The sequence below is a fragment of the Rana temporaria genome, chromosome 11 (assembly GCF_905171775.1).
Source record: "Rana temporaria chromosome 11, aRanTem1.1, whole genome shotgun sequence".
NCBI lineage: Eukaryota > Metazoa > Chordata > Amphibia > Anura > Ranidae > Rana > Rana temporaria.
This window is the reverse complement of record NC_053499.1, coordinates 128,918,792-128,990,880: the sequence shown is the minus strand read 5'-3', so window position 1 is coordinate 128,990,880 and position 72,089 is coordinate 128,918,792. Positions and strand designations below refer to the sequence as shown.

Sequence of the window (72,089 nt, the reverse complement as noted above, 5' to 3'; positions counted from 1 at the left end):
TTGCCGAGTAAACCGAGCCTATGTCCCTTGTAGAAGTAGGACAAAGTGTTGGTTGTGGACTGCCTCCTGAAGTACCTCCAGCTCCTTTATAGACACGGATTCCAATTGTACCTTCTGCAGGAAATACTATACCACCTGGCTGCTTATTCACCAGCCCACCTGGCTGCTCCTCTTCACCAGTCCACCCTATTGACCCTCCTCACTAGTCTACCCGACTGCCCTTCTGGAGATCTCCCAGGGCAAGGAGGTAAGATTTGAGCACTACGCTATCTTCCAGAGAGACTTGCTACCTATGGCAGTCTTTTCCCTTGTATGTATCTTGCCCCATGCTGCAGTACACTGTCGTCTCCTGGCTCCCGCTGCCCCTCAGGAAAGCCTCCTCCAATCTCGCCTATGGTAGAATCCTTCCAGGCCAGGCCTTAAAACTCCACACTTACCCCTATCTAGGAAGCAGGCAGGCAGGCAGCATGTACGGCAGCTTCCCCCCCCCCTGTGGTGTGGACCATGGTGGCTTCCGCCGTGTATCCTACTTCTCCTCCACCAAGGCGTCCAAAAGTATCGCCTGACCTTTCAGATAATCGGGAAACGGGTATCAGACACAGGCTTCCTGATTGGCGAAGAGGCGATTCAGTGTTAGAAAAGCAAATATTAATTTGCTTATCTAACACACCTGGGTGGGGTCTGAGTGCAATGCTCTGTGCCACAAGTCCACCCTATTTTGAAGCCTATTAGAGCCTCTGGCTCTAATTAGGTGCTTCAAAAAACACCCTGCCGCTGTAATTCATGCGCCTGGCATCCTGGGTGTCCTCTGGGCCAAACAGAAACTCACACTGTAGAGAGCATGCATCAGCCTGTCCTCAAAGATATTTCCCGGAAGATGTCAAAGAACAGGAAAAGATCAGGTGCCCACACAACAGCGCTGCAGGAATGAGGTAATTAGAGGATTTTTTAAAAACAAAATAGAGTGGCATGATATATATGATTTATGTGAATGAATTATGCCAATTAATACTTCTCTGTTTAATATCGTTTTAAAGAGGAAGTAAACCCCTAAAGGGTTTTACTTCCTCTTTGTTTCCCTGCAAAGGTAAAGCATAATTGGCTACTATGCATCGCATTGTAGCCCATTATGTGTCACTTACCTAAAACCGAAGCCTGCCATGTCCCAAATTTTCTCACCTCCACGAATCGTCCATCTTTCAACCTCTTCCTCTGATTGGCCAGAGCCTTGATGATGGCATGTGCGCAGGAGCCTCCAGTCATGGCACGATCACCTTTAGAAAATGCATGATCACCATTTCTAAAGGTTTCTAAAGTGCGCCTGCGCCAATGTCTACGGCACATGTGCCGATGTCTACGGCACATGCGCAGTAGACATCGGCGCCCGCCCTTTTTGCAAATAACTCCCAAACCGTGGAGGTTTAGGAGATATTTTGAGCTTACCTGTAGGTAAAAGTGGTTGTAAAGGGTTTACAACCACTTTAAGCAGCAAGCCCTTTGTCTCTCTGGCCCTCTGAGGTGAGGCTTCATCCAGGCCAGATGCTAGAAAATGTATTGAAAGTTGTTTATATCAGAGAAGTCACTGAAGACTTCCTAGCATACTACAGACATTTCTCAGGAGGCTGCACGCAGGGTTCAAGTGTCCTTGGCACCACTGTTGTGTCTCAGCAATGCAGAAAGACTGTTAACAGGTCACCATCTTATGTCAACAAATACAAGTAAGAAATAAAACATAATTCAGTTACATGCTTTTATATTTCAGATCTTCTGACTCACCAGTAACTATAGCCCATTCTCCATACTGTCTGATATGCTTGGTCCTGCTTAGAAAACAAGGAATGGCATATTGCTGTATCATTGAATACCAGAAGTGAAGAAATCTGGAAACATTCCATATGATGAAACACCCTCCAACTACAGCCAGGATCTCCATGTGACTGGAATAGAGCTGGAACATGCCCTTGGATATCAACACAGGGATCTTATACATCTCATTCACTATCTCTGTCACTCCGCTGAAGCCGAATCCTTCCATCTGAAATAATAAAAGTTTAAATGGAAAAAAGAAAAACTAGAACTGTAATGTTGGCTACAGCAACAAATCCCATTACAGTTTTTGTGAAAAAAATATATATTTAAAAATTCCTTTTTATGCCAAACTTTTAAGACAGTGAACCGATAAAGAAGAAAACATGCTGTGAATGAAATATAAAGATTGTGTAGCACTACCCCCGAAGGAGCTGCTGGCTTAGATTTGGGCCTACCGTTACCTTACTGTTCCTTACGTTCGTCTCAGGGGTTCTCCTTGAAGAGTTATCTGGAAAAAATAAATGTCTGCACCAACACAAAGTTTCCAACACATTCCACATTCCAGGAGGGCCCTCAGGTGAGGATTGGAATACGAACTGAAATGGATATCCCCTGGCACAACTCCAGGGCAACCTAAAACTGCCTCTGACCCAAATTGTGAAAGCATGCAGAAAAAGAGGAACAGTCTGCTTCCTTCAGTGTCCAGCCGCAAAGACAGTGCATCCCTGTTTAGTTAACAAACCTCTGTTGGTTATAGTAAATATAATTAATCCAATCTACTTTCTTAGTTGAACCCTCTTTATCCCATGACTAAATTACATTTTGTAAAAGCAACAATCTTACCAGATTACTGTATTTTTCTTCTTACTACACTTTCAATCATAACCATTTTAATTTTGCAAAAGAACATTAATTTATATTGGGCTTTCCTAAATATTTTATTTCTGAAAGAAACGTATTCATGTTGATTTACACTATTTTTCAGAACCAATCATACAGTATGATCGACTGAACCAATTATGCTCTGTCACACTATGACTGTTAAACAACACACTATTCCAACGTCCACTGCAATTCCTAAAGTGTATGGTGCTCCAATCAACAACAATTCACACGTGTTAGGCCCTGTACACACGAGCGGATATCCGATGAAAACGGTCCGCCGGACCGTTTCCATCGGACATTTCTGCTCCGGATTTTTATCTGATGGGCTGTACACACCATCAGATCAAAATCCCCACGGAAAACATACGCGGTGACGTGTCCGCGCCGTCGCGGCGACGATGACGCGGCGACGTGCGCGACCCTGGAAGGTAAATACTTCCACGCATGCGTCGAATCACTTCGACGCATGCGAGGGATGGGGATCGGTCGGACTTATCCGGTGAGTCTGTACAGACGACCGGATAAGTCAGACGGACAGGTTTCCAGCGGATAGATTTCTTAGCATGCTAAGAAATTTTTATCCACTTGAAAAACAGTCGGCTGGACAAATGTCCGCCGAAAAATGTCCGCTAGGCCGTACACACGACCGGATTTGTCTGCTGGAACTGATCCGCGGATAAATCCTAACGGACAGATCCGGTCGTGTGTACGGGGCCTAAGGTGCTCCAATCCAGGTGACCCTGTTTCCCCCAGCCTCTCACCTTAGCTGGCTTGTAATCAAGCCTCTATAAATCCACACTGGCAGCGGCTCCTGAATAGCAGTGTAACCTTTACCATAGATGGATGACTCTTAGCTAACTTTTAAACAGGCCTCTTTAAATCCACACTGGCAGCGACTTAACAACCTTTACCATGGACGGATGGCTCCCAGCTTTTATTCTCCAAAACACACTCAGTATACTGCTCTGCAACCTGCATCCAATAGAGCTCGGTGCAGTCAAAGTATTTTTCTGGCCAGAAGGTGCTGCACCAATGCAGAGCAAGGCAAACAAATCATACTTGAAGAAAATGAATGAATGTATGCAAGAGAAATATTTTTAACCTTCCACTGCTGTTTTGGAGAATAAAAGCTGGGAGCCATCCGTCCATGGTAAAGGTTGTTAAGCCGCTGCCAGTGTGGATTTAAAAAAGGCCTGTTTAAAAGTTGTTTTTGCACAGAGACTCAGGCCCCATACACACCATAGAATCCATCCGCAGATAAATCCCAGCAAATGGGTTTCAGCGGATAGATCCTATGGTGTGTACACGCCAGCGGATCTTTATCCGCGGATATATCTCCCCTGGGATGGATTCCAGCAGATCGGATATTCGCTGACATGCACAACAAATCCATCTGCTGGAATCCATCCCAACGGATGGATCCGCTGGTCTGTACAGACTCACCGAATCCATCCGTCCGAAGGGATCCCCCGCATGCGTCGTAATGATTTGACGCATGCGTGGAATTCCTTATATGACAGCGTCGCGCACGTCGCCGCCTCATAATCGTGGCGACGGCGCGACACGTCATCGCCAGAGGATTTCGGCGCGGATTTCAATGCGATAGTGTGTACACACCATCGCATGAAAATCTGCCGAAATCCACGAGAGGATTTATCTGCGGAAACGGTCCGCTGGACCGTATTCGCGGATAAATTCTATCGTGTGTATGGGGCCTTACAGTTGCAGACAGCAGACACCTACATTGCCTATATTGTGTGTTTATTCACCGAATATTTATGCACAAAAAGCATTGCACTATTGATTGCACATAGCACTTTATTAACTATTAATTATTGTTAAGTAGCAAGCGCCTCAACACCCCTCATTTTTATAGTAGAGACTATTGTCTCTAGAATAAAAAAATAATAATAGTATAGTGCTATGAGTGAGACTACCCAAAACACAAGAAACGTGTAATAATTTTCATCAAGACAAATTAATGTGTTATAAACAGTTCAAAAAGAGTGCACAAATGATATAAAGTCAAATATTTCTTCACAATGCCTTGTAGTGATAAGTAAGAAGAGCTTGTGGATCACTACGACTCTTTTCAAATAATCACACCATGCGCCTTAACCAGGGGTCAAGTCCTGGGGAAAAAAGTGTGGGAACCCCACCCAAAAAATAAAAATGATACGCTCATATGCATAATTACTAAACCGCATGTTTTATTTTTTTCAATCCACTGTACCTTAGTAATCCTTTAAGTTACTGTCCGCTTCCTGTATATGGATTCATCGGGTAGTGTGCGGGTATTCCGTCACTTCCTCGATGCCGCAATGTCTCCTGGGAGCTTTTGTCATTGTTCCCAGGAGACATTGCGGAGGTCTGCCGCGAGTTATCGCAGGACTTTGAAAGGTTCGCCTGCCCCTGACAGTGACTCGAGCTGGGCATCGCCGCTTAGTGCAGGATTGGCTCGGGCGGCTCGGCTGCTCTGGACTGCTCTAGTCCTGCAAAGGGAACTGCGTTCCTGCTGTGAAAAAAGTGCAGGGATGCCGTTCCCTCAGGACTTGAGCCCTGGCCTTAACATATACACAAATAAATGTGCTCACCCCTTCATAGACCTCCACATTATAAGAGGTCACAAAGCACCAGATGTATAACCCCTACTTTAGTTTTTCCAGGGCCTCCCCACCAACACACCGGATGTTTCCTTTCTTGAGAGAAAGATATATCAAATCTGTTCTCTATCAAAAACGCTTATAAACGCAGAAAAACGTGCATAAACGCGGCATTTGAAAGTGGCAAAATTTACGTTTTTAAATGTTGGTTACTATTTGTCAAGTTCCAGCATTCTGTAGAGGTTTTCAAAGGTCCTGTGTACATGAAGCCTGATGCTGTGTACACACAACCGTTTTTCATAACGAGAAAAATGCCATTTTTTAAATTGGTCGTTTTCAAACGGTCGTGTGTAGGCTCCAGAGCTTTTTTCTCATCAAGAAAAATGGCCTTTACAAATTTAGAACCTATATGGGGTGGGTGTTGCTGGCGCAAATGAAAAAAAAACAAAACAAAATTGTGCTATATTAATGGGTTTGCTGCAATCAAAAAAAGGTGCAAGACACTTTAGAGTGTCTCATCCAGGATGAGATAAGTGTAATGTATGGATTGCGCTACCCTGAGGACGCAATATACCTTGTGAAATGCGTAGAGACTGCTGACATCTACGGAACAACACGCTGACTGTAAGACAGGCGTAGAGGGAACACGAGAGAGGAACGGCTTTTTGTCCTTCATATGTTTGCATACACGGCTGGAGAAGCTTGGTGCCGGCATACGGGCACAACCAAATGTGAGTGCAATATATGCTTTGATTTAAAAAAAAAATTTTTTTTACATACTGCACTATGAGGGGCACTATTTTTCTGTGAGTTTTTATAGAGAAAAAGAGACCATACTAATATACCCAAGACACCTGACATTTGTGGAGACGCAAAAGAGGAGTGGTTATCCTGGAAATGAACCAAAGGCATTTATTAAATGTGATCTGGTGAGTGGCCATTTTTAACGGTGACGGGACTATCACGGAAGTGGTGAAATTACGTTGTGTTTCAACACCTCACAGGAGAAGCATTGATTGATTATGAGCACCTGGTTAACATTTTGGGACTTTAAAAGGAAGATGATCAATTTAGAAGACCTCTATTCAATTTTCATATATATAAATTTCTATCACATATATATATATAATTATATAATTTTTTTTGTTGTCATTATATATAAAAAAAATGTTTGTTTTCGTGGCAAGGATCTTTTGAATTTAATATAGGGGAACGCACGTTTTTTAAGTGCACTATTTAATATATGTATGGTACGCATATGTATGTGTTTTTTTACACTGTTCTGAGAGGAATATTTACATGTGAGCACTTGGTACACATTCATATACACATATACCTGTATGTTTGGTGGATTGTCAATAGGGGTGATATATATAGGGGCCAATAATCGTAATTATTGCCCAGAACTAGGTGGATATAGACCAACCACCAGGGTAGCGCAATCCATACATTACACTTATCAAATTTAGAACCTGCTCTATTTTTTCTCTTGGTTTTTCACGTCGTAAAAAACGGTCATGTGCCATAGACTTTAATGGGGTTTGCATGTTCACTAGAATTTTGGCCTATTCGATTTGTCCCAGGTTCCTCTTCCACCAGTACAGCGGTAGCCAGGCACACAGCAGTATTCAGTGAATAGTCTAGGGGTTGCTTTAACGGTAATCATAGGACACTCTTCACTCTGCAGCTACTTCTTAGAACAGTCCCCTTAACAATATCTCAGGGAATCAACAGCACTGAAACACCATAAGAAATGTTCCAGGCGAGGCCAACCTTAGTATTAGTGCACCAGGGGTGAACAGTTGCTGATTTGCTTCAGCCCATGATATTCTGGAATCTTCCAGAAGGCAGGGGGGAGCAATAAAACCTGCCACCAGTGAAGCCCAGAACAGCCCAAAGCAATTACACACTGATCCACTGATTACCAAGAAGCTCAAAAATAACTAAATTTACCTGATAAATAATGATGATAGCATCAATCTAGGAGGGTGCTTCATCTCTAAAGGTATAGGTGGTTGTGGGTGTGTAGTACTGTACAGTGATTTTGTGATAAAGGAACAATCGTTTAACCACTTCATCCCTGAAAGATTTTTTTTGCAATACGGCACTGCATTGTTTTAACTAACAACTGCGCAGTCATGCAACGCTGTACCAAAACAAAATTGACGATCTTTTTTTCCCACAAATAGAGCTTTCTTTTGGTGATATTTAATCACCTCTGCGGTTTTTATTTTTTGCGCTATAAATAAAAGAAGAGCAACAATTTTGAAAAAAAACACAATGGGGGTTATTTACGAAAGGCAAATCCACTTTGCACTACACTAAAACTGTGGCGGCTGGTTGGGAAGAGGTTAAATAAAAAAAGTTTAAATTGATTATGTGATCTATGTGATGTCCTTTATCTGATAAAATTATTAAGTAAGCATATAAAGTCCTATAAGAGGCTACTAGATTGATCAGTAAATATCAGATGGACTTGGCTGGATTGTATTGCTCAAAGGCTGGCCAGCTTGGATATCACAAAGGATGGCCACCACCTGAGGGGCTTCATCAGATGCACTTCATTGTACTTTGGTGAAGGGGAAATAAATGACTGCTCCAGACATCTCAGGATAGCTAGCTACACTAGGCTGCCAAGACATCAGAAAAAGGAGATAGATGATGAATATTTGGCACTGTAACTGAAATATCTAACATGTTTCTGAAGAAAGGGTCCCTTTTTCAGGGCTAAAAACATACATATATCAACACTAACAGATTTGTTAATGATGTATAACTATAAAATTGAACAATGTAGATTATCAATAATCAAATAATTTTAAAGGAAAAATGTCAAGGATATATACACATATACAGTATATGCAGTATATACACACATGCACAAAAAAGCACATTGTACTAACAAAACAACTATAAGAAATGTCTATCAAGGACATTTTTAAACATGGCATTTGGTGTTCCCCTCAAAGAGATGTTTTGATAAAGAGCAACTAAACACATATTCCCTTAAAATAATCAGGACCTAAAGATAATTTCATAAAGAAGCTTACTAATATTTGAAAATATTCAATATTGTAAATTTTTTAAAAACATCAATCATATCTTTTCATTTTGAGAAGTGTATACACAATGATAACTTTCACTAGTTTGTAAAATGTATTGCATTGTAAAATAATCATAGGGATGACTCTATATAGACTTTATAGTAGTAGTAAATACCTGAAAGATAGAATTTTGTCAAATAAGGTTCAGTAAGTAGCTGCGGTAAGGAGTATATTTTTTAAAAGCAAGTTACCTTGAAAATGGGGGAAATGGGCAGAGACTTGAAGAAGGAGGTGTTACAACATGTCATATGTATTAGCAGGTAAATTAAGCCTAGGGGGGTTCAAAAGGAGGTGTTACAACATGTCATATTTATTAGCAGGTAAATTAAGCCTAGGAGGGTGAAAAACTGTCAGCGGTGAAGAATGGCAAAGGTTGGCAAAGAACAGCAAACAACAAACAAGTCTTTGCAGATATATAAATGAAAGAAAAACTTAAAGATGAGAACAATTACATAATGATTAAATGAATAAACAGCTTATATAAAACAAATTAGTAAAAAGCACAAATAAATGTCATCAATAACAAAGCTCTTTGAACAAACATCTGCAGAGGCTACAAATTTGTACCGTGACTAGAAGAAAATTCCTAAGTGGTCATGCTAATACAGCTAATATTAAAACAAATAATGAATGATGTAACATGTAATAAGAACCATAAAGATATAAGCAGGCCCGTCGCTACAGGACAGGCAAAACAAACAATTGCTTGGGGCCCAGAGCTGGCATGGGGCCCCCAACTTCCCCTTTCCAGGCTGTAGCGTGTCCGAGCTCCTCTTCTTTCCTCCTGTCAGTCCGGCCGAGTACCGCGCGGTACAGGAGATTCAGTGTCCTGTTCCCGGCCGGACCGACAGGAAGTGCACACTGAGTGCTCACTTCCTTTTAGTCCGGCCGGGAACAGGAAACTGAATCTCCTGTAGCGCAGGGACCCGGCCGGTGTTCTGCCGAATAAGTTCTGCCCTGGGAATAAGGACCCCCCTTACACGAGCTCACTGGCACACTGGCACAGCCGGGTGGATGGAAAGTGATCACAAAATGGTAAAATATGAATAAAAGCAAATGTGGCAAGCATAAAGATGCTGCCATCTTTATGCTTCGCACATTGCTTTTATTCATATTTTACCATTTTGTGATACATTTTATTGGCTATATTTACACTGATTTGTAAGATATTTTTATAAATAAAACTCATTGGTTGATCTACACCATATTGAGCCCTCTTTTATATTTCATGCTATGCTGGGGCACTAGTGATTCATCTTGCCCCACCATCACCTCCTCCATCCACCCGGCTGTTGGTTTTCTGCTTGCTGTGGTTCTGCGCTGTGCGTGCGCGGGGGGCCTCCATGTCCATTTTGCTTGGGGCCCCCTAATTCCTTCAAACGGTCCTGGATATAAGTATGCCCTGGGTGCCCTGGGTCTGATAAGAGACTAATATAATACAAGTTAATCTATTGTCTATCATCTCCTCCACCAGCCAAGCCACCCTGATTGACCCAGTCCCTGCTGCCCAGTGGTGGGGATTTTTTTTTGTCAGAATTGTGTTCTGTGTAGCTATGGGCCTTAGAGGCAAAACCTGAACAGATGTACAGATCCAGTGAATGGTCTTAAAAGTTGTGCCTGACCAGAAAACGCTTGTGGTTGATCTAAGAGTTGACCAGGCAGCTTCTTGCAGTTATGCCTATTAGAATGGGGGCGAGAAATCCTAACAGGCCTTTACAGAGTACAGTTACCTGGGAAACTTGAAGCTCGCCTGTTTCATCCAAAAGTGCAGAACACTGACTCAGAGAGCTCAAGCCAGACAACTGAAAGGGACTCCTGCATCAGCAACCTCGGTCACCATAGGGGTAAATTTCTTCACTGCCCTGGGAATCTTTTTGACTAAGTGTGACCAGGCAAGTGTTGTCCATTTAGGAGCAGGTTATATAAAGCTAAGACTCTTCTCTGGGGCACAGCCGGTTCCCAATGGAGAAGAAGAGTACAAAACTTGGATGGAACGGGCCATGCAAGATGTGGAAAAATGGGACATCCCGGAAGCCAAAGGAAACAACTAATAACTAAGGCCTCGTACACACAATAGGATCGCCAGAGGACAACGGTCTGAAGGACCGTTTTCATCAGTCCAAACCGATCGTGTGTAGGCACCATAGGTTATTTAACCTACGGTCAAAAAATGAGAACTTGCTTTAAAATTGAACCTATGGACTGGTAACCGATAGGTCAAAACGATCGTTAGTATGCAAAAGCATCGGTTAAAAACCTGCGCATGCTCAGAGGCATGCGCGGAAGCATTAAACTTTGTTTTTTTTCAGCACGTCGTTGTGTTTTACGTCAGCGCTTTCTGACATGATCGTTTTTTTAACTGATGGTGAGTACGCACGACGGACCATTAGTCAGCTTAATCGGTTAACCGATGACAACGGTCCTTCAGACTGTTCTCATCGGATGCACTGATCGTGTGTACGAGGTATAAGAGTTTGAGGGGAGCCACTGTGGAGGTCATTAGAAACCTCAAATACAGCTTATTACTGCCTTCCTATCTTACAAGATGAATTTCGCCAAACACAGAAAGCTTTTCACTTGATCTATCAGTTTAAAGCTAAGCTCCAGCCCCCCCAACAAAAAAAATAAAAGTTACCAGCTACAAATACCATAGCTACTCACTTTTAATATCAGGACATTCACCTGTTCAGGGATCCCTCAATGTCAGCACCCCAGCCTATTTTTTAATCCTTTCCTTGTAAGGGAAACCGGCAGTGAAGCAAACAAGCAGATCTTCCCCTTTTGGGTGGAGTTAAACTTTAAGCATGCATTTCAGCATGGGAATAAATGACTGTTTGGGTACACCAGGCAGCTAAATAAGATGCTATACTAAATTATCCTTAACCACTTAAGCCCCGGACATTTAGGCAGCTAAATGCCCAGGCCAGGTTTTGCAATTCGGCACTGCGTCGCTTTAACAGACAATTGCGCGGTCGTGCGACATGGCTCCCAAACAAAATTGGCGTCCTTTTTCCCCCACAAATAGAGCTTTCTTTTGGTGGTATTTGATCACATCTGCGGTTTTTATTTTTTGCGCTATAAACAAAAATAGAGCGACAATTTTGAAAAAAATTCTATATTTTTTACTTTTTGCTATAATAAATATCCCCCAAAAAGTCAGTCGGAAAGAAAGAGAACAGATTCTCTATCTAAAGTCTGTCGGACTTCCAACAAAAAAGTCAGATGGAGGATACACACGGCTAGGAACTAGGAACTTGTTTTAAAATTATCTGATGGTTAACTAACCGATAGAAAAAACGTTCGTCTGTGGGCACGTCCATTGGTTAAAAATCCATGCATACTCAGAATCAAGTCGACGCATGCTCGGAAGCATTGAACTTCATTTTTCTTAGCACGACGTTGTGTTTTACGTCACCGCGTTCTGAAACGATCGTTTTTTTTACCAATGGTGTGTAGGCACGAGTGATACAGTGAGCGGCTATGGCTGCTCTCTGTATCACGGGAGAGCGCCCGCAATTACTCACCACCGTGCGAGCTCTCGCATGACTGTAGTCAGTACTTGCCGGGAGGACCAGAGACAGCCGCAGAGGGACCCCAGAAGATGTGGATCGGGGCCACTCTGTGCAAAACAAACTGCACAGTGGAGGTAAGTTTAACATGTTTGTTATTTTAAATGACATTTTTTTTTTCCCTTTTTTTTTTAACCATAAAATTCCAAGTTTATTGAGATGTAAAAAAGGTATACATACAAATAAAACAGTGGACCAACATCGTCCAACAATTTTGTTAGTAAAATGGTTACAGACCGTCTTCACAATGTGTACAAGGCCTTGCATACATGGGCACATCAAAGACCATTGGCAAGCAAAAAAAATTATAAAAAATTAGGAAAACCCGAAAATAATACAAAGGTACACCCCCACAGTCCAACTTGAATCAAGCATATACAGTGCAGAGGAACTTTCCTAATCGATACGCCACCCCCCCCCCCCCTCTCGAAACCTAAGTGCATTGTCTTGTGTTAACTCAGACCGTACAGGTCTCACCGTCCTCCAGCCACCTCTCCCATACACTGGAAAACTTCTGCGGTCGCCCCCTGTGTATATATATCATCTTCCTATACTGGAGAGTAGCATTCACCTCCCTTTTCCAGTCCCTCAGTGTCGGAGCCCTCGTCTGCATCCAGGCCTTGGCCACTACCTTCCTGGCCAGGAATAGCGTTTCATACATAAAGATAGTCTGATACTTGTCTGCTTCTACATCTTGTAGCAATACCAGAAGGCACAACTTTGGGTCCATGCCCACCGGGGATCCCATATTATCATGAAGAAATTGAGTCACCTGCAGCCAGTAAGCCTGCACATCTGGGCAGTTCCATATCAGGTGATAAAACAAACCCGCATCAGATGCACACATGGGGCACAAGAGGCTTCTTGTGGTTTGGAACTTCGCCAGCCTCAGGGGTGTAATATATGCACGGTGAATTATGTACAATTGCGTCAATCTATCCGAGAGTTTGGGGGAAGAAGTCTTAACCCCCTCCAGAATCTCCCCCCAGTCTGTGTCGTCTATAGGGCCCACATCCTGTTCCCATTTTATCTTAGCCGCCTGTGATACCCTGCCAATTCTACGCTGTCAGACAACATAATAGATATTAGACGTGAGCTTGGCTGAATCTGCTCCAAAGATCAAATCCAGCACCTGCGGAGTCCTCAGGTCAACAGTGACAGACTCCAGCTGTGTTCTGATCGCATGCCTAAGCTGCAGATACCTAAAGAGGAATTGTGGTGGGAGCGAGAACTCCTCCCTGAGACTTGAGAAGGACTTGAGACCGGAACCTGTCAGGACCTGAGACACATACAGCACCCCCATATGACGCCCAGAGCCCCGGATCTGGCACTGTGCACAGCTCGGGCAGAAATCCATTGTTCCATAGCGGAGTATAAGAGTGCATATGCGTCCGAACCTGTTTCTTAAGGGCAATATCCTAAAGATGGGCCACCGCCTCTGCTAGAATCTACGTGAAGATTCTTGGACTTGCCGCTAGCCCAAAGGGAAGTGCCTAGAACTGCCCTGCCAGTGGAAAACTCCTTCCTGGGAAAGCCAGGTGTTCTTTGAAAATCGGAACATGCATCTCTGAGATCCAGGCTGGTCATAAAGACATGTGTGAGTAAAAGCCTTGGTAAAGCTGTTTTTTTGGAACCGGAACCTGTTGTTCTACTAGTTTCTGAATGCCGTCTAATAGGGCTTTCTTTTTTAATGCTTCCTTGGGAAGATGTGTTAACGTGACCATAGGTGGGGGCTCTGATGAGAATTCTAGGCAATAGCCTTCGCTGATTAGACTGATGATGTAAGGACTGTCTGAAATCTTCTCCCACTGAGGAATGAAGTCTGCCCCCTACCCTGATTTTGGCGTCACTTGGGATCTTTTGTGTTTTGGCCTGGAGAGGAAAAGAGCAAATTACCCTTTTCCCTGCCTCTACCATAATCCCACCTTCTGCTGGGTTCCTTCTTGGACCTTTGTTGATTTTGTCTCGGGGGGTTTGAAAAAAAATTCTGACTATAGAATTTGTGTTTGATGGGAAATTTCTTCCCTTTTTCTGAGGACCTGGACAATACATCATCAGGGCCTGAGCCAAACAAGGATCCAAATGTTTTGCTTCCTCTTCCTTGAAGGGCAACCATCTCTTCCAGGTTTTAGGACTGACCAATATATGTGCACAGTAAGCAAGTGGTTAAAGGGGGCTTCAAGATTCTGACAAGCACCCCCATGTTGAGGGCATGTGGTATGGTTCGAGCGGGCTTGCTCATCCCCCAATATTTCTGGCCTGTCAGGCTGCATGCTCGGATAAAGGTCTGGTATGGATTTTGGGGAGGCCCCCACACATTTTTTTTATTTTACTGTGGATCTACCCTTAAAATCCATACCATACCTGAAGGGCCTGGTATGGATGCTGGGACCCCATGATGTTTTCTTTAAAAGAAAATCATTGCTGCCATTTCAGCTGTCAGCGGTAAAATCACTGATGAGTTGATGAGTCATTGATTGTTAAGGACACGACGGCCGGCTTCCCAGGAGGCTCCTTAACAACCAGCTATTATTCACACAGAATTCAGAACAGTCAATCGGCTTAGAGGACTTGGAGGGACTCTAGGACTCCAGGCTACCTATGCCACTGAAGAAACCTCCACACAGGATAAGATGTGCAGGGGGTTGGTTAAAGGTCAGGCTATGGTATTTCCCTTGCAGCAGTTCCTAAAAGACATGGTTCTTCAGGAGTGGAAATTTCCTGAAAGGAGTTTGGTCAGTCCTAAAACCTTCAAGGAAGAGGAAGCAAAACATTTGGATCCTTGTTGTTTGGCTCAGGCCCTGATGATGTTCCGCATGTTCATCTGTAATTCGGGAATGACACTCACTTGTTAAGGACTCAGGCATCGACACAAGGCTCCCAGTCGGCTGCAGAGGACCTGGAAAAGTGAGACAGGGAACTCTAACCATCCCCTCACCATGGCTGACATGACAACTATTGCCACTGATATCAAAAACACCTTTTTCTCAGCCTTAACTGATTTGAAGGCAGATTTACTGTCACTGACAGAGAAAATGGCCACTATGGAAAGAGCTGATAACAGGAGAGATGGGGCCATAAATTGCCTGGAGTCTACTACAGTGTCACACCCAGCTCATCTGATTGAAATAGACACCTGGAAGACCTCGATAATAAAGGCAGGAGGAACAATATCAGGGTGAGGGGGGTCCCCGAATCAATTAATTTAGACCAACTTTCTTTAGCCCTGCGATCAATTTTTAATAACATAATGGACAAACTGGTGGATGTGCCCATTGACTTTGTGCGGGCACATAGGCCAGATTCTTGTATAATCTGCGGCGGCGTAGCGTAAGCCATTTACACTACGCCGCCGCAACTTACTGGAGCAAGTGCCATATTCTCCAAGCACTTGCTCCGTAATTTGCGTCGGCGTAGTGTAATTGGCCCGGCGTAAAGCCGCGTAATTCAAAGGGGGCGGCTTGTAGTTAAATTAAGCGCGCCCCCGCGCCGATCGAACTGCGCATGCGCCAGGCGAAAAAATAGCCCAGTGCGCATGCTCCAGCTCACAACGGAAAACGTCAATGACGCCGACGTGAGCGTCATTGACGTAAAGTCGTATTCGCAGACGACTTAGGAAAACGACATAAACAACGGAAAAAGCCGACACCATACTTAACATGGCATACGACGCTTACGTAAACGTCGTAAAATCACTGCGTCGTCCGCTCGTACGTTCGGAAATTCGCGTAAATAGCTAATTTGCATAGACGACGGGGAAAACGACGTCGGCGACACCTAGCGACGGGAAAAAAATGACATCTAAGATCTGACAGCGTAAGAGCCTTACGCCTGTCAGATCTAATGGATATCTATGCGTAACTGATTCTATGAATCAGTCGCATAGATATGCCGGGCCAGATTAGGACTTACGACGGCGCAAATGGCGTTGCGCCGTCGTAACGCCTTTGAGAATCTGGCCCACAGAGTCTTGAGAATGGAACTTCCTGACATGGCTCCACTCAGAGACATTATATGTTGTCTTCAGAACTTCCTATTAAAGAAAGAAATCCTTAATCAAGCAAGAAAGAGCGATCAAATTATCTTTAATGATAGTACAATCACTCTATTTCATGGTCTGTCTCCCATTACCCTGCAGAATACAAGAGCTATGTGCCCCCTTCTGGATGAGCTTAGAGAAAAAGGTATTGTCTACAAATGGCGCTTTCCTTTTGCTTTGCAAGCCACATTAAATGGGAAACGATTAATTCTGCGGATGCTGGATGAAATTCCAGATTTCTGTGCAGATTTAAGCCTCTTACACACGATCAGACTTTCGTGGGACTTTTCCGTGGATTTTTGGACGAAGGGGCATTGGCCGTGAACTTGGTATGCATACACATGGCAAAACTTTTTCAGCCAACATTCACCAAATCACGTGGTTTTTCAGCTCTTTACCGCCACCCTTTGGGCAACTTATGCGATAGACTTGTGTACACATGATCGTATTATCCTCCATCGGACATTTGTTGTCGGAAAGTTTGAGAGCATGCACAGCGAACATTTTTTTCGTTGAAAAAACAAAAACAATTGTCCGATGGAGCATATAGACGGTCGGATTGTCCGATAAAACACATGCGTTGGACCGTTGATGTCAAAAAGTCTGATTGTGTGTATAGGCCTTTACACATCCCATACCCAGACCTGCCTGACTGGTATACCGAGTTCAGATTACCTCCACTGGAACGTAGCCCTGTCAGCTCACCACATTCATCCCCGGCCAAGCCTCCAATGAAGAAAAGTAAATATGGCAAACCACTGGACTCGAATGTGGGCCGTTCACCCTATTCTTCTATGCAAACCAGATACCGTGACTAGTCCTGAAAGACCATCGATCAACCATACAGTTGGGTCTGACCTAATTTTGGTGCTCCCTGTTCTCCCTGTTTCCCTGGTTATTATAAGTATGGTATCCTGTTTTAAGATACAGAACTACCACCTGTTATTGCAACCTGCAATTATAATATGATTAGATTATGTTCCGTACAGGCTTCTTTCAGTATACCCAGAAGTTTAAGTACTCAGACTAACAAGCATTCCAACAACTCTGTATAAACTTGCACAGGACACTCTTCAGAAGTATTCCCCACTGTGACATCTTATTAGGGCTTAGGTCCACATTTTGTGGGGATTGCTACAATCTTTTCGCAAATGCTTATGCAACCTTCCTCCTTTTTCAAATGATCTATATTGTTGCAGACTATTGCCCCGTCCTAAAACATATACAGAAGGTGAAGTTGTCTTCTCAATGCCTGACATGGGACCTTCATTGTCTCCATATGTTAACCCTTCTGGCAAATGCTTCCTGAGTTCAGTTTACGTCTACCCTTGGGCTAGATGTGGAACGGCTATGCTGCAGCTTTCCTCTTTTCACTTCTAATTAACTATTATTTAGTTTTGCTATTTTTGTCCTGACTTTTAACATGTTATTCCCTTACAGGAACGCTAAAGTTATAATCTCCTCTTTTCTGTCTTCTGGGACAGTAATAGGATTTGGTAGCATATGGACTCCAGCAACTCTCCCCTACCCATAACCTCGGTTAACTAAGGTACTCTTAGAGCCGGCGGGCCTGTTTCGCACGCAGGATAATTACTTTAATTACTGTCTCTTCTCTTAAGGCTACTTTTGCTTAATATGTTGCAACCAATATACCGTTTATATAGTGTATAACACGTATCTCTCTGTGATCAGAACAGGAGAATCCGGTCCAGGTATCATGTTAGCAACTGCTGGAGGACGCCTTATGCATATAATTATACTATGTTTGTTCATGTGTTACATCTACATGTAGCTTAGCCAGAGGTATTATTTATTATGCAGTTTTAAAACTGTTTGTATCTTGTACTCTTGGGCTTCTTAAAGGAGAAGTTCAGCCTGAGCTTTTTAGGCTGGGCTTCTCCTCTGGGTCACAGGAGTGCATTTCGTTTTGCACTCCTGTGACCCGTTTTCAGCTGCAAGCGGTCTGAAGTCCGCTCTCCACTGATGTCACTGCCATCAGTCGAGGCAACGCGTCATCCCGACTTCCAAGTCTGGATCCGCCAGCTGCCTCGATTGATGGGAGTCTCAGCCGCTCCCCGCCCCTCCACAGCTCATCGCTCCAATGAGCGCAGAGAAGTAGAGCAGGAGCGGGGGACAGATGCAGCTTCATCGAGGTAAGTATGAATAGTACCAAAAAACAAACAAAAATGTCTCTTTTAACCACTTCACCCCCCGGAACAATTTGCTGCTCAATGACCATGAAATTTTTTGCGATTCGGCACTGCTTCGCTTTAACTGACAATTGCGCAGTCGTGCGACGTTGTACCCCACAAATAGAGCTTTCTTTTGGTGGTATTTGATCATCTCTGCTTTTTTTTTGCGTTATAAACAAAAAAGAGCTACAATTTTGAAAAAAACACAATATCTTGTAATTTTTGCTGTAATAAATAGCCCCATTTAAAAAAAAAAATAAACACACAATTTTTTTTTATATTATATATTAAATTGGTTGTAAACCCACTGTTACAACTTGCACCTACAGGTAAGCCTAGATTAAGGCTTACCTGTAGGTGCAAGAAATATCTCCTCAACCTACACGATTAAGGAGATATTTTCACAAAAACGGGCATGCGCGCCGTAGACAACGGCACAGGTGCACTGAGCAGTGCCGTTTTTGTGAATGGCATTAGCGGGGTTAATGCCGTGTTTTCGCGCATGCGTGGGAATCTGCTGGAGCTGCGAAAACAGGAAGAAGCTCCAGGGGACATGGCGGCAGCTGTAGACGGGACCGAGGCGGACTTCGGGGGCTTCGATCTCAGGTAAGTGCCACATAATGAGCTAGGATGCTGTGCATACTAGCTTATTACGCCTTTCTCTTGCAGGTGTATTTAAAAAAAAATACAGAGGGTTTACTTCCTCTTTAATACACAGCCTGCACTGACTTAATATAGAGTAAACACCAAATATATATAGTCTATGCTAAATGCATATATATATATATATATATATATATATATATATATATATATATATATATATATATATATATTAGACTAACTGTGTGTATATATATATATATATATATATATATATAAAATAGAATAAAAAATAAAAAAAAAGATCAAATACTGTATCAGTCAGATACTAAAACAGTGGTAGTGTTGAGCAATCAATAACGTGTGGCCAACTTCACAACCAATTCTTTCTAAACGAAGAAAAACGAATTACCCCCAAGTGGGACTTTAGAGGTCAGACTCCAGTAAAAGATAAATAAGTTTTATTAAATGGGTTAAACCAAGATGGGTTGACAATTGTTCACAGAGATGATCTGGACATTGGGTTACATAAGTTTCCTAAAACAAACAATGAAAAAAACATACAAATAAGTGTCACCAGGGACATGATGTGTCCCGTGTATGGAAACCAAAAAGACAAAATAGACCCAGTGACAGAAAGCATACAAAATTGATTAAAAACACTCTATAGGGAGCGATGGAGATTTGCCCGACGCGTTTATAGTCTAGTAATAAGACAAGAGACCTTCATCAGGGGCCGCAGGAGTGTGTGATTGTGGGCTCTTTTCTTGTTTGTAACAAACAAAGGATTTGAAGAGTGAACCCTTGTGTGATGGGTTCTCGGTGTCCCCAAAATTTAGTTTTAGGGTCCTGGGGGTGGGAAGAGAGGGAAGAGTGGCTCCGACTACCCTCAAACACATTATGTCCCAAGATTGGGGCGTTTTGAAGGCAAAGTACAGCAGGTCAGTGTTCCCACTGAGTCCAATACGGACGGTCCTCGTGACAGTGCTCGGGGGAGTCCCAGCTAAGTATGTGCAGAGGAGGCCTGTTGTCAGGTGCCGTGGTTTGAGGGTTTGGATCCTAGTAGCATTATCCCTATCGCTCTCAGTACTGTACTGGAGTCTTACCTCTAAAGTCCCACTTGGGGGTAATTAGTTTTTTCTTCTCTAAACTACCAGGGATGTGGCCACTCCTCCAGTCCAGGGACCTATGAACCCCTCTCTTTTCATATATTTATAATTCTTTATAAACAGTGATGGTGATCAAATTAGTTCAAAGCAACCGTGGTTGATCCTAAACGATTGTCACAGTGTGCACCTTCCACCGAACTTTCAATTTCCACCACGTGAAGCACACTCTCCAAAGGGGTTACACTCACCAGAGTGTTATAAATAATCAGCCTTTGAATATCACATTTCAATCATCACCATCCCAGGAGATCAGTTTGTAATTGAAGCCCGTACACACGATCCGAAAAAGTACGAAAAATGCCGCTTTCGAAGCGATCGTACGATAATCGGATCGTTAGTACAGAGCTTCCGAGAGCCGATCAGGACAGTTCATCCGATTTTATTCTATCAGACATGCACGGAATTTTTTTTCATACGATGCCAGATCGTACGATTTTCGTTTAATCAGTACAGCTGTCGTTCGAAAATGCAATACAAATGCATTACAACACATGACATCACTTCCGATTTTTTATTCTGCTGTACGAGAATTTTCGTGACTTTAGTAAACTCATCAGATTCGACGTGAGATTAGCATACAAAAAAAAACAGACGATCATTTGTCCGATAATCGGATCGTGTGTACCGGGCATTAGGCTCCAATCGAGGTCATAAAATACAAGAGAATGCACATAGCGTAATCCCGTTTATTATAACAAAAAAAGCCCTTTCCAAAGGAAACCCCGCTCATAAATATCTACGTACAAAATAAAACAATCAAAGTGGTTGTATATGTTGTATATGCCTTGCAGTGCCCTTGCGGGTTGATTTATATAGGCCGCACTAATGCCGCGTGCAGACGATCGGACATTCCAACAACAAAACCGTGGATACATTTCCGACGGATGTTGGCTCAAACTTGTCTTGCATACACGCGGTTACACAAATGTTGTTGGAAATTCCGAACGCCAAGAACGCGGTGACGTACAACACGTACGACGGCACTAGAAAAGGGAAGTTCGATACCAGACGTGTTAGTAGAAGTTCGGTGAAAGCCGATTCGCGCTTTTCAGCCTCATGCTTTTCAGTCTGTTACAGCGTGACGAATTAGCTATCTCCATTACGAACGCTAGTTTTACCAGACTGAGCGCTTCCGTCTCGTACTTGATTCAGAGCATGCATGGAATTTTGTGCATCGGAATTGTCCACACACAATCGAAATTTTCGAGAACGGATTTTGTTGTCGGAAAATTTGAGAACCAGCTCTCAAATTTTTGTTGTCGGAAATTCCAACAACAAATGTCCGATGGGGCCTACACACGGTCGGAATTTCTGACCAAAAGCTCCCATCGAACATTTATTGTCGGAAATTCCGAGCGTGTGTACGCGGCATAAGAGATTACTGAAAATTAGGATTGCAGAACATATAAGTGATGAGATATGAATTTATAACATTTTTATTATACATTTTATAATTATGTATGTGTATTTTATGGAGTTTTAATGATGACATTTATATTTCATATAAAATTAGATTTTTTTGGATATGCAGGAGTAGTAATGCCCATATATAATGATTTATTGAATGTTGGAGCTGCTACTGACGCATAACAGCAGGTATTTGTGTTTAGTTATATTAATTTGTGACTGAATATTGATTAACTTATATATGTTTAACCACTTCAATACCATGCACTTACGCCCCTTCCTGCCCAGGACAATTTTCAGCATTCAGTGCTGTCACACTTTGAATGATAATTGCGTGGTCATGCAACACTGTACCCAAACTACATTTTTATAATTTTCTTTACACAAATAGAGCTTTCTTTTGATGGTATTTGATCACCTCTGCGGTTTTAATTTTTTGCTAAACAAACTAAAAAAAATCATTTTTGAAAAAAAATGTTTTTTTTTTTAGTTTCTGTCATAAAATGTTGTTTTCCCCTTCACTGACGGGCACTGATGAGGTGGCACTGATGGGCACTGAAAAGGGTGGCACTGTTGGGCACTGATGAGTTGGCACTGATATGTAGAATTGATGGGCACTCATAGGCAGCACTGATATGCAGCATTGATGGGCACTGATAGACGGCACTGATAGGTGGCACTGACAGACGACTGTGATGGGCACTGACAGGCGGCTGTGATGGGCACTGACAGGCGGCACTGAATGGCACTGATAGGTGGTACTGATTGGCACTGACAGGTGGCACTGATGGGAAGCACTGATGATGAGGTACTGATAAGTACTGACAGGTGTTACTGCTGGGCAGTGATTGGCACTGTGGTGGGCACTGGCAGAATTACATTTTTGCACTGTGGTGTAATCAATAAGCTGATTATCAGCACAGACCCCCCCCCCTCTGACAGGGAGAGCCGCCGATCGGCTCTCCCTGTCAGCGCCAACCTGAGGAATGACGTTTACCGGCACTTCCTGGGAGCTGATCACGTGGTAAGAAGCCTCTGACAGAGGCTTCTTATCAAGATCAGAGATGCAGGGTGGTGTCAGACTGATACGACGCAATCGCCATGCTGTGCGCCCCCCACTGGCGCACGCCAGCATGTTATCCTGCTGGACGTCATATGACGCCCCCTGTCAGGATAACAGAACCACTTCTCAGAAATCAATATGCTATTGACCGGGCGGAAAGTGGTTAAGGTATATTGGATTTTTTACGATTTTAATAATGTTCAGGTTATACTTGTTAATCCATTGTTTTTGTTTAAGAATGTCATGTTTTTTTACATGGCAATTATGTATTCAGTGCAGTGAGGCTTTTTGTCCCGCTCCCATGGAGGGGATCTGGGGGCCCCCTTGTTACTTCCAGATTCCGATAAACCCCCCTGTCCATAGGGTTGTCAGGAAGAGCCCCCTCAGCCCTAAAGCACCACTTTTTTCTATTTAATAAAGGAATTGTCAAAAACTTGTGTTGTGTCTTTTGCTCACTTTTTTGTTAAATGAGTGGGGGGTACAATATACCCCCTACTCATTGACATGGGGGTGGGATCTGGGATCAGGGGGCTTTCAGATTCAGATAAACCCCCAGCCCACAGACCCCCACAACCACCGCCCAAGGTTGTCAGGAAGAGGCCCCCCCAAGGTGCACCCCATGACCCCATATACATGTGGCCTGGTATGGTTCAGGAGGGGTGCCTTTTGCTCATCCCCCACCTTTCCTGGACTGCCAGACTGCATGCTCAGATAAGGGTCTGGTATGGATTTTGGGGGGGACCCCCACACCATATTTTTTAGTTATAGCGTGGGGGGTTCCCCTTAAAATCCATACCAGCACTAAGGGCCTTGTATTTTTTCTTCTATTCAGCCGTCACCAGGGAAGCCCGCTGACAGCTGAGGACTCATCCATTGTTAAGGGCGCAGCGGCCGGCTTCCTGGCCCTGCTCCTTCAAAACCGATTGACTGTGCGCTCGGTGGGTGAACATCCTGCCAAGCACACAGAAAATATGTTCGGACGCCCAAATGGGCGATGTTCATGCAGAACTTATACTTGGCCTGAAACGTTCACCCATCCCTACTCAGAGTCTCTTACAGATGCAGCAGAGAATATAAAGGCTCCAGAAACACGACTTCCTACTGTTGTATTTCAAGTGCTGCTTTATTCATTGACATAAGTCTGTGTGGACAATATGGTCAATAAGACATAGAATTTGAATGCAACCAAATTTTACTTTAGCTAATTGCAGTACAGATGATGTTTTCCAGTATTTTGAAATATAAGAAGAAGACAATGACATTCTTAAGCCCTGTCTTTGCGAAGTACCAACACTGACTAAGGAGAGGGGGAAGAGGAACATACCAAAAATCACATTAGTAAATAAGTTGCAGTGATCAGAAACTGGCAGTAGATATTAGCATACTACAGAAAAAAATAAATCTCATGCAGTTCAATACAACACAGAAATATACCGTATTTATCGGCGTATACCGCACACTTTTTTGCCCTGAAAATCAGGGCAAAATCGTGGGTGCGCGGTATATGCCGATACCCACGCCGAGTTTGAATGCTGCGCTGACGAGTGTACTGCGCTCGGTATATACCGAGCGCAGTACACTCGGGCAGTCTCGGCTCCTTCCGCGCTCACGTCCTGGACGTACAAGACGTCAGCGCGAGAGTTGCCGAGCATTGCCGACAATACACGAGTGTACTGCGCTCTGTATATGTCGGCGCAGTATTCAAACTCGGCGCGGGAAACGAGCGGGGAGGACGCAAGGACGCCGCAGAAGGACGCCGGACCCGATGAAGAGGACACCCGAAGTCGCAGAAGGACGCCGGACCCAACGAAGAGGACACCCGAAGCCGCAGAAGGACGCCGGACCCAACGAAGAGGACACCCGAAGCCGCAGACGGACGCCGGACCCGACGAGGCCGCCGATGGACGTCGCACAAGACACCAAAACTGTAAGTACAAAAAAAACTTTTTTTCCACAGGATTCGGGGCAACTTTAGGGGTGCGCGGTATACGCGGGAGCGCGTTATACCACGATAAATACGGTATATATAATTGAAATCTTGAGAAAAACAAATATGGCCTATGGTCAAAAAAGTAGTAATAATAAAAAAAAGAGTAAGATATGTGCAGTACTTGGTAATAGTAAGTGAATACAGCCAATAATGATACTAAAGATATGGATAATTATAAAAAAGAAAAATATGAATGTGATCTACTTGGACTATAAAGAGGAAATATTATTATAGATTAATGTCCCTCTCACAAATATTTAACATGTTCAACAGTGGAGAAATGTGATTTGTGGATCTTTATAACTTCACTGGTTTCTGATTGCGCACCATGCGGAGGGTGTTGTTGACATAGGTAAATATGTCTACCCAGAGCCATTCTGGCATCCAATGAGTTAACAACATCTGTGGAAAAAAAGTAAAGAAAAAATTAAAAACTTACTACTAGATCAGCTCCTCCTTAGCAATACAAGCTCATCTATTTGTTTTTTTTTTTGCATGCACATTTGATGGACAGTCTGAAATGCTTTTATACTTATGGTAAATCTGAACTCTAGACCAAGGGTCTCCAAACTTTTCAAACAAAGGCCCAGTTTTCTGTCCTTCAAACTGTAAGGGGGCCGGATTGTGGCCACTGGGGGAAGAAAATGTCCTCGGCCCAACATCAGAAAAGGTTAACATGGCCTCAATGTTAGTGATCAATAGGAGGAGGAGTAGTGTCCCATCACTGGTATCAGTGAAAGAAATAGTGTCCCATTGTTAGTGTCAGTGGAAGAAATAATGCCCCATTGCTGGTGTCAGTGGGAGAACTAGTACCTCATATCATATGGAAGAATAGTGCCCCAAGGGCCGGATAAAAGCTCTAGACAAACAGCTAAATACACATATGATTGGCCCCAAGTGCTGCCCCTCCCTATCCAAGTTTTTGGGATATCTCTGCTGTACAGGGGATTACAAGTCAGAAGTCAAATGTATACTAGTTGCCGTCAAAATAAAAGTATAATTTTAATAAATACATAACTGCCTTCTGCATTTAGTATTATTTTAATATATGACCGGAATTTGCAATAAAGTGGAACTAAAGATAAACAAAAAAGTAACACATAATTTTCAGTCTTTCAATAGCATTGTCATAGTCTTTATTTGTTGGTCCCCCCGTAGTTTCATTATCTGTTGATCCAGCTAGTAGATCTAATTTTTCTATTTCCTTTAACAAACATACAAGTCCTTGGATGGGAGCGGTGATACCAGGATCATGGCTGCAGTGGCAGCTTGATCCAGGTAATACTTAGAGCAGGCAATGGTCTTTCTTGTAAAGGTGATCTAAGCAGCTTTATAGCCACCTGTAACGGCACCCCAAATGGCACAGGGGTTAACACTGTTTAGGATATTCCATTCCCGAAACACAAGGCAGCTACCGACACTCCACAGTCAGACTAGACACCTTGTCTCCGGGACATGACCTAATTTACATGAGCTAATTAACTACAGCTGATGACTCAGAAACCAGACCTTTAGGCTGTCTGTTAACTTACAATACACATTATCATCAATAGACCTTCACACAATATAGGGTCAATTAGCACAAGCCACAATGAAAGATCCTTAGAAGTTAGTCTGGATTCAATTTACTAGACATGTGCGTTCCCGTTTGTAACGAATGGATTTTCGTACGAATTTGTTACTTTTCGTACATTCATATCAATTCGAACATCCGAAAAGCTGAAAGACCCAAAATACGAAAATTACGGAATTACGAATAAGCAAAATAACGAACAAGCGAAAATACGAACGTATGATTGGACAATCTTACTAAAATACGAAACACCGAAAAAGCAAAATAACGAAAATGACATCTATAACAAACGATTTGCATTCCGTATTTTAAATCCTTTGTCTGTTCGTATTTTCATTCGTATGTTCGTATTTTCATTTGTGTGTTTTGTAAATCTGTTTCTTTGTCTGTTCGTAAATTTGTGTACTTGTATCGTTCTTTCGAATGGGCACTGGGCAGTGTAGTTAGTGAGTGATTACTTAATATCTTAGCCAATCAGATTATCTCTTTTGTGCTGAGTCACATTGTACAGTGTAAAGCCTCATACACACGATCGGACTTCAAACAAACTTTTCCGTGGATTTTTGTCTGAAGGGAGTTGGCTGGACTTTCGAAAAAGTTTGTCCAATAGAGCGTATACACGGTCGGATTTTTTGGAAAACGCTCATTTTGACGTTTGTTGGCAAAAAGTCAGACCGTGTATACGGGGCTTAAGAGGAAGTATATCTTAATATGGATTAGCCGCGTGTTGCTACGTATTTACGAAAGTACAACATTACGAATCCATTAAACGAAAATTATTATCTAACAAAATTACGAATTTCGAATCAACGAAAATAAATTAGACAGAATTACGGGTCCGAATAGGAAAACTTGCGTCTTGCGAAATACGAACGGGTCCGAATAGGAAAACTTGAGTCTTACGAAATTACGAATCTTTACGAATCTACGCAACGAGACGAAACGAAACAAAAAAATACGAACATTTTTGTTGTGCACATGTCTACAATTTACATTACACAGGTAGCCAGGTAGCTGGAGGTGATGACATCTTTCAGTCTTTCAATTAACATCTTTCAATTAACCTGTTGAGTTCAGAATCAACAAACAGAAATAGTTCTTCACAGATATCCTGGAATATATTGCGAATTACAGACCCATGTTAAAGCAATCCAAGATATATTCTGAATGTCCATTATTTTCTGGCTCATACTTTCTAAGAGCTTCTGGGTTCCACGGCCCTCCCGTTACACCACCCAATCATTATTACATGCGGCGGAAGAGGGTCAGTTCACACCAGATGCCGTTCTATGCGCTTTTTTTCTGCACTAAAAATGCATGCACAATGTTTTTCGTGTATGCCAATGGCTCTAGTTCACACCACACAGTCAGTTTCTGGTGCAGAAACTGACCGGAAACTGACTGCATGGTGTGAACTAGAGCCATTGAAATACATGAAAAACACTGGCCTAGATTCAGGTACATTTGCGCCCTCTTACGGAGGCGCAGCGTACCGTTTTTACGCTACGCCTCCGTAAATTACCTGCGCTATGATTCATTAACGAAGCAGTAGCTCCGTAATTTGCGCGGGCGCTCCGTAAAAATAGCCGGCGTAAGCGCACGTAATTTAAATGATCCCGTAGGGGGCGTGGATCATTTAAATTAGGCGCATTCCCGCGCCGAACGTAGTGCGCATGCTCCGTCGGGAAACTTTCCCGACATGCATTGCGGTAAATGACGTTGCAAGGACGTCATTTGCTTCAATGTGAACGTAAATGGCGTCCAGCGCCATTCACGATTCACTTACGCAAACGATGTAATTTTTAAAAATCGCGACGCGGGAACAACGGGTATGCGTAGCATTGGCTGCCCCTGCTAATAGCATGGGCAGCCTTACGTAGAAACCGGCGAACGCAAACGACGTAAAATGCGTACGCCGGGCGCGCGTACGGTTGTGAATCGGCGTGCGTATGCAATTTGCATACTCTACGCTGACCACTACGGGAACTCCACCTAGCGGCCATCGTAAGAATGCAGCCTACGATACGACGGCATAAGAGCCTTATGCCAGTCATATCTTAGGCTGCAGTCGGCGTAACGAGCTTTCTGAATACAGAAAAGTCGTTACGCCGGCGCAACTAAGAAATTGCGCTGCGTATCTATGGATACGCAGACGCACTTGCTTACTGAATCTACCCCACTGTGCATGCACTTTGTGCAGAAAAAAAGCGCACGGAACTGCTACTGGTGTGAACTGGCCCTCCAAGAGTATTAGCGGGAGTTTGGCACTAATTTGTTAGTGCATTCAAATTTGCTAGTACCTCTAACACTCTCCTCGCTCCAGATTAACAATGCTGCTGACCACAGGAGTCTCTGTTGCTCCGCCATCCAGAGTGTAGACCAGTGGTAGCTGTTCTTGCAGGGCGCAGGGGTGCTGTCCCCCTAATCCATGAGTCTGGCCCCTAACCTACGTGCATTTTTTTTTTTGAAGCACATGATTAGAGCATGAGGCTCTAATTGTCTTCAAAATGGGTGAGCCCACCCAATTGTGTGATATGTGGCTGGCTGACTGGAGGGGAATTGAGCAGCAGCCACCACTGGTGTAGACAACTTAAAGCGGTGGTTCACCCTGCTGAACAACATTTCAGCATACAATTCGGCATCGTAGCGCGAGCTACAGTATGCCAGTCTTACATTTTTTATCCCCGTACTCACTGTTTAATCGTACCTAGACGATTCCGTCTGCCGCGGGGAATGGGCGTTCCTAGCAAGAGGGAGGGTGATTGACGGCCGACTCTGGCACGTCACGCTCCCCGAAGACAGCCGGAGTAGGTCTCGGCTCTTCACGGCGCCTGCGCACAGGCTATGCGCAGGCGCCGTGAAGAGCCAAGCCTATTTTGGCCATTTCCGGAGAAGCGTGACGTGCCAGAGCCGGCCGTCAATCACTTTCCGTCTGGATTGGAACGCCCATTCCCCGTGGGCAGTCGGAATCATCTAGGTAGGATTAAACAGTGAGTACGGGGATAAAAAATGTAAGACCGGCATACTGTAGCTCGCGCTACGATGCCGAATTTTATGCTAGAATTAAAAAAAAAAAAACATTTTTTTTTAATAGGGTGAACCCCCGCTTTAAGACAAGTGTGTTACTAGCCAGAACCCGCAGGTGAAAAATATGTGAAAAAAAGGAAACAAATGCAGCCACAGAATTGAATTGGTAAGCTTTAAAATATTATCGTTTTTGGTTTTGGGCTCAATACCACTTTAAAGGTGTTGTAAAGAGAAAAAAAAACATGTTATACTTACCTCCACTGTGCAGCTCGTTTTGCACAGAGTGGCCCCGATCCTGGTCTTCTGGGGTCCCTCGGCGGCTGTCTCTGGTCCTGCCCGCAATAATTTTCCACCTTCAAGCGAGCGAGCTTGCATGGTGGAAAGTTCCTGCAGGCGCGCTCCCGTGATATAGCCGCTCTCTGTATCACTCGGGCCCGCCCCCCGACGTGACGCGTCATTGGATGTGATTGACAGCAGTGTGAGCCAATGGCTGCGCTGCTTTCAATCCATCCACTCTAGCCAAGCAACTACCAAGCTGATCGGCGAAGAGGCGAGCGCCGCAGGTGAAAGGGCTCAGGTAAGTAAAACTGGGGGGGGGGGCTGGGGGGGCCGGTATTGTCGGATGTTTTTTCACCTTAATGCATAGGATGCATTAAGATGAAAACACATGTACCTTTAGTGTCCCTTTAAGGCAGCTCATACTTTATGTTGTCAATGCATCACACTGGATGAAAAATAATAAAATTACACATTCTTAGCACCATAAAGCACTTTATACGCATTGTGGTATATTGTGGTATACTGTGGTGCGTTGGGCTCTCCTGTATATAATACTTTGGGGTGTCATTCATAGTAAATGACATCACAACACAGATAGAACAGGTGCATTGCCATGTTTAAAAAAAAATATGTGTTTTAATGTGAATTGCAGCAACACACTAGTGTGAACAAGCCCTTTGAGATGTATTCATAGTACTCTTATGGCCTGATGTGGCTACAGTCATACTATTAGGCTGAATTCACACCAATGCATTTTTAATGTTTTTTGAAATTTGCAGATTTGCACTACAGAACATGTTCCATAGGAAAACATGTTAAATGGACTGTAGTGCAAATCTGCAAAATGCAAAACGCACTAAAACTGCATAGGTGTGAATCCAGCCTTAAATACTAATACATGTGTGTGTGTTGTGGTATGACGCACAGAGGCAGCTCTTTAATTAGGCAAATTAGGCGGTCGCCTAAGGCCTCGCACTCACAAGGGCCTCGCGGCCTGCCTAACTTACCCAATGCATTACCCTAGTTTTGCGGGACAGGGGACCTTAACGCTGCTGTGCTCAGGCAGCGTTAAGAGCCCTGACTCAGGAACGGGGCCACCAGCGTCCCTACCACAACCAGTGAATATCGGTGACACCACCCCTTGTGACATCAATGACCCAGCATGTCCTCAGTCAATGACGTCACAAGGGGGCGGGTTCACCTGGTGCCAACTCCCGGTGGCCCCCGCCCCTTAGTTATTAAAGAGCAGGATCTGGGGGCCACCTTGTTAAAGTGGGCTTCCAGATTCCGATAAGCCCCCGGCACTCAAACCCCCCCCCCCCCAACCACTGGCCAGGGTTGTGGGGAAGAGGCTCTTGTCCTTGAATTATTTTTCCCATCATGGGCCCGAGTGGGGTCCCATGTCAAGTTTTGCCTAAGGCCTCACATGATGCACTCTTCCCATATTTGTACCTCCTATAATCCTCACCTGGATAGAGTGAGACAAGTGTCCTGCTGTTCTGTGTGATATTCCAATGGTTCTTACTGCTTGACGAGCATAATCCTTAGCATCAAGAACAAGTAATGGCTTTGTCTTCAAGAATGTACTAAATTGCAAAATATTGGTCTTTACAAAATATGTGACTAAGCTCTGAATAAAGATTCCCTTGGAAGAATATTCGTAATTTAGAGCTCGAGAAAATGCATCCATAAAAGACTGTAAAGAGAGAAAATCACTCTAAATTAAAATGATTTGGTATACATTGTATAAATAAATACTTATACTCAATAGCAGGTATGTCAAACTCAAACATTTTTTTAAAATATGTCCTGAATCCAGTGGAATTAACCTCCCTGGTGGTATGATTATATCTGATTTTTGAAGCTCAAAGCGGTACATTGTTGCGCATGGATATTTGGTGTTTTATATTGTAGGTCTGTAATTCCTAGGAATAACTCACTTAAATCTGTCCAAACAAGAGTCTAGTAGACATCCCGGGTATGATAAAGTTTGAAACACGAAATCATAAGTTATAATATAATAAATGACTATAATAATAATATAATAATAATACATTTTATATGTAATCAAATCAAAAACACTAAAATTCTGAAATCAGTCACAGAATCGTCGCTGTTATTACTTTCAGTGTCTGAGGAAAAAATGTCCCCACAAATCACTATCGCTCAATTCTGCAAGTGATTCTAAAGCCTCATACACACGGTCGGACTTCAAACAAACTTTTCTGTGAATTTTTGTTTTGAAGGGCGTTGGCATACACGCGGCAGGACTTTTTCAGCGAACTTTCCCAAACTCACGTGGTTTTTCAGCTCTTTTCTGCTCTTTACTGCCACCCTTTGGTCAACTTCTGCTATTGTTGGTTTATTTTAACATTGGTTCTGAGCATACATGCTTGTTCTTTGAACAAAAGTCTGATGGACTTCTGTACACATGATAGGACTTTGCACAGTAGGACTTTTGTTGAGAAAAGTTTGTCCGTTTGCAGAGCGAACTTTTGTCCGATGAAAACCAAAAAAGTTTGTCCGATGGAGCGTACACACGGTCTGATTTTTTTTGAAAACTGCTCATTTTGAAGTTTGTTGTCAAAAAGTCTAAGGCCCCGTACACACGTCCAAGGAACTCGACGTGCCAAACACATCGAGTTCCTCGTCGAGTTCTGTGTTGAAGCCGCCGAGGATCTCGGCGAGCCTACTTTCCTCATTGAACAACGAGGAAATAGAGAACATGTTCTTTATTTGGCCCGACGAGTTCCTCGTCGGCTTCCTCGGTGAAAAGTGTACACACGACCGAGTTTCTCGGCAGAATCCAGCTCCGATCGAGTTTCTGGCTGAATTCTGCCGAGAAACTCGGTCGTGTGTACCTGGCCTAACCGTTTGTATGGGGCTTTATTCACTATTGCTGTTTTCTAGCATTCACATGTTTCCAGGCTGAAAGAACAGTATATATAAATATAATATAAAACTGCAGGCCGGGCACTGGACAAAGCACTAGGGACAAAAGGGAGGTGACATGATTTTTCACTTTTTTTAATTTGCTGCCTGGCTCCGCCCCCATGCGTCGTGACCGTCGCATGCAACGGAGCCTGGCATAGTGATGAATTGGGCGGAGGACACAGCTCGCAGACACAGCGGGAGGACATTGCAGGATCCTGGGGACAAGGTAAGTAACTTTACCAGGATACTGCGATGCAATCCCGTGTGTGGCTCATGGTTACCGCTTTTGGTAATTAAATTTTACCCTGAATACCACCAGGGAGCTTAAAGTGTATGTATAGTCAGAACTTTCGTTATGGAAAGACTAGAGAAGGGTTAGAACCTCTGCCATGGTTTTATTGCTGTCTGTTGCCCCATAGGGTAGAATAACCTTCTGTGTTTGTCCTATTGACTATTGTCACTGAGACATAAGAAATCCAAAACTTGGTGAGGTCACCATAAAAAGACGTAATGGTAATTTTTCCAATGTCTAAGAGGGGGATTTGCCTTCCTTTGTAGAGTTGCCAATGTGACAAGGATAGCAAAAAAAAAGACTGATAAGGTTCTTAGCCCATCCTCACTCTATCCAAAACTACAAATTATAAAAGGGGGCATATTATGACTTCACTTACTTACTTAAATCTAATAAAATCTTCAAATTTGCCAATGAAAAAGAAATCCATTAGCACGCTTTACTGTGACTCAGCATATAAGTAAAAAATGTATTTAAAAAATGTATCTTTCTTCTAGCCTGGCAGGAGCCTATCAGAAGTTTGATGGGTATATCCTGATTCCTGCCCACTGATGCTTCTGATTGCCGCTTTCAATGCCAAGGCTTAGACCCCGTTCATACACAGCGCGGTGACCCGCATTTTACTGCACTGGATAAATCGCAGGTCGGCACTAGGACACACAGAAAACAATTGTCGAGGTGTGGTGCAGTGAGCTGCACAGCCTTCTACAACACAAAGCTCAACATAGAATCTGGCTTCATCTCTCAGCAGCAGAAAGCAGGGGCGGGGGAATTCACTCACTGCACAGCTGTGAATATCAATTACAGGCTGTGCACTAAAGCTCTCCACCCCCATCACCTCCTGGTGTCGCACAATATGTCCACACAAATGTAAACGTTCATGTCAGGGTGGCCTACATGTGAAAAACCTACATTAGACTTACCGCTAACAGTATTTCTACGAACCTTCCAGGACGGCACACCTGAGAGATGAGTACTCCTCCCTACAGGAAACTCAATCAATTGACAGCTTGTCATAAGTCCCCACCCTTCCCCTTGATCCCCAGTTTGTAATAAAGTAATCCTGAATCGGTTCACATGGAGAATCATTCCACACAGGTACTCACCACCTAGTGTTCCTCCACCATAGGGCGTGAAGTAGGCCTGCCATCCTGGAAGGTTGGTAGAAATACTGTTACTGTACTGTAATACTGTAAGTCTAACGTAGGTTTTCTCCTATCACCTTCCAGGACGGCACACCTGAGAGGATAATCAAGTAACCACAGGCCTACCTTCAGGGTGGGACCACAGCTTGTAGGACCTTCCCGCTAAAGGTCAAGTCTTGCTGTGACAACACTTCCACACGGTAGTGCTTCAGGAACAATCCTGACTGGACCAGGTGGCCACACTGTGGATTTTTTCCCAGGAGGCCCCTGCTTTCTCAGCCCAGGAAGTCTCTAGTGACCTGGTTGAATGGGTCTTAACATTTGCTGGTACTGGGACCCCAGAACTCTCATAAGCCAGGGTGATGGCTCCCTTGATCCACCTCGAGACTGAGGCTTTAGAAGCTTAAAGTCCCTTCCTTGGCCCAGATTATAAAACTAGTAGGTGATTGGATCGTCTAAACTCTTTTGTTATTTGTAAATAGGTTTATCCTGTAGAATAGCAGTCATATGTTCATTAAACATGATCCAGGAGAGTTTATTTTTAAGTTGTTCCAATGGCAATATGGCCGATTTCCACGACTTAGCAATTATTATTCTTGCTGAAATTAATATAAATTTTATGAGGCATCCTTGAGGTTTAGAAGCCGTTTTTAACTCATATCCCAGCAGCGCCTGTCTCTGTGATTTGATTAAATTTATTTGAGTAAGAGTATATATAAAATTATATACTGTAATCCAATAACGTCTTACCCTGGGACATTGCCACCATATGTGATATAATGTTCCCTCTTTTCCGCATCCACGGAAGCAATGAGGAGATGCATCAGGTATAAAAGATGCTAGTCTAGAGGGAACCATGTACCATCTCAAAAGTATCTTATAGTTTGCTTCAATAATAGAAGTGTTCATGAGTGAACGCTATGCCTCTTGTGCCATTTTATGCCACTCGTCAAGCTCAAAACTCTCCTGGATGTTCGCTTCCCATTTTTCCATGTAACCCTGTTTAATGAAAGAATTCGTCAAAAAAGAGTAAATCTTTGAAATATGACCTTGAATTTTGTCAAATTTCCTACATAAATATTCCATTTGAGACATGTTTGTTATATTAGTGTCACATGGTATATTAGCTTAAAAAAACAAATATTTGAGTGTAATGAAATTGTTCGAAACTGGTAGTTGATAATGTTCCTCTAGGAATTTATAAGTTATTATTCCTTTAGTATCGCAGACATCTGCTATACGTAATAGACCTTTGTTCTTCCTTTGTTGACATTTGACAACTCTCAAATAAATATGTTTTATACTATTATTTAACAAACAATTCTTCGATCACGTTTATATTGCTGTCCAAAGCCCCAATGGGGGAAATGTCATTTTATCATATATACCGGGGTTTGCAGCGCTAACATCGCTCCTATGTGTGTTTCTTTTTTTCAGGTTATTTAGTGAGACCCAGCCTGTCATGGCTGGCCAAGGGATTCCCACCCCCTCTACCCCTTCCCAAGTGGGGTTTTTACTCACCGGGCCCCAATCTGGATCTACCTGCAGTTGTAGTCGCTATCCCTTCCTCCTGTTCCATGTGGGGGTTGGCCTGGTCCTGGACTGCTGGTAACGCTGAGGGCTTAGTACAGGGAGCCGACCGCTGCTTGGCGCCTTGCTCTATCTCTCCTTCCCCACGCCAGTCTCCATACTGTTCTCCTAGCGTTTTAGAGATACATCTGGGTTGCGCTGCTCCTCTGGCACCGCCCACTTCCTGTCAGTCGGCCATGACCTTATCCAGAACGAGGCCTGGAGCGCAGCACTTCCTTCAATGCAAGATGTTTTTTTCCTTAGGTGAAAGAGAGCAGCTGGCGGCGGCATTTTATTTACTTACAGCAATGGTGCGCACTCCCTGCGGCCAGAGTGCTGGTGCAGCCTTGAGGGCGACCTGTGAGAAGAACAAGCCTGCAGGTTAGTTCAGCCCTCCCAGGCTTCCCTAGAACCTGTCTCAACAGGGGATCATCTGACCCTCCCCGGTCATTTAGTCTCAAACAAAACAAACATGCTGCTGTGTTCGGGGATCAAGGGGAAGGGTGGGGACTTATAACAAGCTTGTTATAAGTCCCCACCCACAGCTGTAAATTGATTGTGTTTCCTGAAGGGAGGAGCCCTTGTATCTCAGGTATGGCATCCTGGAAGGTGATAGGAGAAACATTGTTTGTGCTACACTTTATGTATTGCCATGCACGCTGGAGTGGCAGAATTCATTCTTTAGGCCCCTTTTACACTGGCAGTGTCTGCTGATCCCCGCCTGAGCAGGTGGATGACAGATCCGTGTCTGTTTTGCTGATGCAGAGTGGCCACGGACACAGCCCACTGTTCTCTATTGGGATGTCCGTTCTTTTCCATCTGATCTGATCGACTGTTTTTAGCAGACAGGATCTGATTGGATGTCGGCGGGTGTCAGACAAATGTACGTTAACAGATGGATGGTCTGATCAGGTCCACCTAAAAAACTGACAGGCAGACCTGATCATCAGTGTTAAAGCGGCCTTATGGTTAACTCCAAACTGCTTTTAAAGTGTTGCTTATAGGAAATTATGCTTTTTGAAGTTGTCACATTTCATGGATGCGTGCAACTTTAATGGGATGGCATGGTTGGTATCTACAGTATTTACTCAAGGCAACCTAATCTGTTATATTTTACTCCCCCAAAAAAGGGTAATCTGTTTGTGTTTACTTTTTTTTACTGTAAATTTTGCTATAAAAAAAATCCTTGTGCTAATATTGTGTGACAGAATGAATTGTAACTACTACTTTATTTTCCAGGGTCTCTGTGTTCGGGAAACATGTGCTTTAACTAATCTTCACGTCTAAAATGTGCATTGTAACGTGTGCAAAAAAAAAAAAGGAGGGAGATGTTACCTTGGAAGATGCATAAACGTTCATCAGAGGGGTGGGTTTCATACAAGTTGCAGAGGACACATTGACAATGGCTCCTCTCTTCCTCTGTACCATCCCTGGGAGAACTATATGAACCATCATGACAGCTGCGCCAATGTTGACATTAATAATTTCCCATAGTTTTTCTTCTGGAACCTCTGTAGTGATCTCTGGATAATCATACAATACTCCAGCATTGTTAACTAAAATACCCACTTCTACATTTCTCAGAGCCTCCTTAATATGAGGATAGACTTCACGTCCCAGGCTGAAATCAGCCACTACGAAGCGAGTTTTTACTTTGTAAGTCGCAGCAATGTCTTCAGATACTTTCTTCAGCTTCTCAGGGTTGCGGCTGACTAAGATGATGTTCATACCATGACTTGCCAACTCCTCTGCATATGCTTTACCAATGCCGCTTGTGGCTCCTGTGAAAAATAAATTATAGGGCACAGTGACTTATAGGGATAGTGTTAGGCTGTGGTTTTATTGTTGTGTAATACCTAAGAATGTTCTGCTGGACATACTGATGCTACACTGAAAAGACATCCTTAAGGTAGCCTGTAAAAATAGTAATGATTATAACAATCAACTACAACTGTGTGGAAAATTAGGCCAAATGTTTATAAATGTAAAGTTATGCACTTGGGGGCTAAAATTATGGATGCATAATACATACTACATACAACTGGGGGAATCAATGGTTGAGAAGGATCTGGGTGTTCTGGTAGATCATAAGCTTAATAATGGCATGCAATGCCAAGCTGCAGTTTCCAAAGCAAGCAAAATTCTTTGTATTGAAAGAGGTAGGGACTGCAGATTTACCCCTGTCCAAATCATTAGTAGGACCTCATCTGGAATATGCAGTTCAGTTTTGGGCACCAGTTCACAAATGGGATATTGAGGAACTGGCGACAGTGCAGAGAAGGGCAACCAAACTGATAAGAGGCATGGAGGAGCTCAGATATGAGGAGAGATTAGAGGAACTGAATTTATTCTCTTTTTACAGAAATCCTGTAAGGTGAACTTACATAGGACACCTTCCCCATCGCACCTGGTCCCCGCTGTACCTGAAGCCGGCGATCACCTGTTCTGACTAATCTATAAAAAACAGGGTGCAATCAGCGCAAATATATAGATCAAAAAATGATGATATTAAAAGTGTATTTATGTGATACAGACCCCCAGGGTTCAGATCACTGGTAATGCCAGCTGAACACTAAGGGAAATTCGCAAAAATCCTAAGCAAGTAAAAAATAAAATAGAAAAAGTGCAGAGCAAAACTCAAATATATAAATGATACTGGTGAATATGAATATGCAGAAAAAATGGAAAAAAAAATAAAAAAAATATTAAAAATTAAATACAATTCAAACAAACAGTCCAAAAGTCCATAAGTGTCAGAAGATGAGTGAATTAAACGAAAATAAATCTCCACCACGTGACAATCCACCAAAATTTTGAAGTGATCCCTCCACCGTTGTAGATGGCTACTCTCACCTTCATATATGGACCACTGAGTTAACAGATGGTCAATAAAGCAAATCAAATAGGCAGGTCATGAACAGGAACCAGGCTGATGTATTAGATCCTCATAAGACAACCAAACCGCAAAGGACAGGTGCATGTAAAGAGATAATCACAGACTAAGTGCTCACTGTTGCAATGTGTGGATTTATTCTTTAAAAGAAGCAAAAGTCAGGCTACTCACATTTGGCCAGACAAAAAACGGCATGAAGTAACAATCTTTAGGAATGAACAGCAGATGAGCGACGTGATGTTTCAGGTGGTTTAGGAGCCTGAAACATCACGTCGCTCATCTGCTGTTCATTCCTAAAGATTGTTACTTCATGCCGTTTTTTGTCTGGCCAAATGTGAGTAGCCTGACTTTTGCTTCTTTTAAAGAATAAATCCACACATTGCAACAGTGAGCACTTAGTCTGTGATTATCTCTTTACATGCACCTGTCCTTTGCGGTTTGGTTGTCTTATGAGGATCTAATACATCAGCCTGGTTCCTGTTCATGACCTGCCTATTTGATTTGCTTTATTGACCATCTGTTAACTCAGTGGTCCATATATGAAGGTGAGAGTAGCCATCTACAACGGTGGAGGGATCACTTCAAAATTTTGGTGGATTGTCACGTGGTGGAGATTTATTTTCGTTTAATTCACTCATCTTCTGACACTTATGGACTTTTAAACTGTTTGTTTGAATTGTATTTAATTTTTAATATTTTTTTTTTCCATTTTTTCTGCATATTCATATTCACACTTATGGTATTGGTGTTTGAGTATACCAGTATCATTTATATATTTGAGTTTTGCGCTGCACTTTTTCTATTGTATGTTCTGACTAATCGTATAGCCGATTTACCGGTCCAGGGCTACGTGGGTTCTGATTCTTCTGTGCCACCTATATGAGGGCGCCGACCAATTAGAATGCTCCTAGATGTACCTCCTTACCAGGTACGTTTAGGAGATAAAGCCAAGGAGATTTCTAAGCCCCCAACCAATGAGGCGGCAATACGAGGTCTCCTAACAGGTGATCTCCAGGCTCCAGGTTAGCAGGACCGGGGGGGGGGGGGGGGGGTCCAGTGTAAGTTCACCATACAGATTTTTCTGTAAAGGTGAACTTACCCTTTAACAGAAATAACACTCTATACCACTGTCAGGCAAGAGCCCAGGTATCAATAAGTGAGGACATTCAACCGGCTCCTTCCTAATGTGTATCTTACACCAAGCTGTACATTTAATAAACTGTGAAAAGTGGGTGATAATCCTTTTCACGGCTAGTGATTAGCTGTGAAAAGGATTATTTAATTTAATCACTGTGATAATTCCCTAGAGAGGGGCTTAAAGCGTGAGTTCACCCAAAAATCTACTTTCTGCAGTTAGATCCAGCATACTGCTGACATCTGCAGTATGCTGGTCTTTTTTTTTTGGTACTTATCGTTGTAGCAGTATTTCTTCTATGGCTCCGAGCGGGGATTACTTCCTGGTATAGGCGTTCCCGAAGACAATCAAGTTGATTGACAGCCTTCGATAGCGCGTCACGGCTTCCGAAAATACACACGAGTGACACTCTGCAATTACGGCGCCTGCGCAGTCAGCTCTACACGGCAGGCGCCGTAAACAGCCAAGTGTCACCTCGGCTATTTTCGGAAGCCGTGACGCGCTATCGAAGGCCGTCAATCAACTTGCTTGCCTTCGGGAACGCCCATTCCCCGCAGGATTCCCCTCTCGGAGCCATAGAAGAAATACTGCTAAAACGATAAGTACCAAAAGAAAAAAAAAAAGACCAGCATACTGCAGATGTCAGCAGTATGCTGGATCTAACTGCAGAAAGTAGATTTTTGGGTGAACTCCCGCTTTAACTACTTGGCGCCGGCGAGAACGGGAGAAAGTCCATGTGCAACCTCCCGGTATTTTAAAGTGGTTATAAACCCTTTTTTTAACTTTATGCCTATATTACCTGTAGCTACCCAGGATATTTCCTAAACCTGCATGGTTTAGGTGATATCCCCCTGTGTCTGCATGTGCCGAAGTCATCGGCACATGCACACTGGGGCAAACTGAAGCAATGGCACCCAGGGCCGGACTGGGAATATAATCCAGCCCTGGAAAAAAATTCATACCAGCCCCATAGCATTTTTATACCAGCCCAACAGCAAACGTCATTATTTTCTTGTTCATGAAAGGGAAAACCATACATTTTAAAGCACATTTGAAGAATGTAATATATATATATATATAGAAGACAGATATGAAAGCACATATATACATATATATATATATATATATATATATATATATATATATATATAAAGCAAATTTCAGTTAAAAGTGGTGGAGCACCAGGGGGGACCCAAGGAACTCTGGGAACGTGGGGGGGGGGGGGACAGGACTCTGTTGACCAGAGACCACTTTCCACAGAAAGAATACACATTCGGGTTACTAATATTGGGGGAAACCTTTATATCAGAACCCCCCCTTACATTGTTGTATTCACTCCCCCTTACATCAGTGACCCCCTCAGACTGGCCTTGCGGCACTGTCATTGACCTCCTCTCAGGTGCACCCTGCAGGGATCAGTCAGTCGGCTCCAGCTTGGTTTGGTGGCTCTGGTTTTATCCTATAGCATGGGTCTTCAAACTACGGCCCTCCAGTTGTTCAGGAACTACAATTCCCATCATGCCTAGTCATGTCTGTGAATGTCAGTGTGTTACAATGCCTCATGGGATGTGTAGTTCTACAACAGCTGGAGGGCCGTAGTTTGAGGATCCCTGTCCTATAGTCTTCTCTCCACAGTCCACACGTCTGACTTCTCCCATGACCCCCATCCCAGCAGCACTCCCTCGCTTGACTCCTCTCCAGACTCCCTCAGAGACTGCAGACATGATATAAGACAAGAGATGGTTAGAGGTTGCGGACATGATACAAAAGATGTTCAGAGACTGCAGACATGATACAAGAGATGGTCAGAGACTGCAGACATGATACAAGAGATGTTCAGAGACTGCAGACATGATACAAGAGATGTTCAGAGACTGCAGACATGATACAAGAGATGGTCAGAGAATGCAGACATGGTTCAAGATATGGTCAAACACTGCAGACATGGTACAAGTGATGGTCAGAGAATGCAGACATGGTACAAGAGATGGTCAGAGACTGCAGACATGGTACAAGAGATCAATGCAGCCTCACTGTGCCCATCAATGCAGCCTCACTGTGCCCATCAATGCAGCCCCACTGTGCCATCAATGCAGCCTCACTGTGCCCATCAATGAAGCCTCACTGTGCCCATCAATGCAGCCTCACTGTGCCCATCAATGCAGCCGCACTGTGCCCATCAATGCAGCCTTACTGAGCATATGAATGCAGCCTTACTGTCCATGAATGCCGCCCAGCCTTACTGTCCATGAGAATGCAGCCCAGCCTTACTGTCCATACAAATGCAGCCCAGCCTTACTGTCCATAAGAATGCAGCCCAGCCTTACTGTCCATAAGAGTGCAGCCCAGCCTTACTGTACATGAAAGCAGCCCAATGCAGCCCAGCCTTACTGTCCATGAATGCAGCCCAGCCTTACTGTCCATGCATGCAACCTTACTGAGCCCATCAATACATACTTGCCTGGATAACATATACAGCGGATATCTCCTGCACTGTGTGCGGGAGCTGGGTCTGTGTTCAGCTGCCTGTAGGAAGGTCCAATCAGTGTTCCATGATCCATCTACTATCACACGAGCAGGTCTAGAGGGGCGGGACCTTCCTACAGGCAGCACAGCCGAACACAGACCCAGCTCTCACACACAGTGTGGGAGATGCCCAATGTATGACACATAGGAGATAGAGAGGGAGTGCTGCATTCAGCTGCAGCTCAAAGCAGCCCCAGGACAGGCAGCCTACCGGGAATTATCCCGCTATGCCGGTGGGCCAGTCCGGCCCTGATGGCACCTATGTGAAAAGTGGACCGCTGCGGGGGCTTCGATTGGAGGTAAGTACTACATAATGAGCTAGTATGCTATGCATACTAGTTCATTATGCCTTTGTCTTGCAGGGTGCTTTTTTATTTTTTTGAGGAGGGTTGACTTCCTCTTTAAGCCCACACTGTAGCCACCTTTCAGCTATAGCACAGGCTTGAAAGGCTTGGTTTAAAAAAAATGTGGAGTGGAGCTTGGGGGCCACAGAAGAGATAAAGGCCAGATTTCTCAGGGGATAAAGAAGAGAAAGTATATTTTTTTTTACAACCTGAGCTCAGCGGAGCTCTGGGATTTGTTGGGGGGCAAAGAGGAGAATTATTAGGAGAATTATTTTTGGGCAGTGTATTAGTGCTCGGACGAACACACTGACACAGAATTTTAATGGTTCAAAGAATGTCAGGCAAAATGGTCGGCCCTCACGCACGTTCACTTCATCAAAACTGGCCCTCTTTCAAAAAAGTTTGGACACCCCTGGCTTATATTGTAGATGTGTTTGATGTATCTGCTTCCAGAGTTGAAAAAGCCTTCTGAATATAATGAATTAAAGAATAAGTTCACAGAAAACAAAGGGCCAGATTCATCAAGGGGATACGACGGCGGATCTCCTGATCCGCCGGCGTATCTCTGAGATCCGACGGTCAGATCTATGCCACTGATTCATAAGAATCAGTTCCGCATCCTCCAGCTCTAGTTAGGCACATGCTCCCTTCCCTTTCTTTTTCTCTTCCCCCCACTTCTCTTTCTCTTTCCTACCTCTTATCCTTTTAAGATAGTTGTTTGACTTAAGGGTAATGTTTTATATTCGTTTTTTTATAAAAAACAATTTGGCAACACTATAGGCCTAATTGAATTCGTAAGTACGAGCTAGAAGTGCACTGAAGTCAAATTCGAACCCACTAATTTTCTTACGTATGCTTTTATTGGAGGGGGTGGATTGGGGGGGGGGGGCCTGGCCGGGGCACAGAATGATCCCATTAGGGGTGCCCGGGACAGGTAGGACTCCCCTGAGCGAGTGACTACTATATTCATTTTTTTCCTCCCCTTCCCCTGTTAGCAAGCTCGTATATTTCCTTTAATCAGCCTACAATCGGGCAATATGAAGTCAGTTGAGGCCTTGTTGCTGACATTTTGCCTTATTTGTTGAATGTTTTGATGTTGTAGACACGGCCTTTGGTCATACTGTAATTGTATTCTATATTTGGAAAAATAAAAATCTATTGAAAGAAAGAATCAGTTCCGCATAGATCTCCCTTAGATCCGACTGGTGTAAGTGACTTACACCAGTCGGATCTTAGGCTGCAATCTACCGCCGGCCACTAGGTGTCGTCACAGTTTTCTACGCGTCGGATATGCAAATGAGGAGAACCGCCGATTCAAGCCCGTCGCTTTTTTTTTACGTCGTTTGCGTTCGGCTTTTTCCGGCGGATAGTTACCCCTGCTATATGAGGGGTAGCTAATGTTAAGTATGGCCGTCGTTCCCGCGACGAGATTCACATTTTTACGTCGTTTGCGTAAGTCGATCGGGAATACGGATGGCCGGAATTTACGTAGCCGCCGAAAACATTGACGTCCTAGCGACGTCATTTGGAGCATGCGCACTGGCAAATTTCGCCGGCGACGCATGCGTAGTTAAATCGGCGCGGGAACGCGCCTGATTTAAATTGTACACTCCCCCTAGCCGCGGAATTTGAATTCCGCCGGGGGAGTTACGATCCGACGGTGCAATTTTCAAGGTAAGTGCTTGGTGAATCATGCACTAGCCTCGCTAAATTGGACCGGCGGATCGAAAATCAGATAGATCTAAAGATCCGCTAATCTGGCCCAAAACAAACAAAAAAAACACTTTTCGCACAGGTAAAACAAAGCCTGAAAGGCATTTCTGATCACTGGTGCAATGTAGGTCTCCTGCTGACGTGTCACTGTATCTGCTTGCCTGTACAGGCACACAGATACACTGACAGGAAGAATCAGTGAACTACCACGGTGCTTCACAGCCACACCCACTTCCTGCCCAGGCCAATTTTCAGCTTTAAATGACAATTGCATGGTCATGCGACACTGTGTACCCAAACAATTTTTTTATAATTTTCTTCCCACAAATAGAGCTTTCTTTTGGTGGTATTTGATCACCACTGGGTTTTTTTGCTAAACAAAATCAGAAAGACCAACATTTTTGACAAGTTTTTCTTCATTTATGTTATAAAATTTTGTTTTGTCTTTCAGATACTGATGAGGCTGCACTGACGGGAACTGATGGACACTGATGATGCTGCACTGATGGGCAATGATGAGGAACTAATATGCGGCAATGATGGGCAGTAATAGGCAGCAATGATGGGCACTTAGAGGCGGCAATGATAGGCAGCACTGATAGTCATTACAGATGGGCACTGATTGGCATCTGTGATGGGCACTGACAAGCGTTACTGATGGGCACTGATTGGCATCTGTGATGGGCACTTCTGATAGGGGCAGCACTCATAATCAGTTGTCTGGTTATCAGCGCAGGCGCCAGTCTTCAGGATAGGGATCGGCTCTCCCTGTCATCGCGAACCGAGGAAAGCAGAGCGTCTCCCCGCAGGGATGTAGTCCCAAGGGAGGGGGCGAGCACACTGACTAACCCCCAGCCAGAACGGCTCGAATGATGGGGGCAAGCTTACTGAGGAGGAACAGGAAGTGAGAAATTCAGACGAAGAAAAAAAAAACATTTAGAAGGGAAATCGAAAGAAAGGGTAAGTGAACCAACAATGCACTAACTTAAAGGAACGTATTTAGAAAATAAAAAAACAAACCTTTACAACCCCTTTAACCACTTGAATACCGGCCGCATGTAAAATGACGGCTTCACAGTGGCTCTGGAAACTCAACAGGACGTCAATTGACGTCCTGGATTCCTCCGGCCACTGGGGGGCGCTCGAGCGCGCCGGCGCGTCCCCGAGATGCCGATGCGCGTGCCTGGCGGTCGCGATGTCCGCCAGGCACCCACGATCAGCAGTGACAGAGCAGGGACGTGGAGCTCTGTGTGTAAACACAGAGCTCCACGTCCTGTCAGGGGACAGAGGAGACCGATCTGTGTCTCTTGTACATAGGGACACAGATCGGTCACCTCCCCCAGTCACCCCCCTTCCCCCACAGTTAGAACACACCTAGGCTACACATTTAACCCCTTCCTCACCCCCTAGTGTTAACCCCTTCAATGCCAGTCACATTTATACAGTAATTAGTGCATATTTATAGCACTGATCGCAGTATAAATGTGAATGGCGCCAAAAATGTGTCAAAAGTGTCCGATGTGTCCGCCATAACGTCGCAGTCCCAATAAAAAAAATTGCAGATCGCCGCCATTACTAGTAAAAAAAAAAAAAAAAAAAAAAAATAATAATAATAATAATAATTCTGTCCCATATTTTGTAAGCGTTTATTGCGATTTTTTTTTTTTTTATTATTATTTTTTTTTTACCAAAAAGAATACGTATTTTGTTTTATAGCGCAAAAAAAACCCCGCAGAGGTGATCAAATACCACCAAAAGAAAGCTCTATTTGTGGGGAAAAAAGGACGCCAATTTTGTTTTTTGGAGCCACGTCGCACGACCGCGCAATTGTCAGTTAAAGCGACGCAGTGCCGGAAGCTGAAATTTCACCTGGTCAGGAGGGGGGTATATGTGCCCGGTATGGAAGTGGTTAAAGTTTTTAAAGCAAAAGGGTCATAACTGGAAATCCACAGAACATCAAAAATAAAGGCATTATGTGAACCAATACAAGAAATAAAACATAATTCAGTTACGTGCTTTTATGTTTCAGATCTTACCACTCACCAGTAACTATAGCCCATTCTCCATACTGTCTGATATGCTTGGTCCTGCTTAGAAAGCAAGGAATGGCATATTGTTGTATCATTGAATATAAGAAATGAAGAAGGCTGAACATATGCCACATAAAGAAACACACTCCAACTACAGCCAGGATCTCCATGTGACTGGAATAGAGCCGGAGCATCCCCTTGGAAATCATTACAGGGATCTTATACACCTCATTCACTGTCTCCATCACTTCCCCGAAGCCGAGTCCTTCCATCTGAAATATTAAATATTTAACGTGATTGTAAATGATCACCTTGTAAAGCCCTGTACACGCGATCGGTCCATGCGATGAGAACGGTCTGATGGACCCTTTTCATCAGTTAACCGATGAAGCTGACTGATGGTCTGTCGCGCCTTCACACCATCGGTTAAAAAAACGATTGTGTCAGAACGCGGTGACGTAAAACACAACGACGTGCTGAAAAAAATGAAGTTCAATGCTTTCAAGCATGCGTCGACTTGATTCTGAGCATGCGCGGATTTTTAACCAATGGTTGTGCCTACTAACGATCGTTTTTTTTCTATCGGTTTGGAATCCATCGGTTCAATTTAAAACAAGTTGGCTTTTTTTTAACCGATGGATAAATAACTGATGGTGCCCACACACGATCGGTTTAGACCAATGAAAGTGGTCCATCAGACCGTTCTCATCGGTTCAACCCATCGTGTGTACGCGGCCAAAAACAAGCGTTCAGAAATGAAAGGCAGCATTCTTTTGTATAGATATATATATATATTAAAACACACCTTTTTGCCCTTTTTTATAAATGATCACTGTGATGAACCCGGGACTAGGTCCGCCATCAATACTTCCTTTGTCCAGAATCAGAACTATCCAAGACTCTTTAACCCACCCAGTAATCAGACAACACCAGTCTTGGAGTACATCAGGAATAGCCTTTTTATTTGAGATCTCACCCAAATATATATACAAGAATGACAATACAAACTGTAACCAGAAACCTAATTAACATGAGCTAATTATCTAAGCCTAGGTGACTCCGAGAATAATACATAGAGTGTAGCGCTAAACATAAAAGTGCACCTGGTGATAAGTGAACACAGTGCTAAACATAATGATAATCAATATAGATATAAATGAAACAAATCAGGATAAACAAACAAATATCTATGAATAAACCAGAAATTAGTGCATAAAAAAGTCTCTAAGGCCCCATACACACGATAGAATTTATCCGCGAATATGGTCCAGCGGACCGTTTCCGCGGATAAATCCTCTCGAGGATTTCAGCAGATTTTAATGCGATGGAGTGTACTCACCATCGCATTGAAATCTGCGCCAAAATCCTCTGGCGATGATGTGTCGCGCCGTCGCCGCGATTATGACGCGGCGACGTGCGCGACGCTGTCATATAAGGAATTCCACGCATGCGTCGAATCATTACGACGCATGCGGGGGATCCCTTCGGACGGATGGATCCGGTGAGTCTGTACAGACCAGCGGATCCATCCGTTGGGATGTCAGCAAATATTCGATCTGCTGGAATCCATCCCAGGGGAGATATATCCGCGGAAAAAGATCCGCTGGCGTGTACACACCATAGGATCTATCCGCTGAAACCCATTCGCTGGGATTTATCTGCGGATGGATTCTATGGTGTGTACGGGGCCTCAGACTGATGAATAAATAAAGTTCAAAAGATGATGTTCTCAAATGTGAATATTGAATGAAAACTGAAGTAGAATCAACCGTTACCAGCAGGTAAGAGGCTTACTGGAAACAGTGAACCCTAAAGAACATACGTTCAACTGGTCAACTGAGCATGATGTGAAACCACTGTTAAAGGTTGGATCTTCAGCTGTCTGAGAGAACATAAAGGCACGCCATCCCAGAACAGGAGAACAACCCCCCCTTATGCAAATTGACTAGCTGGGAAGCTGTTAAAGAGCTTACTAAATAACAGTAAATGCATTGTGGAAAGATATATAAACACATTCTTTCACAACAGGTGGTGAACAAAATCTCTCTTGCAGAAATCCAGATGTTATTGCTATCTAACAGTTTTGGGTGTACCAAAAAGTGTGTTTCTTCTCACTGACCATATACATACCTCCAAACTTTTTGAGATGGGGACAACTGTTAGCAAAAGTATGTAGGCAAAGGACACACACTCTGACACACCCCCTTAACAACTTTCCGCCCATGCTACAGCCGAATGACGTCTACAGTGTCAAAAGGGCGTCAATAGACGTCCTCCCGTGATTGCGCTGCTCACACGCTCGGCACACAATGTGATCACAGAGTCCTTCGGATCACAGAACAAAGTAAAGGGTCAATCACTGTGGGCCCGTTACCACGTGATCAGCTGTCAGCCAATGACAGCTGATCAGGAAGTAAACAGAAGCCGGTTACTGGATTTGTTTCTCCTCACGATCAGTGTGAGGAGAAAGGAATAAAGCTGGATACCTTGAAAAAGTAATGTGTCTAGTGACGCAACGCGTAGGGGAGGAGCCTAGTGACGAGACCCAGGAAGCTAAGGAGCTCAGTACCATATCTGATCGGATATGCGATAACACCTGGCTAGTTGTATGTGAGTGGAACATCTACTGTATTGATTCAGTTACCAGTACCAGCATATTGCGCTATGTCCTATTGTTTTCTGCTTTCCCTGAGGACCATGAGATCTGAGGCAATTCTGGAACTTTGTTACACAGTACCTGCACCTTTTTAATTATGATCATGAATGAATGAATGAATGAAAAACGTATATAGCGCGGCACATGCAAACTGAATCGCCTCTGTGTTGAGTAGTCTTTACTGCACGCTAGGAACCATCTGCAGTGATTGCTTCATGATACCTTAGTGGCTCGGCTTTACCTGCATTGTGGATGTTTCCTCTTTGATTCTAATATACACTTATGGTTATTATTATTTTGCATTGCACTAGATTTTTGGAGTCACAGGTGTGATTGGTATATAAGAGGTTGATTTTAGCGCAACTCACCCATTATACTATTTTTGTTTTAGTGATTGTAAACACTTTTATTCAGTTGCAGCTTTTATCATTTAATTATCTGTTTTAGATTGACACACATTTATGTGGGTTTATATTTTTATTTTTGATATATCTTATCAGCGCCTTAGTCACTTTTATCACATACAAAACTGGTAACCAGCTTCTGTTACAGACGGTCCCGATCTGTGCTACCCATCAGTGCCCACGAGTGCCACCTTTTAGTGCCAATCAGTGCCCACGAGTGTCACCTTTCAGTGCCAATCAGTAGTGCCCATCAGTGCCACCTACCAGTGCAGCACCATTGGTGCCCACCTCACCAGTGCAGCCTCATCAGTGCCCATCAGTGAAGGAGAAAAAATAACAGTTTGCAAAATGTTATAACAAACTATAATATAAAAACTATGTTTTCTTTTGTTTCTTAAGCAAAAAAAAAAACCCAGCAGTGATTAAACATTATCAAAAGAAAGCTCTGTCTGTGTGAAAAAAAAATATAAAAATGTTGTTTAGGTACAGTGTTGCATGAGCACGCGATTGTCATTCAAAGTGTGACAGTGGTGAAAAATGGCCTGGGCAGGAAGGGGATGTAAGTGCCCAGTAATGGTTAAAGGAAAATAAAAAAAAAAGGAAAAAAAGAAAATGGGTTAAGTTTAGTTTGTATTTATTTATTTTTACACGCACACCTCTATTACTCCTTTATATTGGCTTTTGACATTTACCAGTGCAGCTATTTAGAAATTGGATGAAAGTTTAGCACTGGGAAACACTTTTTGATAGATAAGTAGTGCATTTTATAGATAACTACTGTATATAGATCAAACCAAAACAAGGAGGAAAGAGGGACATTGGTGGTTATTTACAAAAGGCAAATCCAATTTGCACTACAAGTGCAGACTACAAGTGCACTTGAAATTGCACTGAAAGTGCACTTGGAAGTGCAGTCACTGTAGATCCGAGGGGGACATGCAAGGAAAATAAAAAACAGCATTTTAGCTTGCACATGATTGGATGATAAAATCAGCAGAGCTTCCCCTCATTTCAGATCTACCCCTCAGATTTACAGAAACTGCACTTCCAAGTGCACTTTCAGTGCAATTTCAAGTGCACTTTGCACTTGTAGCTTGCACTTGTAGTGCAACGTGGATTTGCCTTTCGTAAATAACACCCAATGTCATTACTGTGTCCTATAGTGATGTAGTTAACGGTCTTCTTATTTTTTAGGAGTAATAAGCTTACATGCACCAGAGGGATTCCGTAGAACTGTCTCTATTTTACCTTGGTCCTATTGCCCTTTCTTGAGTCAGTATGTACATATCTAAAATCTAATATTTTACAAACAAATGTTTAAAGAGTTTAAAAAAAAAATACCTTGGTAGGTTCCAATAAAATGAAAGTCTGCATAAAAGTCTGAAAGTCTGCATAATTGCATAATTTCATTATATATATACAGTACAGACCAAAAGTTTGGACACACCTTCTCAATCAAAGAGTTTTCTTTATTTTCATGACTATGAAAATTGTAGATTCACACTGAAGGCATGAAAACTATGAATGAACACATGTGGAATTATACATAACAAAAAGTGTGAAACAACTGAAAATATATTTCATATTCTAGGTTCTTCAAAGTAGCCACCTTTGCAGCAGACACATCTCTAAAACTGGTAAGAGGAGACTGTGTGAATCAGGCCTTCATGGTAGAATATCTGCTAGGAAACCACTGCTAAAGAAAGGCAACAAGCAGAAGAGACTTGTTTGGGCTAAAGAACACAAGGAATGGACATTAGACCAGTGGAAATCTGTGCTTTGGTCTGATGAGTCCAAACTTGAGATCTTTGGTTCCAACCCCCGTGTCTTTGTGCGACGCAGAAAAGGTGAACGGATGGACTCTACATGCCTGGTTCCCACCGTGAAGCATGGAGGAGGAGGTGTGATGGTGTGGGGGTGCTCTGCTGGTGACACTGTTGGGGATTTAATCAAAATTGAAGGCATACTGAACCAGCATGGCTACCACAGCATCTTGCAGCGGCATGCTATTCCATCCGGTTTGCGTTTAGTTGGACCATCATTTATTTTTCAACAGGACAATGACCCCAAACACACCTCCAGGCTGTGTAAGGGCTATTTGACCAAGAAGGAGAGTGATGGGGTGCTGCGCCAGGTGACTACCTCTTGAAGCTCATCAAGAGAATGCCAAGAGTGTGCCAAGCAATAATCAAAGCAAAAGGTGGCTACTTTGAAGAACCTAGGATATGAAATATATTTTCAGTTGTTTCACACTTTTTTGTTATGTATAATTCCACATGTGTTACTTCATAGTTTTGATGCCTTCAGTGTGAATCTACAATTTTCATAGTCATGAAAATAAAGAAAACTGTTTGAATGAGAAGGTGTGTCCAAACTTTTGGTCTGTACTATATATATATATATATATATATATATATATATATATATATATATATATATATATATAGGTGTAGGTGCTTATGTGTATGTAGTACTGTATAGTGGTTTTGTAATAACACAGCATTTGTTGTTGCTGGATTGATCAGTAAATATCAGCTGAAAAAAAAAATATATATATACACACAGTATATATATATATATATATCTTAATAAAAAAATATTTTTTAAGAGGGTGGACAGTACCAACTAGTAAAGCATCCAAATCATCCAATCATGTGCAAGCTAAAATGCTGTTTTTTATTTTACTTGCATGTCCCCCTCGGATCTACAGCGACTGCACTTTCAAGTGCACTTGTATTGCAAAGTGGATTTGCCTTTCGTAAATAACCCCCAATGCACTCAGGGCCGGCGCTACCACTAGGCGAAGTAAGCAGCCGCTTGGAGCGCACTACCACCTAGGGCGCAAGCGCCAGCTGCGAGTGGGACAGATCAGCAGGGGGATCGGAGCACACTGAGAGCTCCAGAGAGAGAGATGAGCTGGGCGTATCACAGCCAGCTCTGACATCTATCCCCTCCCCTTGCTGCCCACAAAGCCAGTTAGAGGAGAGGAGCTGCTTTTACTCCTCCCCTCCTCTCCTTGTGTCTGCCCCGCCCACTCTCCCCGGCATACAGGGGATGTGGGCGGGAATTTTTAAGCACAGCAAACAGAAGGGAAAGATGGAGGAGTGTGATATCCATCCAGTCCCTCCTGCCGAGTGAGTACTGTACCCTGATGTAGGGGTGGCCTTCATTCCCTTCTCTCTCTCTCTCTCTCTCTCTCTTCACCTTTCTTTCTCTCTTCCTATTATCTATCTATCTGTCAGATTATCTATCTATCTATCTATCTATCTATCTATCTATCTATCTATCTATCTATCAGATGATCTATCTATCAGATTATCTATCTATCTATCTATCTATCTATCTATCTATCTATCTATCTATCTATCTATCTATCTATCTATCAGATTATCTATCTATCTATCAGATTATCAATCTATCTATCTATCTATCTATCTATCTATCTATCTATCTATCTATCTATCTATCTATCTATCTATCAGATTATCTATCTATCAGATTATCTATCTATCTATCTATCTATCTATCTATCTATCTATCTATCTATCTATCTATCTATCTATCTATCTATCTATCTATCAGATTATCTATCTATCAGATTATCTATCTATCTATCTATCTATCTATCTATCTATCTATCTATCTATCAGATTATCTATCTATCTATCAGATTATCGATCTATCTATCTATCTATCTATCTATCTATCTATCTATCTATCTATCTATCTATCTATCAGATTATCTATCTATCAGATTATCTATCTATCTATCTATCTATCTATCTATCTATCTATCTATCTATCTATCTATCTATCTATCAGATTATCTATCTATCAGATTATCTATCTATCTATCTATCTATCTATCTATCTATCTATCAGATTATCTATCTATCTATCTATCTATCTATCTATCTATCTATCTATCTATCTATCTATCTATCTATCTGTCAGATTATCTATCTATCTATCTATCTATCTATCTGTCAGATTATCTATCTATCTATCTATCTATCTATCTATCTATCTATCTATCTTTCTTTCTTTCTTTCTTTCATTTCTTTCTTTCTCCTCCCTTTCTTTCTTTCTTTCATTCTTTCTTTCTTTCTTTCTTTCTTTCTTTCTTTCTTTCTTTTCTTTCTTTCTCCTCCCTTTCTTTCTTTCTTTCTTTCTTTCTTTTCTTTCTTTCTCCTCCCTTTCTTTCTTTCTTTCTTTCTTTCTTTCTTTCTCTTTCTTTCTTTCTTTCTTTCTTTCTTTCTTTCTTTCTTTCTTTCTTTCTTTCTTTCTTTCTTTCTTTCTTTCTCTCTTTCTTTCTTTTTTTTTTTTTCCTCCCTTTCTTTCTTATTTTCTTTCTTTCTTTCTTTCTCCTCCCTTTCTTTCTTTTCTTTCTTTCTTTCTCCTCCCTTTCTTTCTTTCTTTCTTTCTTTCTTTCTCCTCCCTTTCTTTCTTTCTTTCTTTCTTTTCTTTTCTTTCTCCTCCCTTTCTTTCTTTCTTTCTTTTCTTTTCTTTTCTCTCTTTCTTTCTCCTCCCTTTCTTTCTTTCTTTTCTCTTTCTTTCTTTTCTCTTTCTTTCTTTCTTTCTTTCTTTCTTTCTTTCTTTCTTTCTCCTCCCTTTCTTCCTTTCTTTCTTTCTTTCTCCTCCCTTTCTTTCTTTCTTTCTTTCTTTCTTTCTCCTCCCTTTCTTTCTATCTATCTATCTATCTCTCTTTCTTTCTTTCTCTTTCTCCTTTTTCTTTCTTTCTTTCTCCTCCCTTTCTTTCTTTCTTTCTCTTTCTTTCTTTTCATTTTTCTTTCTCCTCCCTTTCTTTCTTTCTTTTCTTTTCTCTCTTTCTCTCTCTTTCTTTCTTTCTTTCTTTCTTTCTTTCTTTCTTTCCTTTTCTTTTCTTTCTTTCTCTTTCTTTCTCCTCCCTTTCTTTCTTTTCTCTTTCTTTCTTTTCTCTTTCTTTCTTTCTCTTTCTTTCTTTCTTTCTTTCTTTCTTTCTTTCTTTCTCCTCCCTTTCTTTCTTTCTTTCTTTCTTTCTCCTCCCTTTCTATCTATCTATCTATCTATCTATCTATCTATCTATCTATCTATCTATCTATCTATCTATCTATCTATCTGTCAGATTATCTATCTATCTATTTCTTTCTCTTTCTCCTCTTTCTTTCTTTCTCTTTCTTTCTTTCCTTTCTTTTCTTTTCTCTCTTTCTCTCTTTCTTTCTTTCTTTCTTTCTTTCTTTCTTTCTTTCTTTCTTTCTTTCTTTCTTTCTTTCTCCTCCCTTTCTTTCTTTCTTTCTTTCTTTCTTTCTTTCTTTCTCCTTTCTTTCTTTCTTTCTTTCTTTCTTTCTTTCTTTCTCCTTTCTTTCTTTCTTTCTTTCTTTATTTCTTCTTTCTCCTCCCTTTCTTTCTTTCTTTCTTTTCTTTTCTCTTTTTCTCTCTTTTTTTCTTTCTTTCTTTTCCCTTTCTTTCTTTCTTTCTTTTTTTCTTTTTTTCTTTTTTTCTTTCTTTCTTTTTTTTTTTCTCCTCCCTTTCTTTCTTTCTTTCTTTCTTTCTTTCTTTCTTTCTTTCTTTCTTTCTTTCTTTCTCCTTTCTTTCTTTCTTTCTTTCTTTCTTTCTTTCTTTCTTTCTTTCTTTCTTTCTTTCTTTCTCCTTTCTTTTCTTTTCTCTCTTTCTTTCTCTTTCTTTTCTCTCTTTCTTTCTTTTCTCTCTTTCTTTCTTTCTCTTTCTTTCTCCTCCCTTTCTTTCTTTCTCCTCCCTTTCTTTCTTTCTTTTTTTCTCAAAATTATCTATCTATCGGTGAAGATGGGGGGGGGGGGTGCCACAGGCTTTGCTCGCACAGGGCGCCTGAACACCTAAGGCCAGCCCTGGGCGCAACCACAGCCCCTGTTCTGTGTGAGCTCGGCTCTCCTCTCCTAATCGCTCGTTGTGCGCCGCCACCACTAATCCCTCATGTGTCCCGCTGAGCGCCCTGCTGCACTGTTACATCTTCTAGACCGGTCACACAGCGCTGCTCCGGGACTCCTTTGCTCTAGCCTGTCCCTCTGGTGCAGCGCTGTGTGTCTGTGCGTGCAGCGGAGGGGCGGGGCTCAATGGAGATGGGAGCCCGGAGCATTGAGAGGAGCAGCTGACCTCCGTGGAGCGGGAGGATGGCGCTGGCCTGGTCTCGGCGGGGACACTGTGGAGCGGGAGGATGGCGCTAGCCTGGCCCCTGAGCAGAGACTGGATGATGGTCGATGACGATGAAGCCAAAAACAGCCGAGGTAGGAGGAGGACGGATCCCTTCCGAACTACATTACACTGTCTGTGGAGTGCCGAGTGGGGGTTCTGTCTGTGTGGTGTGTGTGAGAGTCAGGTGGGCCAGTCACAGTGTATGTGTCAGGTAAGGGGGGGTCAGTGTGTCAGGTAAGGGGGGTCAGTGTATGTGTCAGGTAAGGGGGGTCAGTGTGTCAGGTGAGGGGGGGTCAGTGTGTCAGGTAAGGGGGGGTCAGTGTGTCAGGTAAGGGGGGTCAGTGTATGTGTCAGGTAAGGGGGGTCAGTGTGTCAGGTGAGGGGGGGTCAGTGTGTCAGGTGAGGGGGGGTCAGTGTGTCAGGTGAGGGGGGTCAGTGTATGTGTCAGGTAAGGGGGGTCAGTGTATGTGTCAGGTAAGGGGGGTCAGTGTGTCAGGTGAGGGGGGGTCAGTGTGTCAGGTGAGGGGGGGTCATTGTGTCAGGTGAGGGGGGTCAGTGTATGTGTCAGATAAGGGGGGTGTCAGATAGGTCACATGTGTTGCAAGGGCAGAGTAAAGTGATGTCAGGGGCGCAGCGGGGAGGGGGGGGGGCGCAAAATTAGGATTCGCCTAGGGTGTCAAAGATCCTTGCACCGGCCCTGAATGCACTAACAACAAGACAAAACTACTATAAGAAATTATTTAAATATAGAGGGGGTTATTTACTAAAGGTAAATCCACTTTGGACTACAAGTGCAAACTGCAAGTGCAAAGTGCACTTGAAATTGCACTGAAAGTACACTTGGAAGTGCAGTGGCTGTAGATCCGAGGGGGACATGCAAGGGAAATAAAAAACAGCATTTTAGCTTGCACATGATTGGATAATAAAATCAGCAGAGCTTCCCCTCATTTCAGATCTATCCCTCAGATCTACAGCGACTGCAATTTCAAGTGCACTTTGCACTTGTAGTTTGCACTTGTAGTGCAAAGTGGATTTGCCTTGCGTAAATAACCCTCAATAGGTGGTGAGGGCCTCTAAATCAGAAAGTCTCTAACCATAGGAAGCACCAGCCTGGTTTATAATAAAAAAAGTAAAAAAGTGTTATTTCGCTTTTTATAAGGTTTTTCTCATAGGTATTTGAAAGTAAATCACAAAAGGTATGTATAAATTTCTTTAAAGATAAAAATGTTTTTCATTAAATACAAAATATCATATCAAAAGTCTTCATGCAATACGTGTTATATTATGTCTTTTTGATATCATACCTTTGTGATTTACTATAAGAAATGTCTACCAAAAGCATTTTTTGTAAACATGCCATTTGTTGTCCACCCTAAAGCCCTGTACACACGATCGGATATCTGATGGAATCTAATCCGATGGATTTTTTCATTGGATATCCGATGAAGCTGACTTTCAGTCTTGCCTACACACCATCGGTTAAAAATCTGATCGTGTCCAACGCGGTGACGTAAAACACAACGACGTGCTGAGAAAAATGTTCAATGCTTCCGAGCATGCGTCGACTTGATTCTGAGCATGCGTGGATTTTTGACCAATGGATTTCCCCACAGATGATTATTTTTTTCTATCGGTTTTTTAACCATCATAACATTTTAAAACAGGTTCTATTTTTTTTCACCGATGATTTTCATCAGACGAACCGATCGTGTGTACAGGGCATAAGGCTCCATTCACACCAGTGGGGTAGATTCACGTATGGGCGCGCATAGTTACGGCAGCGCAGCGTTTCGTATTTACGCTACGCTGCCGTAACTTACAGGAGCAAGTGCTGTATTCACAAAGCACTTGCTCCGTAAGACGCGGCGGCGTAGCGTAAAAGGGGCCGGCGTAAGCGTGCATAATTCAAATGTGGAAGGGGGCGTGTTTTATTTAAATTTATGATGACCTGACGTGATTGACGTTTTGTACGGACGGCGCATGCGGCGTCCGTGTACATATCCCAGTGTGCATTGCTTCCAAGTACGGCATAACGGCGTATTGGTTTCGACGTGAACGTAAATTACGTCCAGCCCTATTCGCGAACGACTTATGCAAACAACGTAAATAATTCAAATTTCGAAGCAGGAACGATGTCCAGACTTAACATTGGCTGTGCCTCCTAATAGCAGGAGCAGCCTTACGCCGAAAAAGCCTTAACGCAAGCGACGAAAAAAACGAACGCCGGGCGCACGTACGTTTGTGAATTGGCATATCTAGGAAATTAGCATATTCTACGCCGACAACAACGGAAGCGCCCCTAGCGGCCAAAGTTATATTGCACACAATTCTACGCTGCCGCAATCAAGTTACGTCAGTGGAGGAAGCCTATTTTTTCAGCGTAACTGCCTTTGTGAATCGGCGTAACGCTACGCGGGCGCGGAATTCAAATTACGGCGGCGTATCTGGAGATACGCCGCCGCAAAGGTATGTGAATCTACCCCAATGTGTTTTTTCATGCTTCTAGTTTTTTTGCAGAAACACAGGACATTTTTTTTGATATGGGTTCCTATGGAACGCATTCACATCAATGCATTTTTGTATGGCTGAGTTTATGGAAAGGGTCAGGGACTTTTGTAAATGGAAAATTGTGCTTTTTTTTCGGTTCAATAGACTTCAATGGAGAAGCTGCAGAAAAGCATGTAGTGCACTTTTACTGCGATTTTGCTAGTGTCAAATCGCGGAAAGATCATGGTAAAAAAACATGGAAGGAACAGCAAAAAGCACCTTCTCAAAGAAAACTGCAGAGGTGTGAATGGAGCCTAAAAATAACAAGACAGGACATTGACAAAGAGAAACTAAACACATATTTCCTTAAAATCAACAGGACCTGATGATGATTTCACAAAAAAAAAGAATATTTGTAAAAATTGTACATTTTATAAAAACCTCAATATCTTTTTATCTTGAGAAAGGTATACAAAGTGATAACTAGCTTAAATGACCTGTTGACTGAGTGATCAGATGGCATTGTAAAATGTATTGCATTGTAAAATAATCATAGGATGACTATGACAGGAATTTTAAATACAGCTTACCTGTAAAATCCTTTTCTTGGAATATGTCATAGGATACAGAACCTGAGTTAATTACTTAGTGGGTTAGATAGTCACCACAGGTGATTGGACACTGGCAACCCTAATTACAAGGCGAGTTCCTCCCCTATATAACCCCTCCCATATGGAAAGCACCTCAGTTTTGTAGCAAAGCAATAAGTGTCCCAGCGTTTTTTTCCCGAAGAGGGGTGGGAGCTCTGTGTCCCGTGATGTATTCCAAGAAAAGGATTTTACAGGTACGCTGTATTTAAAAATCCTGGCCCAGATTCACGTAGGAGATACGACAGCGTATCTCCAGATACAACGTCGTATCTCTGAGTCTGAGGCGTCTTGGCGCCTGATTCAAAGAATAAGATACGACCAGCGTAAGTCTCCTACGCCGTCGTATCTTAACTGCATATTTACGCTGGCCGCTAGGGACGTGTACGCTGATTTACGCCTAGAAACATGTAAATCAGCTAGATATGCCGATTCACAAACGTACGCCCGACCGTCGCAGTCCAGATACGCCGTTTACATAAGGCTTTTTCAGGCGTAAAGTTACCCCTGCTCTATGAGGCGTACCAATGTTAGGTATGGACGTCGGAACAGCGTAGAATTTTTCACGTTTTACGTTGTTTGCGTAAGTCGTTCGCGAATAGGGCTGGGCGTCATTTACGTTCACGTCGAAAGCATTGGCTTTTTGCGGGTTAATTTGGAGCATGCGCACTGGGATACTTTCACGGACGGTGCATGCGCCGTTCGTAAAAAGCATCATTTACGTGGGGTCACCATAAATTTACATAACACACGCCCACATCTTCCACATTTGAATTAGGTGGGCTTACGCCGGCCTATTTACGCTACGCTGTCGCAACTTTGCTTTGAGAATACAGCACTTGCCTGTCAAAGTTGCGGAGGCGTAACGTAAGTAGGATACGTTACGCCCGCACAAAGATGCGCTCACCTACGTGAATCCGGGCCCCTATTTTTTTGTTCATACATCATGGGACACAGAGCCATTAATAATTACTTAATGGGATGTCCCATAGCAATGCTTAAATTGAGGGGAGGGAGACACAGATCAGAAACATAGACTGCCATTGGGCCAGAGGATCTATACCGCTGCCTGCAGAACACTATGCCCGAAGGTGGCATCCTCATGCCCTCTCACATCTACCTGATAGAATTTGGTAAATGTATGGACCAAAGACCAAGTAAAAGAGAAGAAAAAGAGCGGAGGGCGCACCGACCTCGTGTGATACTGATAAAAAATATTTATTCAAATAATAAAATCAATGGTTATACTCACACATTAGGAGTTAAAAACAGGCTTTAAAAATGAATACAGCAGGTATCCAGCATCGTCAGTGGAACATGAGTAATCGTTTGGACCAATCAGTAGAAGTAAAAGCTGACGCGTTTCGGGGGCGTACCCCTTTCCTCAGAGCTGACTTGGTCTGCAGTGCTCCCTTGCCGTGGTGATTGTGGGACTAAATATACATACACACTCACAAATGCACATAGCCACACGCCCACAAGTGGGCAGGTAGACCTATGATGATAGGTCGCTGTCTGGGTGTACTCCTCCCAGATAGAGGGGGGGGGGGAAGGGGGGGGCCGTTTTATCAGGGGCCACACCTCTATATCCTCAGAACACCAGTCTCTTAACAATGAAAGAGGTTTACCTGTTTCAAGTTCACCCAATATCACAGTACATCCTTCATGCACTTCTTGTTCCCCACCACTAGGGCTCCTTCCCCCTTTCGGTTCTGATGCATATGATTATACATCACAAACCCTATTAAACAACAGTATGAGTAGTTAGATTTAGCAAGTCAACTAACAACATATTATGTAAAATAAATTTAATTATAGCAGCTTTAGATACAAAACAGCAAACATCATGTTGGGCACTAATGTAACATCATTGAGGGACTTTTTGTCATTCTTTATTTGTATGTTGCATCTTATCACTATGTAGATATCCTGATGGTCTGCAGTCCCCCCTATGTCAACCACCTTGTGATATGTGGGTGTCTGTGCATGGGCACGGACATGTACATCACTATTTATACAGTGCTTCAACTGTGTATTTTCCTATGTACGCAGCCCCATTTAAGCTCCTGGAGTTTGGCCAAAAGCACTTATCTGGAAAACTAATGTGTGTTTAACATTGTTTTTCCACCCTCCAACCACTAGAGGGTGGCCATCTAGATTATGTCCCCTCAGGATCCCATTAGTATGGAGTACTAGGGTTCTCTGCACCCTCCACCACTAGAGGGCAGACATTGAGGTCCACCATATAACACTCTGCCACCATAGATTCGCAGTGACGTCACAGCCCCTATGTTGCAGAGCTTGGAGCAGGTTGCCTCCCGTCTGCACATAGGGAGAATATTCACTGACAGCCTGCGCACCACGCGCCACGTCGCGAATGCGGGGCGCGCGCGGCGCGCGTAGTACGGCGCGCGCGCGCCGTGAACAGCACGGCGCGCGCGCGCGCGCAAATCGCTGGAACGCACTGCTGACCTAATTGGCTGGCGTGCGTTCCAACGGACTCACATGGAGCTGTAACATCTATCGAGTGGGGATAAGCGCAAAGGGGCAGTCAGGTAAGCCCCCATTATCTCTTCATATGGGGACATTTCATAAGAGCACTCCTCCACATACTTGGCATATAATCAATCTACTAACCATAAAAATAACTAACTAAATAAACAGTTTAGCTAAAGATGGGAGCCAGTGCACATTTGCATTGACAGTCTCAAAAAATACAACATACACTGCATTACTGTTTTGAGACCACCCCCATTTAAGAGACTGGTGTTCTGAGGATATAGAGGTGTGGCCCCTGATAAAACGGCCCCCCCCTTCCCCCCCCCCTCTATCTGGGAGGAGTACACCCAGACAGCGACCTATCATCATAGGTCTACCTGCCCACTTGTGGGCGTGTGGCTATGTGCATTTGTGAGTGTGTATGTATATTTAGTCCCACAATCACCACGGCAAGGGAGCACTGCAGACCACGTCAGCTCTGAGGAAAGGGGTACGCCCCCGAAACGCGTCAGCTTTTACTTCTACTGATTGGTCCAAACGATTACTCATGTTCCACTGACGATGCTGGATACCTGCTGTATTCATTTTTAAAGCCTGTTTTTAACTCCTAATGTGTGAGTATAACCATTGATTTTATTATTTGAATAAATATTTTTTATCAGTATCACACGAGGTCGGTGCGCCCTCCGCTCTTTTTCTTCTCTTTTATAGTTTTATGAATACCCACGATTCTGAGGAGGGCTGCAAGACTCTAGATGATAACTTTTAATCGAACTGCACCACTGCATAGCATTTCCTTTTAAAATATCAGAGCGCAGGAGACTTGTTCTTGTATATTTCCAAAGACCAAGTATCAGCCTTGCAGATCTGAGCCATGGAGGCCTGGTGATGCACTGCCCATGAAGCACCCACCGCTCTAGTCGAGTGCGCTTTCACCTAAAGGAGGAATCTTCTTTCCTAAAGTATAGGCTTGAATAATGACTTGTCGAATCCAACTCGCAATAGTGGATTTCGAAGCTGCCTGGCCCTTCTTTGGGCCCTGTGGCAGAATAAATAGACAATCAGTCTTTCGTATCTGAGCCATAGCCTGCAGATACATTTTTACCACTCTTACAACATCTAGAGAATGTAGATTCTCTTCCTCCACGGACTGCGGATCTGTAAAAAAAGGACGGTAGGACTATATCTTGATTCAGATGGAATCCTGAAACCACTTTAGGTAAAGAAGCTGGATGAGGACGCAAGATCACCCTGTCTTCATGAATAATCATATATTGTTCTTTACATGAAAAAGCCGCCAATTCCGATACCCTACTTGCTGAGGATATGGCTGCAAGAAGAACTAGTTTCTTTTGCAAAAGAACTAAAGAAGCATGGTGCAATGGTTCAAAAGGTTATCTCTGTAAAATAGACAAAAATAAATTTAAGTCCCATGGGCACATGGGAGACCTAACTGGCGGATTCAAGCGCAACGCTCCCTGAGCAAAGGCCCGGATCAGGGAATGAGAAGTAGGCGGTTTTTGAAAAAAATACAGATAAGGCCGAAATCTGGCATTTGATAGTGCTCAAGGCCAACTTAATTTCTATGCCTGACTGAAGAAAGGAAATAATCCTGTTATTGGTATACTTCCTAGGATTCCACCCCCTGGGTTCACACCAGGAAACATATGCCCTCCAGATTCTATAGTAGATGACCCTGGAGGCCGGCTTTCTAGCATTTACCAGAGTGGATAGGACTGGGCCTGAGAGCTCACGTCTCCTCAGAATGTGGATCTCAACAGCCAAACCGTCAAATTTAGACTTTGTAAGGCAGGATGGAATATTGGACCCTGTGAGAGTAGATCTGAGCGTAGTGGGAGAACCCGAGGTCTCCCCTCTGCCATCATTTCCGCATACCAGGGTCTCCTGGGCCAAGCCGGGAAGACCAAAACTGGAGGGAATGTATAAATCAGAGAATACTGATCCCATGAAATTGTCAGGGCATCTGACCCTTGAGCCAATGGATCCCATGTGCTTGAGGAGGATTTTCCCAGATTGAAGACCCAGCATCGGTACTCTAAATACTCCACTGTGCTACACACATTGCGGTCTAGGCATGTTACGGACTGATCTTGGAGAAACAGATCGTCCAGATAGGCTGTTACTGCTATGCCCCATGCCCTCAGCTTTGCCAGAGGTGGGGCTAGTACCTTTGTGAATACCGGAGGTGCAGTAGCCAGACCAAATGGAAGGGCCACAAACTTGAAGTGGCGCTGATCTACCGCTAACCTTAGAGATTTTTGGTGAGCGGGAAATATTGGTACATGAAGATATGTATCTCTGATGTCTATTGACGCCAGAAATTCTCCTCCCTGAAGGGTGGAGACTACTGAACGGACAGACTCCATGCGGAAGGAGCGATTGTTCAGAAACTGATTCAAGTCTTTCAGATCTAGCATAAGTCTGACATCCCCGTTTGGTTTTGGAACCGTAAAGAGGTTTGAGTAGAACCCTGAGCCCTGATCTTCTGGGGCTACTTCCATGATTACCCCCAGGACCAAAAGCAATGGCCTCCTTTTTTCTGGATTCTTGGAAATCCTTGATCTCAGAAAATGGGGTGGTGGAATTTCTCGGAATTCCAGCTTGTAGCCTAGAGATACAGTGGAGATGACCCACTTGTCCTAAACCTCTTCCCGCCAGGCGCTTGCAAATCGCAGCAGACTTTCTCCCACTTGGCCAAGCCAAGTTTTGGGGTTTTGCTTGAAAGACCTTGGGCTTGGCTCTGAGCTTTCCCCCCAGTATTCACCACTGTCTGGAAGACAAAGTTTCAGGGGCTGGGGAAAGAGAATTTTTAAATGAGGGATGTTTACTCTTCTTTTTAATCTGTAACAGTGTAGACTTGCCTCCGGTAATCTTTTGGATATATTTGTTGAAATCATCCCTAAATAGGCATTCCCCATAGAATGGGAACGCCGCCAAGTGTTTTTTGCAAGAAACCTCAGCTTCCCAATTCTTTAGCCAAAGGGACCTGCGCATGTGTACCAGCAGGAGATTCAGGAAGGATGCCTGTTGAACAGAGTCCATAATCGCATCAACCGCAAAACATAGGTCCTTAGGAAGGTCCTTATAAACCTCAATTTCCTCTGCAGGGAGGAGGTTTTAAGCAAAGATTGCATTTTTTTATCAGTTGGATCTTTGAATCCGTGAGCATTGTCTACAGGACAGGTCAGGTTTTTGTTTACACAAGAAATAGCCGCATCTATAGCAGGTCCCCCCCCCCCCCCATTTCTTGGTGAAACCTTCCTCCATAGGATAAAGGAGGGAAAACTTCTTAGGAGGAGAAAACTGTTTATCTGGGTGAGCCCAGTCATCATACATAAATTTCTCCAACAAGGGATGAATTGGGAAGGTATACGCAGCCTGTGGGGATTTCCGAGACCCCAAGGAGGAAACAGAGGACATGGCAGCATCAGCAGGGGGCAATTTGTATGTGGTACGCACCATCTCTGCATAATATTGCACCTGCGTCTTAAGCGCCTGGGAGGTAGAAGGGATCTTCTCATCCTCTGAGTCCTCAGACTGCACCTAATCCTCATTTCCAGATAGGGATTTTTCACCCTAAGGCCTGTGGGGATTTCCGAGACCCCAAGGAGGAAACAGAGGACATGGCAGCATCAGCAGGGGGCAATTTGTATGTGGTACGCACCATCTCTGCATAATATTGCACCTGCGTCTTAAGCGCCTGGGAGGTAGAAGGGATCTTCTCATCCTCTGAGTCCTCAGACTGCACCTGATCTTCATCTCCAGATAGGGATTTTTCACCCTAAGGCCTCTTACACACGACCGTTTTCCTCGACAGAATCCATCAAGAAACTTGGTGGCAGAGCTTTTTTGCCAAGGAAAACGGGCGTGTGTATGTTTTTCATCGAGAAAACTGTTGTGGAACTCGATGAGAAAAAAAGAGAACAAGTTCTCTTTTTCCTCGTCGAGAGTCTCAATTTCCTCGTTGTGTTCCTCGTCGGGCTGGTTTTCGACGAGAAACACGTTCGTGTGTATGCTTAGAAACCCGCACACGCTCAGAAGGGTGGCGCCAGTGGAATCAAACTTCCCCTTTATAGTGCCGTCGTACGTGCTGTACGTCACCGTGTTTGAGAACGACAAGATTTTGTCTTGACAGTGTGTATGCAAAGAAAGCTTGTCAAGATTCTCGACAAGCCTAACAAGGAACTCATCGAGGAAAACGATGTTTCATTTACGACAAGTTCCTCGGTCGTGAGTACGAGGCCTCAGAATGCTCAGAATGCTCATCTGATGCGAGAGCCAGAGCTGATGAAGGAGACCTACCCCGCTTTCTGCCACCTTTTAAGGAGGTTGTGATTAATGTAGCAATCTTTCCTTCTAAGCCATCCAAAGCAGCCTTTAAAGCGTCCTTAGTGACAAATACAGGAGCTGCAACATTAGGAAAGGTTGCAAAGCCTGACAAGGGTACATGTTCATCCTGTGAGGCTGCTATCAGTCTGTCAGGGGGGGATGATAATCTGCAGGCTTGACCAGAACCCCTAGCCCTAGGCAGGGATCCCTTAGTGCCTCTTTTACCTGCCCCTGACCCCCTCTTACTGGGAGACATAGTCCTTTATGCTGCAAAGCAGGGGTACTAGTACAGGTGCAATCACTGTTGTGCTAAAAAGTCTTACAATACACGTATATGAGCTCACTGCACAACCTGATGCTGAGTAGGTGTCTTAGGTTTGCCTGGTCCGATCCACTGGGATTCTTACAGCCCACAGCTCTGTATCCATGCCGCTTACAGAAGGCTCTGGCACGCTGGGCTTTTAAACACAAGCCTCTTGACGTCTGCACACTGGAGAGCCATGCACGTGCATAGGGACTAGTAACCACACCCCCCTCTTTCCCCTGCCATCTGACAGTCAAAAGCGTGCTCCCAGCGCGTGCACATGCGCGCCGACCATAATGGCGGCATAATGGCGGCAGCCAGGGGTGAAGAGGGTGAGAAAAAGACTACTGGGGGCTTTGTGGGACCCCTCTTATGCGTATTTTGGCAGAGCCTGCAGCGGAGGAGGTGAGTGGTGTTTTAAAACAGACCGACTTCACTGAGCGTGTCCCTGGATGGCATGTAAGAGTACACCAGGTATGTAACTTACTCCCTCTGGTGGTGGAAACCAAGTAAGGCATCCTTCTCACAGAAGATAACATTTAAAAAATTATCTCCACTTACTTTTTCCCCGCCGCAGGAAAGCTGCTAAAAATAGCAGATCCAGCCTTCACCCATCACAGCGGGGAGTGTTGTGCCAACCTTCAGGTTTCTTACAGGATGCTCTTACCTGGACCTGTAGAAGAATCTGCCAGACCTTTTCGTGCCACTGATGTATTAGTACATCAAAGCCTGGATCCCAGAGCCCAGACCTCCGAAGAGAGACATTACAGGCAAACCTTGTTTCTTCTTTACACATCTATCTTAGGTGTTTAGTATTGGCCCGAGGTATGGATCCGGTTTTATAGCTTCTAGGTCTCTGCAGAAACCATCACCAGAGCTCTCTTCTTAGCACATGTTCAACGTAACCAACCACCTTAGACACTGGTGAAAAAATCTGAGGTGCTCGCCATATGGGAGGGGTTATATTGGGGAGGAACTCGCCTTGTAATTAGGGTTGCCAGTGTCCAATCACCTGTGGTGACTATTTAACCCACTAAGTAAATAACTCAGGCGCTGTATCCCGTGATGTATGAACAAGAAATATAATTTTTTTAGGAATAGTAATTACCTGTCAGTGAGTAGCTTCAGTGAGGAGTAAGTATGTTTATAACAGATTTTTTTCCTGATGACGCGCGCACGAGCGTGAAATGCATAGAGAGACTGGTCCACAGCACGCCTGACATAGGAGCTTTCTGTCCCAGTGAACCAGCAGAGACGCATGCCGTTAGCCTTGTATCACTTGTTAGTAACAGGAGCGGCCCCTGCCTTCCCTCAAGCTGTTTTTTTTTCACTCTGCTATGCCTGGCACACGATTTTAACCCTGTAAGTGATTTTTACAATAAATAATACGGTATTATACTATCTTTGTTTTTTTGGTGGCTCAACACGCTGGAGCCTTAAATTTTGCAGATTGCAGCAACATCTAAGGGGCCTAAAACGGTTTCACATTTAAGCTTATGAAGAGCATTATTAATGTATTAAATCCCTAAATTCTTGGATTGATGGGGTGCTTGGATACAGATTGATTATAGCCTGCGGAAGGCTGACTGAGAGGAAAGGATCTGGAGCACAGTTCTCCTACATGCCTGATGGTCATTTCATGGCCTTATATTTCTGGTGAGCACATTTATTTGGCACTTAGGGTGAAGCACTCTTTTTGAATATGCACACTGCACTGTAAAGGAAGCACAGTGGTGGTTGTTAGAAGACCTGAATTTCATCATTGTTTATTTGTTTAACACGGACTGTGTATTTATCTGCTATATGGACTTTTCTTGACCTTATAATAATTTTTTGGACACGCATTGTATTGGTTTAACCCCCTTGGCGGTAAACCCGAGCGTGACTCGGGGTTGGTTTTCAGTGATAGGATCGGTATCCCCGAGTCACGCTCGGGGTGGACGTGCAGAGTGTGCAGCGGCGCGGCTTACCATCTCGCTGGATCCACAGGCAAGTTACTTACCTTGTCCCTGGATCCAGCGATGCCACCCCGATGTGTGAGCGAGCAACCTCCTCGCTCGATTCACAGTGTCCCTGTGTGCCGCCGATCTCCGTTCCCTGCTACGTTACGACGCACGGGGGCGGAGAACGGCGCCAAATTCAAAAAAGTAAACAAACACTTTACATACAGTATACTGTAATCTTATAGATTACAGTACTGTATGTAAAAAATACACACCCCCCTTGTCCCTAGTGGTCTGCCCAGTGTCCTACATGTACTTTTATAAAATAAAAAATGTAATTTCTGCCTAAAAACTGTAGATTGTCCAAAAGTGTCCCTTTATGTCAAAAATGGTTTTAGATCAGCTAGAAAACAACGATAATAAATTATAATCACTTGCAGAAATGTGCGATAGCGATTTGTGGGGAAATTCGTCATAAAAAAAAAAAATAATAATGACAGCGACAATTCTGCAACTGAGCAAATTTCAGTGATTTTGAGTTGATTACATTATTGAATAATTTTTATTATAATTATATTATTATTTGTTATAATTATTTATAATTATTTATTATATTATAATTTATAATTTTGTTTTAAAAAATCATACCCGGGATGCCTACAAGACTCTTGCTTGGTCAGATTTAAGTGAGTTATTTCTAAAAAGTACAGTTCTACAGTATAAAACGCCAAATTTCCTTGCAACATAATTGTACCGCTTTTGGTACGTAATTCCAGACAGAATCATACCGCCAGGGAGGTTAACTTGTTGCGCCCTTTTCATTTTATTCATTTTTGCATTAGTATTACTAATTTTGGAGCAGCACTTGTTATACTATTTATCATTATTTGACATTGGCGCCGGTTCCTAATTATTTTATACTATAACAGATAAGTGGAAAATAAGGGAAAGGGGCAGAGACTGTAGAAATAGTTGTTATAACATGTCATATATATTAGCATGTAAATAGCCCCTAGGAGATTGGAAAACTGTCAGGGGCAAAGAATGGCAGTGAACAAACAAGTCTTTGCAGATATTTAAATTAATGGAAATATTTGTGTGACAAATAAACAATGAACAACTATGTATTTAAATAAAATACATTTGTGAAAACCACAAATAAATTCCATCAACAACAAAGCTCTTTGAACAAACATCTGGGGCTACACATTTGTATGGTCCAATGAAAAAAAATTATATCGGAAATTCCGTTCGTCTGTATGGAACTCCGACGGAGAAAAAAACATGCATGCTCAGAATCAAGTTGACGCATTCTCGGAAACATTGAACATTTTTCTTGGCTCGTCATAGTGTTGTACGTCACCGCGTTTTGGACGGTCGGAATTTGGTGTGACGGTGTGTATGCAAGACTGCTTGAACAGAATTCCGTCAGAAAAATCTGTCTGGGTTTATGCCGACGGAAATTCCGATCGTGTAAACGGGGCATTACTCTTCTCTTTTCTATCCAATATGAAAAAAATTGCCCATACATACACTTTAACAAGGTCACCTTGCAATCAGATATTTGTATTTATGATAATGAGTAATATCATAAATATTTATGCAGAAACTGTTGGATTAACTTCATGCTGAACCTCTGGAGAAATGCATGTGTTGCAATATGGAGGCAGTGAAGACCTCTCATGGTTCTAACTTGAAGCTGAAGTTGAAAACTGTATAATAAGTGAGCAAAAATAGGGCTCCCAGGGCATCCTGCCTTAAGAAAATTAAGTATAGGAAGACTATGGGGGTTATTTCCACTTTTCACTAGTGCAAAGTGCACTTGAAATTGCACTGATAGTGCACTTGGATGTGCAGTCGCTGTAGATCCCAGGGGGACATGCAAGGAAAATAAGAAACAGCATTTTAGCTTGCACATGATTGGATGATAAAATCAGAGCTTCCCCTCATTTCAGATCTACCCCTCAGGCCTTGTACTCACGACCGGATCTGTGCGCTGGAAACTGTCTGCCCGACAGTTTCCGGCGTACAAGGCTGATTTGTGTTTTGTTCCGCTGGCGTGTACACACCAGCGGACCAAATTCCCGTCGTACCGGAACGCGTGCACGTAAACTACGTACGACGTCACTATAAAGGGGAAGACCAAAGTTAATGGCGCCGCCCTCTGTTCCTCTTTTGCTAGTTACGTGTTTGCTCGTGTTAGTGAAGGTTTGGTTAGAGCTGATTCGCGCTTCTCGGTCTCCAGGCTTTGACAGCGTGTATTCACGGGTTCAGTGCGTGTGCTTGCGGTAACGTAGTTGTCATTCGGCTATAGGCAAGCAGGTTGTTTCTGCTTTAGCAGTTGCATCCTGTGCGCTCGTATCTGTTTGTCACGCGTTTGTCGCAGGTAGTGCTGGATTTGCGAGTGCTTTCTGTTTCAGTGTGTTCTTGACTGACCAGCCGGCCGGTTTGAAGCCATGATGGAGCAGCAGCGTCAATTTTCGCGAGTTGGTGCTGTTTATGGGATGGCTGCTGGATATGTTCATTTGTCCAGTACTTTGGCCAGAAACAGGGGGCGGAGGCGTTTCTGGACCAAGAATTGGTTGCGCCAGCGTGACCAGTTCTCACATATGCCTCTGCTTAGGGAACTCCAGGAGAATAATCCTAATGACTTTAGGAATTTTCTCCGCATGACGGACCCCGTATTCAACCGTCTGCTGGATCTTCTGTCCCCCTATATCACGAGGCAGGACACTGTGATGCGCCAAGCCATCACGGCCGAGCAGAGGCTTATTGCCACGTTGCGGTACCTGGCGACTGGGAGGAGCCTGCAGGACCTCAAGTTCTCGACAGGCATCTCTCCGCAGGCGCTTGGGGTCATCATACCGGACACGTGTGCTGCCATCATCAAAGTTATGCATGAGGAGTATATTAAGGTAAGTTTCCTGGCTCTAATAATGTGGCCAACTAACTTTATTTTTATTTTCCCAGATATGCTGTGTGTTTAACTAACGTTACCTTTTCTCCCTATGCATGTTGATATCAGCTTTACATGTTTTATTCTTGGCCTACCTGCATATTTGTCCCTTACCCAATATTAACCTGTCCAGCATGCTATCCTAGGGACAAACCCACCTTGCCATTTTTTCAAACAGGACTTTTTGGTTTTTGTGTCCCCCCCTTCAAACTTTTATTGTCCCCATCAGAGGGCTGTGGAGTCTCTTAATGAAGTGGCCCTATATATTTCATTTCCCAAATTCTCCATGCACATTTTTCTAATGCAATTTTAATACTGTGAACTGTCACAAGGATGCTTGTAGGATGTATTTGTTACAAAGTACTAAATCTCTAATTTTGTTTGTCCCCACAGCTACCCTCCACACCACAGGAATGGCAGTCTGTGGCTTCCCAATTTGCCCAGCGGTGTGATTTTCCAAACTGCGGTGGAGCAATAGATGGGAAACACGTCCGCATTGTGCCCCCACCCCGCTCGGGGTCCTACTATTATAATTACAAGGGTTATCATAGTATTGTGTTGATGGCGGTGGTGTCGGCACAGTATGAGTTTCTATATGTGGACGTGGGGAAGAACGGCCGGATGTCTGATGGGGGAGTGTTCGCACGGACTGATTTCTATGATCGTCTCCAAGCTGGTGGTCTGGCATTGCCACCAGATGAAGATAATGTGGAAGGACTTCCGTTTGTGTTCCTAGCGGACGAGGCTTTCGGGCTTGGTCCTCACCTCATGCGGCCTTTTCCCCAGAGGACCCTCACCTCAGAGAGGAGTGTGTTTAATTTTCGGTTGGCCAGGGCTCGGAGGGTAGTCGAGAATGCCTTTGGGATACTCACCAACCGGTTCCGCCTGTTCAGGACATCGATACATCTGGCGGAATATAAATTGGACACCGTTGTATTTGCCTGCTGCATTTTGCACAACTTTTTACGCAGGCACTCCCAGACGTACCTACCCGACATCGGTTCTGAGGCAAGACTACCCTCAGATCCCCTTCCCGGGCTGGACACTGGTCGCGCTGGCTTGGCCCCCCAATCAGCTCGTGAGGTACGCGACAAATATGTTGAGTACTTCATGGGTCGGGGGGCCATTGCTATGCCAGATCATATTTCTTTCTAATTCGGCCCCCAAAGAAAGGAATATTCTAAAAAATAATAAATAATTAGACCATTGGACTTTATACAGTTGTTTGTCATTAATGCTTTTTCTCTTTTTCTGTCTTCCTGGTTCTCTAACTAACTTCTTCAATTGTAATGCATAATTGATTTCTCCACTTTTAGTAACTAACCACATTTTGCACAGTATTCACTCATCTACAAACAGGGTATTGAGTCTAGAAATAAGAAGCAACTCCATTTGTAAATGTTGAGGTCAAGTTTTTTTAATTTTTGCTTGTTCATGACCCCAAAAATAATTTTATATTTTTTTCATTACTCCCTGCTTTTGTACTTAGGAGTCTTCAAAAATTTTTTAAACTTTTTTTTTTTTTTCAGGTAATTCAACCAAAAATATTATGCAGATTATACATTTATTAACAAGTTCACTTTTTTTTTACTCAAATATAGTTAGATTTATTGTTTACATATATATATATATATAGATTATATTTGGTGGGGTGTTTACCGCCTTAAATTTTTTTTTGGCCATATTTTTTAGGCACAAAAAACAATAATTTTTTAACCATTTTTTTTGTTTTTGGTGTGTTTTTCTAAAAGAAAATTTTTAGGTGAGAATTTGGAGTCAAATCTCTACTTCACTAAATTCAGT

The 72,089-nt window shown here is 43.3% G+C and overlaps 2 protein-coding genes across 3 annotated transcripts in view; both read right to left on the bottom strand.

Annotated features, from left to right (window-relative positions):
* The window catches only part of LOC120917668 (inactive hydroxysteroid dehydrogenase-like protein 1), a 17,883-nt gene extending 8,793 nt beyond the window's left edge, over nt 1–9,090 (bottom strand). The window contains exons 1-2 of the mRNA XM_040329124.1: nt 8,517–9,090; nt 1,777–2,035 (exon numbers count right to left, since the gene is read on the bottom strand). Coding sequence (XP_040185058.1) covers nt 1,777–2,035 — 259 coding nt within the window. The 5' untranslated portion in view covers nt 8,517–9,090. The remainder of the gene's footprint in view (nt 1–1,776; nt 2,036–8,516) is intronic.
* A 15,308-nt stretch (nt 9,091–24,398) lies between these two features.
* Nucleotides 24,399–66,331, bottom strand: LOC120917667 (inactive hydroxysteroid dehydrogenase-like protein 1). Of its 2 annotated transcripts, none has more exons than XM_040329122.1 (5): nt 66,055–66,331; nt 45,907–46,165; nt 36,588–37,033; nt 30,781–31,008; nt 24,399–24,835 (listed from the first exon to the last, which is right to left on the bottom strand). In XM_040329122.1, exons 1-5 carry the CDS (start codon nt 66,181–66,183, stop codon nt 24,731–24,733), a joined length of 1,167 nt encoding a protein of 388 aa, XP_040185056.1. In that variant the 5' UTR covers nt 66,184–66,331; the 3' UTR covers nt 24,399–24,730. The 2 variants fall into 2 exon arrangements, with proteins under 2 accessions (XP_040185056.1, XP_040185057.1); XM_040329123.1 differs by lacking the exon at nt 66,055–66,331 and adding an exon at nt 58,178–58,283.
* Between the last annotated feature and the right edge of the window lie 5,758 nt (nt 66,332–72,089).

Bases quoted from the DNA above. Each gene is read 5' to 3' on its own strand.
- LOC120917667 (XM_040329122.1), bottom strand. From the start codon at position 66,183: ATGTGTAAAGAAGAAACAAGGTTTGCCTGTAATGTCTCTCTTCGGAGG. The intron at 37,034-45,906 runs GTGAGTGGTAAG...TATTTTTCACAG, and splicing joins AGAATGGGCTATAGTTACTG to GAGCCACAAGCGGCATTGGT. The intron at 24,836-30,780 runs GTGAGGATTATA...TTTTTTCCACAG, and splicing joins ACTTGTCTCACTCTATCCAG to ATGTTGTTAACTCATTGGAT.